General features: G+C 42.0%; 1 protein-coding gene across 1 annotated transcript; it reads left to right on the forward strand.

The window, feature by feature from the left end:
* The first annotated feature begins 10,083 nt into the window (after positions 1–10,083).
* Positions 10,084–58,456, forward strand: ywhabl (tyrosine 3-monooxygenase/tryptophan 5-monooxygenase activation protein, beta polypeptide like). Its single transcript, XM_060921249.1, has 6 exons — positions 10,084–10,195; positions 15,404–15,709; positions 35,321–35,444; positions 50,871–51,034; positions 57,752–57,847; positions 58,249–58,456. Exons 2-6 carry the CDS (start codon positions 15,416–15,418, stop codon positions 58,306–58,308), a joined length of 738 nt encoding a protein of 245 aa, XP_060777232.1. The 5' UTR covers positions 10,084–10,195; positions 15,404–15,415; the 3' UTR covers positions 58,309–58,456.
* Positions 58,457–65,860: the final 7,404 nt, after the last annotated feature.

The raw sequence follows: 65,860 nt of genomic DNA on the forward strand, positions 1-65,860 counted from the left end.
TTTTGGACTTACATGTTAGATAGCCATAATCAAAACACCAATTGAGAAAATATCTTTTAAAAGAATGGTGTTCATTGGTCCAGGACAGTTCCATGGACAGGGCAATATCAGAATTGTTTTGTTGCTTGCTGCTGGTGTTGAAGAAGCGCTACGTGTCCTTGTTCCCTAATGGGGGGAACCCCCAAAATTCCCTACTCCATCCGGATATGCGTTTTTACATTCTTAGGGGGTGTCAGGGTATTAATCAGAAGTCCCCTCAGTCTTCTCAGCAACCTGCACCCTGTTCTCTATTTAATTTTGGACAAACTATTCTTTGCTCTCAGTCTGATCACAGCACGTAATGACATTTTCAATCACCTGAAGAATGGTTCCTCTTCTGTTTTTCCTTACATATTATGCTAATGCATGAGCATCACGGTCATTAAATGTGCACTTTTGACCACAAACCTATATTCAGATCTAAATCCAGATGTCGTTTTAGCCACTGCTCCGATTGAAATGCAGCCAGTTGAACAGCCATTGTGACTGAAGCATTATTTGTGGCTCAGCATTGAACCTGTTTCAATGTTATTTAGATCTTCTCCTATGCCACCATGATATAAAACTGAGGTCAGCTGGGTCTGTTTGTTCATGGTTTACATGTCATCCAATTACAGAGTGGCAACCAAACACCATGAAGCACATACACCCTTCAGGCAATCGAAAAACAAAGTGCGAGGAGGAGGAGGAAAAGGAAAAACAAAACAGTGGTCGATGAGAATCAACTACAGTGTCTTGCAAAAGTATTCAACCCCCTTGGTGTTTGTCCTGTTTTGTCACATTACAAGCTGGAATTAAAATGGATTTTTGGGGGGTTATCACCATTTGATTTATACAACATGCCTACAACTTTAAAGGTGAAAATTGTTTTTTATTGTGACACAAATAATAATTAAGATAAAAAAAAAAACATCGGGAGTATGCATAGGTATTCACCCGCCCAAAGTCAATACCCTGTAGAGCCGTCTTTTGCTGCAATTACAGCTGCAGGTCTCTTGGGGTATGTCTCTATTAGCTTAGCACATCTAGCCACTGGGATTTTTGCCCATTCCTCAAGGCAAAACTGCTCCAACTCCTTCAAGTTAGATGGGTTGTGTTGGTGTACAGCAATCTTCAAGTTATGCCACAGATTCTCAATTGGATTGAGGTCTGGGCTTTGATTAGGCCATTACAAGACATTTAAATGTTTCCCTTTAAACCACTCCAGTGTAGCTTTAGCAGTATGTTTAGGGTCATTGTCCTGCTGGAACGTAAATCTTCGTCCCAGTCTCAAGCCTCTGGCCGACTCAAACAGGTTTTCCTCCAGAATTGCCCTGTATTTAGTGCCATCCATCTTTCCTTCAGTTCTGACCAGCTTTCCTGTCCCTGCAGATGAAAAACATCCCCACAGCATGATGTTGCCGCCACCATGCTTCACTGTAGGAATGGTTTTCCTTTGGCCTTTCCCAAGATGGCCAAAAAGATCAATTTTAGTCTCATTTGACCAGAGAATCTTCTTCCATGTGTTTGGGGAGTCTGCCACATGCTGTTAGGCAAACTCCAAATGTGTTTTCTTAAGCAATGACACTTTTTCTGGCCATTCTTCCATAAAGCCCCAATCTGTGGAGCGTACGGCTTAAAGTGGTCCTATGGACAGATAATCCCATCTCCACTGTGGATCTTTGCAGCTCCTTCAGTGTTATCTTTGGTGTCTTTGTTGCCTTTCTTGCCCGGTCTGCGAGTTTTGGTGGGCGGCCTTCTCTTGTCAGGTTTGTAGTGTTGACATATTCTTTCCATTTTGCTATAATGGATTTAATGGTGCTCCGTGGGATATTCAAAGTTTGGGAGTTTTTTTTTTTTTAAATAACCCAACCCTGATCTATACTTCTCCACAACTTTGTCTCTGACCTGTTTGGAGGCTCCTTGGTTTTCATGTTGCTTGCTTGGTAGTATTGCAGAGTCAGGATCCTTCCAGAACAGGTTGATTTATACAGACATCATGTGACAGATCATGTGACACTTTGATTGCACACAGGTGGATCTTAATCAACTAATTATGTGACTTATGAAGTGAATTGGTTGGACCAGCTCTTACTTAGGCTGGGCAGACACTGTGCGATTTTTGGCCCGATTTTGACACGATTTTCACTCGTGCGACTATTTTGGAGATGGGGCCGATTTTTGGCTCAATCGTGCGTCTCGGATCGTGTAGTATACATGGGGTAACGACAAGCGATTAACACCTCACAACCTCCTCCCGATCGATCGGATGAAAATCAAACATGTTTGAAATCCTGGTCGCCCCTCGTGAGGCTATCGCACTGTTGAAGCAGTGTCACGAGCCGATTTACCTCAACCTGTCACACTACACATGCGCGAACACAGATACGGAAGAGAAAACAAACACTGAGCAGCACTTCCGGTCTCCTCTTCTTCTTCACGTAATTAGAGATGGGATTTATGGCTCTTTGATGGGATCCGCATCTTTGTGATCCGTTCTTTGAAAAAAGCCGTTCAAAAGACTGGCTCATTTGGCTCTTTTTTTAAATATTTATTCAGTTTTAAAGGGATAGTTCGGGATTTTTGACATGAATCTGTATGGCATCCCCATCAACAGTGTCGTGCAAACACACTGACTTACCCCTGACAGCATCCTGTGAGTCCAGTTCTTGTCCAGTTTTGGTCCAGACGAAAGTAGTCCGGCAAGTTTGTTGGGGTCACGAAAGTAAAACGTTTTTCGTCTCAAAACAGTATGTGTTCAAAAGAGTGATATATTTGCATCACAAAACCGTTGCCAAATAAAAAGTCAGACCTCGAAATCGCTTGGCACTATTTTCTCTCCCTCGGTATCACTGCGCGCTGTCATGTTGACATCTGCACAGGAATCAACACCTTTCCCATTGTTTGGCAGTGATTAGGAGTTCAGATCAGCGGCGCTAACAAGCTAATTTGAGAGCAAGAACAGCGACAAATTTATCACCTTCTATAACCTATACAATAATATATTTGTGAAAATGGTGCGCACTTGCGACTATCCAGGCTGTAGCAACAAAGATGTGGCTGAATCTCCGCACACATTTCACCGTCGTAGTCAGACATGTTGTCGCTAACTTTGCTAGCAGTAAACAATGTAGTGATGTGTCGGTCGCGAACGATCTGGTTCAAAGAGCCGGCTCTTCGGTGGGAGCCGAGTTGGGGAGCCGAATTAGTTTTTTGTCCTTAGGTGCCTCAGAGAGAGAGAGAGAGAGAGAGAGAGAGAGAGAGAGAGACAGAGTTCAGCTCAGCTGAAGGATGATTGTCTATTTGACAACCATGATCATTGTTTTGTTGCCGTGAATTCCTAAAGCTCATGATATAAATCGTCGCTCATAAATTGACAGGTTCGGTCGGCAACCGCCTTGGCATGGCCAGTATTGGTGGGACATGGCGATTCATTTCCGCCAGTTCGTTCATGTCGGTCAGTTCAACAAAGAAATTCGTTCATTCAGTTCGTTCACTCATTCATTTTGATGACGTCACACCAAAGCGGCACAACAATGGCTGTCGTCCGAAGTTTAGTTCATCTTGAGTGAACGAGAGGCGGCAGAGGTGCCATCCACAATAGATTTTCATACATTACAATGTGCTTGAGAAAAAGATGGAAGAAAAACATTATCCTAGCATTATCTGAAAAAGACTACATAAACAAAGCTCTGAAAGTTAATTAAATGTAGATGAGAATAAAGCTGTTTTTATATTTATTATATTTATTTTAGTAGAGCCATGGTCTGCCGGCTATGCAGTTGTTCTCTCAAACCCATTAAGCAAAAAAAAATTGCTTATTTAACAGCAACACTCATTTCAGAGAATAAACAACTTTACAAGTCATCGTATTCAGCGAACAGCAGGCAGGCTGGCTGCTGGCTGTTCGTTCGTTCGCAAACTGCTGAGCTCGTTCGCTGTGAACTGAAATGTATTGCTGAGTGAGAGCTCTAAATTGTAAACTAAAGACCTGGCATGTGTCAACGCTCTGATAATAGGGCTCAGATAGCCCTTAAAGAAGTAAAGTGGCGCTGCTCTGCACAGATCAAAATGCAAGTTGGACGCCCTTCTGCTACTGAACAGATCCTGCTGATTCGCCAACGACCGAGATTCAGCGACCGCCCTGCTGCCAGCGAGCAGAGACTGCTGATTCGCGAACGACCGAGAACGAGAGGCAGCGCGAACTAGTTCTAGTCGTTCACTTTGAAGATTCGTTCAAAAAGAACGGTTCGTTCGTGAACGACACACCACTAATGGCCAGATTAATCTGCGGTATACAACGAGACCGCAGTCATTATAACAGGAGCATATTTGCTGTTCCAGCGGCTTCTCATTACTGGTGGAGCAGAGTGCGGCACTTTTTTCTCTTTTTGCATGCGCTCAAGGTGCCACATATTTTGTTGCATATTGTTCTGTGTTTGTTAAAATAATTTCCAACTTTGCTTCATAGTTTCTTAGGCCTGATTTATACTTCATAATTTATTTTGTGGCATTTTGTTCAAGGTCGAGTGTGAAATAAAGCCATAAAGGATAAACAGTTGATGTCTTCTGTGTATTTTATATTGGTAATATAACACAGTTTTGCATTATGTTTGTGAGAAAATAATTTATTAATTGGTAAGTAAGTTTTATTTCTATAGCTAGAACATTGTTACACTGCTATACTTTACAAAGCTTTACAACGGCTACAAAAACTAAAAAATAAAATGGAAAACATCCTATTGATAAAATATCAATAATAATGTAATTAATTAACTAGTTAATTGCAGCAATTAAATCAAAAATAAAATCTCAGGAGCCGTTTGGGAGCCGAAAGAGCCGGCTCCTTATAGTAAGAAGAGCCAAAAGAGCCGGCTCCCGAAAAAGAGCCGAAATTCCCATCACTAAAACAATGAATGAAACAGCCGTGGCTGTCACCTGGCGGCAGCGCGCAGTGATAAGAAGGGAGAGAAAATGGTGCCAAGCGATTTCGAGGTCTGACTTTTTATTTGGCAATGGTTTTGTGATGCAAATATATCACTCTTTTGAACACATACTGTTTTGAGACGAAAAACGTTTTACTTTCGTGACCCCAACAAACTTGCCGGGCTACTTTCGTCTGGACCAAAACTGGACAAGAACTGGACTCACAGGATGCTGTCAGGGGTAAGTCATGGCCCTTTTCCACTACCCTTTTTCAGCTCGGTTCAGCTCACTTCAGCCCAACACGGCTCGCGTTTCGACTACCAAAGAACAGCACGATTCAGCTCGCTTCAGCCCTGCTTCGCCCCTAAAACTCGCACGGTTTTGGAGTGGGGCTGAAGCGAGCCAAACCGAGCCGAGTGAGGCTGGGGGCGTGAGCAGACACTCCCCTGTGCACTGATTGGTGAGGAGGAGTGTCCTCACATGCCCACACACGCCCCGCGAGCACGCTGAGATCTGTAAACACCGTAAACCCGGAAGAAGGAGAATTACGAATTACGAGAATTTCTGAAGCCTTATGCGCCTCGCCTCATCTATACGCTCTTGCCAGTATCTGTTGGCGTTGTCGGTGACAACAAGCCACAGCACCAAGACCAGCAACACTAACGACTCCATGTCCTCCATGTTTATTGTTTACTATTCGGGTTGTGAGACTACCGCTTAAAAGATCACTGATGTCACTGTTTGCGCCGCTTAACGACATCACGTGACGTCCACCCGCTTTCGCTAACTCCACCCAATGTGTCCACCCACTTCCAGCCAGCACGGTTCAGCGCGGTTGTAGTCGAAATGCAACTTCAATAGCCCCGCTCAGCTCGACTCAGCCCAACTCGGCACGGCACGGCTCAGCCCGACTCAGCCGCGTTTGTAGTGAAAAAGCGGCATCAGTGTGCTTGCACGACACTATTGATGGGGATGCCATACAGATTCCTGTCAAAAATCCCGAACTATCCCTTTAATTATACATATTTTTAGGGTTGTCAAAGTTAACGTGATGTTTGAAGGTTTTTGGACATGGATGACATTATGGTTGTATTTGCTATAACCAAGGCCCACAACCAGCAGTTTTGCTAAAGCGTTTGCATGATAGTTTTGGAAGCAAATGTCTTTCAGAAAAGAGTCCCTTTTGCCTGGGGACCCCAGAATCCCATAGATCCCAAGTTGCCAACTTCCAAATGCTGGTCCATTTCCGAAGTGAGGACATAGGCTGAGGTCATACAGCAACTGATCAATGCTGGTGAAGCTGCTGAGGGGGTGGGCCCCCCGAATTTTTTTTTTTTTTTAACGGCATTGAAATATGCAATTTCCAAGCATTTCACCTTATTTTTTTATGACATTTATATTGGTATTAAAACTTGCAAGTGGATCGTGTATCTGCTGATAGTTTATAACAGCACATGTTTAGTGTCTGACAACACCGAGCAGTGATTATTTTGACAGGGCAACAGCCTTGACATTTGATAAATCACACATTAGTCTTAGATCATTACAGACATTAGGATGTTAGATGCTTACACTAGAGTCTAATCAGATGCAGATCTAGATTTTAGATACATTATAACATTGGGATATTTCCAACATTTGGATCTCTTTACAAACCAGTAATATAAAGGAACATTTAAGCATAAGGCCTTGTAAATAAGCTGTTAAAAATAAAATATACTCACTGCGCAGAAAGCTTTGCCTGGCTAATCTTTCACAGGCTGTATACACGGAAATGCAAAAGACCACTCTTTATTGAAGTTTGTTTCAGAGTGCACACACTTTCTTTTCTTTGGTGTACTTGTACTTGGGCCATCATAATTTGACATGATTACGCAAATGACAGATCGTGCATGTGAGATACAAATTTTGTACGGTAGTATAAAGATTAACTTGCAGATGTAAATGCATGCAATGACAGCAGCTGTCATACACTATATTGCCAAAAGTATTTGCTCACCCATCCAAATTATCGGAATCAGGTGTTCCAATCACTTCCATGGCCACAGGTGTATAAGATCAAGCACCTAGGCATGCAGACTGTTTTTACAGTTTGGAGCTGGCCCCTTCCTCTTCCAACATGACTGTGCACCAGTGTACAAAGCAAGGTCCATCAAGGCATGGATGACAGAGTCTGGTGTGGATGAACTTGATTGGCCTGCACAGAGTCCTGACCTCAACCCGATAGAACACCTTTGGGATGAATTAGAGCGGAGACTGAGAGCCAGGCCTTCTCGTCCAACATCAGTGTGTGACCTCACAAATGCGCTTCTGGAAGAATGGTCAAAAATTCCCATAAACACACTCCTAAACCTTGTGGACAGCCTTCCCAGAAGAGTTGAAGCTGTTCTAGCTGCAAAGGGTGGACCGACGTCATATTGAACCCTATGGATTAGGAATGGGATGTCACTTAAGCTCATATGTGAGTCAAGGCAGGTGAGCAAATACTTTTGGCAATATAGTGTATGTCCATAGGCTTGTAAACTCGCAGGCCCTGTCAAAGCAATCAAAAAATCTTGGTGCGTGAAATGCTAAAAAGCAGTTTTGGAAGTGGTCATGTAGTCAGACTGGTGTGAATTAAAAGACCAGATTTCATTTGTCACTTGTCAGCATAACCGGGCAGAGGTGCCCAATCAACTCAGCCCACACATAACAGAAGACTTACAGGACGTAGTTGCTTCATTAGCAATTATTCGCCGAAGGTGAAGTGAATATCGGTGAATAATAACCGAGACGAGGTCGAGGCTATTATTCACTGATTTTCACTGAGTCTGAGGCAGATAATTGTTTTCGTATAAATACACAGGTGATTATTTAAAAAAAATTTATTAAACTTATTTCAAACTCCAAAAGCAGCACGGTGGTGTACTGGTTAGCATGGTCGCCTCACAGCAAGAAGGTTCCGGGTTCGAACCCAGCGGCCGGCAAGGGCCTTTCTGTGTGGAGTTTGCGTGTTCTCCTTGTGTCTGCGTGGGTTTCCTCCGGGTGCTCCGGTTTCCCCCACAATCCAAAGACATGCAGTTAGTTTGACGTGGGGCGGCCTTGGGCTGAGGTGCCCTTGAGCAAGGTACCTGACCCCTGACTGCTCCTCGGGCGCTCTGGTGTGGCTGCCCACTGCCCCAAGTGTGCATGTGTGTTCACTGCTTCAGATGGGTTAAATGCAGAGGATGAATTTCACTGTACTTGAAGTGTGCATGTGACAAATAAAGGTTTCTTCTTCTAAATGTAATAAAGGCACGCCGCAGACTTGTGTCACTTATCTATGCCGAGTCACATCAAATACTTCGTGTTGAAATCGATAAAATAAACCACAATTCCGCCTCACCTTTGAATAGTTTTAGACCAAACTTTGGAGCATCTTTCGTGTTTTTACGAACAGCATTTTCTTTCATAATTTGTAATTCTTCCTCACTTACGGTGACGAAATGATTGGCCGCCATTTTGCCGAGTCGCTTGAGGTGATTATCGAGAAACAGTCTGAATTTCTCAACCGATCAGTGCATTTGTGTTAATCGGTCCAAAAACACTTCTTGGCAAGTTTAAGCATATCTGACAGATCACTGACATTACTCTTTAGATTTTTCTGATGCGGATTTTTTCATGTCTTGGTGGGTCCGCTGGTTTGGATATCATTTTGCGGGTCACTTGGGAGATCCGAGTCCCTTTTGCCCGGGGACCCGAGAGTCCCTCGAACCACCTCTGGGTACCAGAAGCCAAAACACAGGATATACTGGACAAATTGGTTGACCATCTTTGGAAGGTTGTGAGTGCTTGTAGAAAAGAAGGAGTTTCTGAATTACTGCTACTGACTTGTCGACACCGTAATTATTTTTCAGAAAACGAGACGACAATTAGGGGTGGCATGGTGGTGTAGTGGTTAGCGCTGTCGCCTCACAGCAAGAAGGTCCGGGTTCGAGCCCCGTGGCCGGCGAGGGCCTTTCTGTGCGGAGTTTGCATGTTCTCCCCGTGTCCGCGTGGGTTTCCTCCGGGTGCTCCGGTTTCCCCCACAGTCCAAAGACATGCAGGTTAGGTTAACTGGTGACTCTAAATTGACCGTAGGTGTGAATGTGAGTGTGAATGGTTGTCTGTGTCTATGTGTCAGCCCTGTGATGACCTGGCGACTTGTCCAGGGTGTACCCCGCCTTTCGCCCATAGTCAGCTGGGATAGGCTCCAGCTTGCCTGCGACCCTGTAGAAGGATAAAGCGGCTAGAGATGATGAGATGAGATGAGACGACAATTAGGGGCGGCACGGTGGTGTAGTGGTTAGCGCTGTCGCCTCACAGCAAGAAGGTCCGGGTTCGAGCCCCGTGGCCGGCGAGGGCCTTTCTGTGTGGAGTTTGCATGTTGTCCACGCGGGTTTCCTCCGGGTGCTCCGGTTTCCCCCACAGTCCAAAGACATGCAGGTTAGGTTAACTGGTGACTCTAAATTGACCGTAGGTGTGAATGTGAGTGTGAATGGTTGTCTGTGTCTATGTTACCCCTTTTCCACCAAATCGGTGGAATTGTTGTCGGTCTTAACAACTCCGGCCCCCCGCTGACGTAAGCGGTTCTTTCCTCTGGCCTAGCAAAGAGTTGGTGCTAGCCTGGAACCGGTTTTTCTGGCCCAGAACCAGTTCTTTGTTCAGTGGAAACAGAAAACCCGGTTCCAAACTAAGCACTGGCCCCGAACCAGCCTTTGGTGGAAAAGGGGCGTACCGTATGTGTCAGCCCTGTGATGACCTGGCGACTTGTCCAGGGTGTACCCCGCCTTTCGCCCGTAGTCAGCTGGGATAGGCTCCAGCGACCCTGTAGGACAGGATAAAGCGGCTAGAGATAATGAGATGAGATGGGATGAGATGTCGAAAAGATGGAAAAGAATTGAGCAGATGTTAGAGATGATCTAGCTTCATCAGCTCAGCCTGTGTTCTTGCTGCTGGTCAGACTCATGTGGATTTTTTTAGTTGGATGTTAATTACAAAGACAAGCCCAGTCTGTGTTATTCACCACTCTTGTAGCTACAGTCCATTCTAGAAACACAGGCTGCTAAATCAGTCGTTGCCGAGGTTACGGCTGACGTAATGGCGCCCGGCTTTCGCTCAGCCCCTGGGGCCGGTCTGTGATTGGAGGGAAACCCCGTACCGAGCGCTACTGACCCCCACGAGAATCAGCTGTGCGCAGCAGTTAGCCAGCTTTCGCTTAACAACAGCATCCTCATCCATCACTCTCATTCAGGTAAGATATTTTTATTATCTATAGAGCTTAATTTCTTTCTGATGTCCGCACTGGGCGTTGCGTCTGTGATAGAAATGTCCTTGTATTTGTATTATGTCACGTAAATTAGCAACAACCGCTAGCTAGGTTTAGCTACCGGATTCGGTTAACCTGGTTGGTGGTGAAAATAGCGTGTAACTAGCTACGGATATAATTTAGCATTACTGGGTGTCTTTTTTTTCCTTTTTTTGGAATATATATAAAATAATTTATTATATTTATTTCTCTGTGGAAACCTGAACCGACAGCCCACTGAAACAGTGAGGGCGCGAGCTCATCCTGGCAACAAGATAGATAGAGTAATGCAATTGGGCTATGCTTTAGCATAACACCTGACAAAGGATATAAAATAATTTCCCGAATAAGTAATTTGGCGCAAACAAACAAAAAAAAGTATGTGTAATATTGACGAGGTAGTTCAGTTTGAATGAATTGAAATGGGCAGGAGCAGACATGTCAAACTTGAGTGAGCGAGCGCGCGCGCGCTGCTAAGGCTGAGGGGGGAAAAAACCCCTCACTAAAGCATCCATTATCATGTTTCTAATATAACGCTTTAGCTAAGCTAAGCTTATAAACCCACCCTGGAGTCAATTTTATGCTCTTAAATGTGTGAGTACACGTCGAAAATGCATTCTATAACATGAAAGCGAATGAATATGAAGCGCTTTTTCGCTGAGGAGCTTTGTAATGTGTGTGTTTGTCTCAAAGCTAAGCTAGTTTTTCTAACGCAAGTCAGATTCGGCGTCTTTTTATTATTAGATTTTTTTTTTTTGCTTCGAGTTTCTGTATTTGTTCGCTGTAGAGTTTAAAATAAATGAGTAATAATAAAAATAAAAAAAAACCTAGTGGGCCAATGAGTAGCTGAGGGAAGAACTGGGTGTGGTGGGGAATAAAGGCACATCCGCATTTTTCCTCGTGTGTTGGTTGTAAGCTCCCTGTGAAGGACGTTTTCCTTCCGAAATATTGCATTTTTTTGTGCATCTTTTTAAATGCTTGATTCAATGAAACGTGTTTTAGCGTGTTGTGTTTAATTCGCAGTACTTGTGGTTCTGTTATCCGGCCTGTAATGTCGTCTTATATAAAATGATTGAGGATGAGTCTAAAAATAATCTAGTCTGTCAATAATAATGATGATGGACACATTGGACGCCATATTTATTCGATACTCCTGAAAGATGTTAAATGTAACAGGAATCCAGTGTGCTGATTGTCCACCGGATTGAGCCGTTTCGCGCATGCGCACTTTTGCACACTCGCTCTATTACTGCTACTTTTATTTATTTTTTAATTCTGGAGGCATTTTCTGAACATATGATGACCCTGGTTTTATGCAAGAAGTATAAAAGAATGCATATTTTATTGTCAATACAAATCGCTGTAAGTTAATTTTTTTTAATCCATATTTTATTCATTATATGTTTGTGATGTAAGTGTCAGCTACAATTATCGACACCTTAACAATGTTTTGGCCATTGCAAAAGTAGAAAAGGCTTTCAGTACTTTAAATTGTACGTGAAGAATAACTTGAACTGGAAAGAGTTGATTCCTGATTACTTAGAAGAAGGCTTTATTCGTCACATGCATACTTCAAGCACAGTGAAATTCATCCTCTGCATTTAACCCATCTGAAGCAATGAAAACACACGCACAGCACTTAGAGCAGTGGGCAGCCATACCAGAGCGCCCGGGGAGCGGTCAGGTACCTCGCTCAAGGGCATCTCAGCCCAAGGCCGCCCCACGTCAACCTAACTGCATGTCTTTGGATTGTGGGGGAAACCGGAGCACCCGGAGGAAACCCACACAGACACAGGAAGAACATGCAAACTCCACACCGTGCTGCCCATGTGTCAGATCACATAACACCGTTTCAGTCATCAACACCCACATTATTTAAAAAAAAATAAAAAATCGGTACGTGGCATTAAGTTAACAAGGCATGTTTTCTATTTAAAATGTATTTTCCATAGACTTCTATTTAGTCCAAAATATCTTTTGTATAAATATATCGATGTCGATGTTTCACGTAAATAATTCTAAGGTTTGTAAACAAATGAATTGATTGTTTAACCTGTGTCAGAAAATCTTTGTTCGACTTTCTAAATATTTTCGTAGATCACATTTAGTTAATCATTCGTTGTTTGTATTAGTTCGGCGTTTTATAGTTTACCAATAAATGTCTACAGGGAATTGACATTGTAACCACATGAAAATCCAGGTCAAAGGTCGCATGTCGTTCCTCGAAGCAAAATATAAAATGTCTCATGATATTGTAATATGTGGTAGATATTTACAACAACAAAATTTTGACTGGAATAGAAAAATTAGTATTTATATGCTAGGAATTTATTTCTGGTTTAATTCAATTTACTGCAATAGGATTCCAAATGCTCTATAAACATTTCATTCTGTTATCAATCAGAAAAAAATATAAATCACAGCTCATTTATTTTTTTAAAAGTACTTCATCTACTTCAACAATGTTACACAAAGATCGATCCATAACACATGTAAATGTCACTTAAAGGAGAACTGAAGTCATTTTTAAACTTCATTTATTTCTTAATGAACGTTATTCAATTATGTTTTTGGTTTTAGTAACCTTATATCGTGACTCCTATTGGCAACTAATTGCAATTAAATATTATACTTATCAGCCTATTTGGTTTTTAGTCATGTTGAATTTAGTTTGTTTAGTCCACGGCAGGCGTCGCTTATCCGCACGATCTTGGGCGGCACGGTGGTTTAGTGGTTAGCACAGTCGCCTCACAGCAAGAAGGTTCTGGGTTCGAACCCACTGGCCGGCAAGGGCCTTTCTGTGTGGAGTTTGTATGTTCTCCCCGTGTCTGCGTGGGTTTCCTGCGGGTGCTCCGGTTTCCCCCACAGTCCAAAGACATGCAGGTTAGGCTAATATGGGACGGCCTTGGGCTGAGGTGCCCTTGAGTGAGGCACCTCACTCCCAACTGCTTCCCGGGCGCTGTTAGCATGGCTGCCCACTGCTCTGGGTATGTATGCATGCGTGTGTGTGTGCTCATTGCTCACGTGTGTTTTTTCACTGCTTCAGATGGGTTAAATGCAGAGAGGAAATTTCACGTGTGTGATGAATAAAGATGTGCTTTCTTTTTTTTTTTTCATGAGACTTGTGCGAGATTTCAAAATGTGAAGTGTCAGCCAGGTATCAGTGCTGCCGTTTTGAAAACTGTTTTCCAAACGAATTATTGCACAAAAACGAGTTCAAATGACGATTACTGCCTACTTTTTTCAAACTTTCCTGATTGCTGTCAAAACAAACAAAACTTCTGGCTTGATTACATCAGCATTTGAAAGCACGCGTCTTTTGACAACGTTAGCAGATGTTGGTCAGTTTGATTTCCGCTATACGTTTTACTTCTGTCCTACGATGTCTCACACAGGTCTCAAGAAATCTCGTTTACAGCCATTGCTTTGACATATGGACTGATGTATTACAGAGCATGTTTCAAACACTCATAACTTGTGAAAGCAGTGACAAAATAGCTGTCAGAAATGCATTCCTATATTTAATCAAATGAGAGAGAATTTTGATAGTAAAAAAATTTTGCCTTCAGTTCTCCTTTAATTCCACAGGGTGTGGATAATGGTGGACACTGGTGAAAGTGATCACTATTATTGACACCTCACGTGCCTTCTCAAATGCATGTTTAGATACAAAATGGCGACTGTCAAATGAAAGTGTAAGAAACAGTGTAGGTCTCGACAAGGAATATCGGTGAAATTTGATCGGTAAAAACATGTCCATGATCTTTCCATCATGCTTACCTGCATTGATGACGTCCGGGTTTTTCCTCAAGTTGCTGATCGTGTTAGAAAAATAAATAAATAAAAAATCCATCTCAGGTAACGAGTTGTCATCAGATGACGAGATCAAAGGGTGATGGGGAGGTCGTCTTCCGGTTGATTTAATTAACCAGTAATAACTGTTGGAACTGAAACTCACTTTTATATGAAATTTTTTCTTGGTAAATCTGAAAAGGTGTCTAATTGTAGCCACCGCTCTAGCATTATTAATAGAAACAAAATACTTGCAGTATTGCTTTACAAAGAGCAATTAAATAAATGAAAACACACTGATACAGGGCAGTTTGATAAATTATGGCAATATTGACATCACTTTTATTTGACACGTATCACCACAATGCCTTGCTTTTCTGTCCTCGGCATATTAAAGAATTGAATAACATTGTAAAAGTTGTTCTAGTAAATGAGTCTGGTTTAAGGGTCTAACTTTGAATGCCATACGATGTTGGATGTTGCAAATCAGCGGCTCACAAATAGCTTTTTATTGTACATGTATTGTGCGCTGTATAGTAAAAGACTCATGTACTGTACAGATCGCAGGAGCCATTATTTCATTCCCGATATAGGACACTTGTGTAGGGAATTCTCAACCATTTGGGATGCAGCCTAAATTAATCCGGTCACTGAGGCAATCCTTTTTGTCGGTTATGACAGAATATGAAATGTACAGAAAATGCCCAGTATGTGTCTCGGTGCAAGAGGAAATAAGAGAATGTTAAGCATAAATGGAATTGAAGTCCATTATAAAGAAACGCGTGTTTAACAGCCTTCATTATAAATGCTTTGGCTCGGAGATGATCTCATCGTCTCTCTGATATCAGATCTTTTGAAAGAATATCTCATGGGACGCAATAAACTGGATCAGCATGTGTGACTACTCACTGGCCTGATGTTACTTTAATTTACTAGTGAATTTATTACGCCAGCATTCAGTTTGTTCATGAGTTGGTGAGTCGGGGCAGATATGCGAATAGCATGCAAATGAATAGGGCATTGGTCTGTGTCTTTATAGATCACCTAACCTGGTCAAAAGTGACCCTTGGGACGTGTTAAATTTCTTTTTTTTTTTTTAAATATCTTGACTTGATCTATCAGATTACACTGCTTATTATGTACATTTACATAGATTGCATAGGTTCATTACATTTCTGGGAATCTTCAAACAAAATTGACTTAATCATAACCTCCAAAATGGAGCAAGGGTCATTATATTTTGACACGTCCATGATATCAGTGATTACTCCATTTAAGCTTGGTCTAACTAACACATGATGTTCTTCAAGATGAGTAAATCAGAAAGCTGAGTGAAATAAGCGTGTGTAAATTTCCTTCTAGCTCTGAGCAGCCATGGACACACTTGATCTGGTGCAGAAAGCCAAGCTTGCCGAGCAGGCCGAGCGTTACGACGACATGGCTACCGCCATGAAAGCAGTGACGGAGGGCGGCAACGAGCTTTCCAACGAGGAGCGCAACCTGCTCTCGGTGGCCTACAAGAACGTCGTGGGCGCACGCCGCTCCTCCTGGAGAGTCGTCTCCAGCATCGAGCAAAAGACCGAAGGCAGTGAGAAGAAGCAGCTGATGGCCAAGGAGTATCGTGAGAAGATCGAGAAGGAGCTGAAGGAGATCTGTAATGATGTGCTGGTAAGGGTGGCAAGTTCTTTCTTTTTTTCCCGTATTGTACTTCGTGACAAAAATGTTTTCCTTCATAACATTAATTGAGTGTTTTTGCATGCATACTAATTAGGCGAGTGCTCATGTTGCATTATTCTATGAAAAGTGCTCAAACATTTTTGCTGTTTTTAAAACTATAGTTTTTTGATAAGGTATTTAATCTTGATCTGTGTTTTTTTGTTTGTTTTTTTGGATGTGTCACAGTGCAGATTATTGGGTAAAAACCAGGGCTTTGAACCGGTTCAAGGAACGAAAACGAAAACCGGGAACTTTTTCTATTTCACATGGAACAGAAACGAAACCAGAAACTTTATTTTTTATGCTCCGGAACAGAAACGTTTATTAGAAATAATGGTAACCGGTTAGTACCGGTTTTTATTTCGTTCCTCAAAGTTTCCGTAGCCTACAAATAAAAAAAGTCATTCTTCTCCTGCGCAAGTTTCTATGACCCGCTGGGGTTCACTTCCTGTGTGACGTTCGCTGACTGAATGGAGAGAGCGGGAGGGTGGACTACTATCACGTCTCCACATCTTAAATAAGAGGTAAATATTGCAGTCTATCGTTATTCAAAAACGTCAATTTCAAACACTATCAATATATTTGTCCACGTTAATGAGAGGCTCGCGAACATTAAATGACGTTAACCTCTGTTAGCCTATCAATGCATAGGGCCTGACTAGCCTTTGGTAACACACTAAACGAATTATCTTTCATTTTTGGCACTTTTTCTGTTTGTGTAGATGGGAAGACATACTGAGAATCCAAGTCACCAACATTTGAAATAATTGTTTTGAATTATTTCTTGTTTTATTTAATTAAGGTTGTAATAGAATTGGCCTACATTTGGCTTAAGCTGGATGAGACAGAGACATAATTTTATAGCCATTTGTTAAACAGCTGACAGGGAACGTAATTAACCGTTCCGGGAACGAAATTTTTTTTGTTCTAACCGGTTCGGGAACGTCTATTTAATGGTGGAACCCAAAACCGGAAACGTTAAAACTCCGTTTCTGTTCGGAACGAACCAATAGGAAAAAAAATTCTGGTTCAAAGCCCTGGTAAAAATGCAAGTAAATTGTTTTATAAATGGAGTTAGCTTTTGTATTGAAGAATACAATATAACTAGCTAGCTAATTAGCCCTGTTTAACACTAGCCAATGGAACACATGAAAATTATTGATAAAGATAATTTGCATGTTGAATATTGTGGTCCAACACAGTGCTGATGAATCCGATTGGTCTGTAGGTGTTTGATTTTCTGTAAAAGTAGCTCTGGCTGTAAGGTGGCATGGTAGTAACAACATGCACATGGATTTGTATGGATCACAAAAGTGCTGTTATTAAATAAAGGAAAAACCTATCATTGACACGGTAAAACTTTCTATGAAGAGATGTCCTCGGCATAATATAATTTATGGAAGGAATATGTTTTCCACCATGAAAGTCTCGTCTTATCTCTAGCTGCTTTATCCTGTTCTACAGGGTCGCAGGCAAGCTGGAGCCTATCCCAGCTGACTAAGGGCGAAAGGCGGGGTACACCCTGGACAAGTCGCCAGGTCATCACAGGGCTGACACATAGACACAGACAACCATTCACACTCACATTCACACCTACGGTCAATTTAGAGTCACCAGTTAACCTAACCTGCATGTCTTTGGACTGTGGGGGAAACCGGAGCACCCGGAGGAAACCCACGCGGACGCGGGGAGAACATGCAAACTCCGCACAGAAAGGCCCTCGCCGGCCACGGGGCTCGAACCCGGACCTTCTTGCTGTGAGGCGACAGCGCTAACCACTACACCACCATGCCACCCGAAAGTCAAGTCTTCAGAGTTTCTTTCCAGTTTTTTTTTCTAGTAACATGACAAGCTGCTGCTTAAAATAAATAAAAATTAGCTTCAAAAGACAGAAGAATTGGTGGTGAAGGAACATGTTGCTTCTATAACATAAGTGGTAACAGGAATTTAAGTTGTTTCATTGAAGTTCCACATTGCTAAATGTAACTATACATGGATAAAGTGCAGTGTGTGGTTCAGTCATTAATTTTTGGTAATTTACTGTGGTATAAGAGAAATGAGGCACTCTGGGGTGTGATCATTTTCTTTTAACAGCATGTTTTATTTTTTGCATATAACATGGCTGCCTATAAGTACATGCCTAATATGGCTTAATAGTACTCAAGAATGGACAGATGGCAGTGTATCGGGATACCCATTTATTCATTCCAAAGTAATGGAGAGTGATCTTCATAAGACATTACTCTAATTCGTGCTCATGAGCACAGATTCTTTAGCCAAGCCTATCAGATTAGCCTCGATCTCATTTGTCCCAGACACGAGTGTCCTCGGTGGGGGGAGTGTCTCAGGTGAGAGTACGAGGGATCGACCGATATGGGTCGTGTGTCTCCCCATTCTCTGGGCCAGTATCGATCATTACGAATCAAGGACACCGATAAACGATGTTTGGGGTCGATGTTCATTTCCGATAAATTTGGCATTTGTAGTTTGAAAATGTGCAAGAACTCGATTCTTACCCACACTGCAAAAATGGCATCTTCGTGATGAATCCAGTCACATTTATCTACCGTTTCCTATAATATTACAATAAACCAAATATAAGATCATTCAGCCTGTTTATAGATGTATTTTACTATTTTTAAGCTTTATATTTTTTGTATTGGTAGATAATTTTGCTTATTTTAAAGTTTTTAGTAAGATGCAAAATGGGTATTGTAATGTCACACCTAAATAACTGGTAGGAACACCCAAAAAAAAAGTGATTCCTGTGGGCAATCACAGTACAAAATGCAGGGATGTGATTTTTCCGCGAATTCGCGGAATTCCGCTTTTTTCACCTCAAAACTTGAAAAAAAAAAAGTTTCCGATTTTTCCCTCAAATCCACATTGGTATCCTATTCGTTCCGACTTTGTTTGAAAGATGGCAGCCTCGGATTTGCATCTTTATGCCTCGATCACGGAGGCTGCCATCTTTCAACTCTTTGTTTGAAGCGAGCACGTTCATTGGTTGTTACAAAGCGATGGGCCAATCACGTACCTCGTTTCATCTCATTGACGTAATTACGTCATTTACGCAATTACGTCATTGAGATGAAACGAGGTACGTGATTGGCCCATCGCTCTGTAACAACCAATGAACGTGCTTGTTAGCTGTACGTAAGCTCACTTCAAACAAAGAGTTGAAAGATGGCAGCCTCCATGATCGAGCGTGAAGATGCAAATCGAGTTAAAGAAATCGACAGAATAGTGAAAAACAAGTTCCGCTGGGAATGGTTGGAGAAAGAGGTTGCTACAGACGTTGGACATAACTGTGAGACATTTGTTCAGCGATTTCGTTCTTTGGGGAGAGGGCAGAGGTCTCTGGCTGTCAAGTTTGGGGATACTGGGACCTCCCCTGCCCGAGCTACGAGCGTCCAAAGTCGGGATAGAAACGAAACCTAAGCGGAGCGCCGCGGCTCGCTTCGAGACGAATTACGTCCCAAGGCTAGCAGGCCCTGCTCGCGCTGGTTCTTTGGGGGGGGGGGGGGGGGAGTGAGTGAGTGTGTGTGTGTGAGAGAGTGAGCGTGTGTGTCAGAGTTGCATGTTGACCGTTAAATTGGCTTGAATTTGTTAATCATGACAAGTTTTTTTTCTTGTGTGTTTTGCTTGCCATTTTAGTAAAATTTTTAAGTCAGAAAAACCCAGGAGCTTCGGGGGGCTTCCCCCCTTGTCCCCCCACCAGGGCGCTGCCCTGGACCAGCTGGGGGCCTGTGGCCCCCAGACCCCCGCCTAAAATTTTCAGATAATTTCACCAGCCCCAAATCACATCCCTGAAAATGGTGAAAAGCTTTACGTGACGGGGTTTTCCCTTAAAGCATCGTAGCATAGCAGCCCTGCTACACTTAATTTATTGACTGATGCGCTTAGTAACCTGCTGCTACCCATTAAACCGCCGCCGCCGTTACAATTTAGCCTTACAGTATAAAGCTAGAATCCACACGCATGTGCTTTGTAGCCTTTGAGCAGGGAATCAATCCAGTCCATGCAAACTCACGGCCCTGAACTTGACCCAAGTTCATAGCTGATGTGAGAGAAGGGTATACCGTGCTAATTGGACGAGCGATGCACAATTAAAGGTAGACTACCTTTCAGATTTTTCAGGTGTCGGTCATAAAAAGAATTTTCTCCGACACCCAATTATTTTTGTTTAGTGGACCAAAAAGCTACTGAATTCGAATCACAGGCTTCCAATTTTATTAGGTTTTCTTTTTTTTTTTTTAAATGGAACAATTAATGAATTTAGGGCCACATGGCCCTAAATTCTGTTTTGTTTTGTTTTTTTCTCCTGCTTCACCATGACCATAAGATACTACGGTATGTGTCACGTGGTGGGCTTTCCCTGTTCACGCAAGGCATTGTGGGAGACAAATTTGAAACAGGAGAGAAAAATGGAGGACGCGAAATGAAATGTGAAAGGCCAACTACAGTAACGGAAAGCGAGAAGAAAAGGCGTGATGTTGCAAAGGAAAGGAAACGCAGTAGTTTGGGAAGCACTGGCTAAATGTAATGTCCACCATCATGTGGACCTACATATCGTGACTTTTCTATTGATTTATCCACTCAGTCTTCATGAACGTAAAATGCAGCATGAAATTTGTTCCCTGTGGTGGTACATGCTCATAAGCACGTTCATTCAAATGCATGGCCATCGTACGGTCAAGGCCATCAAAAATCTGGTTGATGCATTACTGTAATCTAAGTATGGGGCTCTGCTCCGCATGCACAAAATGGCAAACCGGCTGTACGATGTAGTTCTTCAGCGCAAATGTATTGGTCGAAGAAAACCACTTGTTTTTGCCTCTGATGAGCTCATAATGTCTATGGATCCATTCCATGTTGACAGAAATAAGCCGGTCCGTTTATCTCGGACTGTAAAGAAACTGTAGAATTGGATTTCCCCAAAATATTTTTTTGGGGAAAAAGTTATTACCCAAAAATGCACTGTGTTCCTCCTCTTGATCAACTGTAAATCTTGCTTTTGTTAAATTTAAGGAAACTTTTTTTTTTTTGGACCAACAAATTTACCCACAATTTTTTTTTTTTTTTTTTTTTTAAAAGGTTGGAATAAAATAGCCCGTTAATTAAAAATTAGTTATATTAAAAATAAAAGTTAACAAATAGGCCTTTTTGATTTAAAGGTAGACTGCCTTTCCAATTTTTCAAGTGTAGGTTACAAAAATCATTTTCCTGACACCGTTATTTTTTTTTTTTAGTGAACTGAAAGCTACTGAATTCAAATCACAGACTTCCAATTTTATTAAAAAAAAAAATTTAGGGCCACGTGGCCCTAAATTCTCTTTTTTTTTTTTTTTTCCTGCTTCACCATGACCCAATAGAAGATGCGTCATGTGGTGGGCTTTCCCTGTTCACGCAAAGCATTGTGGGATACAAATTTGAAACGGTAGAGGAAAATGGAGGACGTGAGCATGCGATTGAAACGAACGACCGACTACAGTAACAAAGAAAGCGAGAAGAAAAAAACGTTATATACGAAGGAAAGGAAACGCAGGACCAAACTAATAAATATCGGCGGTCAGTGAGCAGCTCGGTGTGATCAGCTGTTCATTTAGCGACGATGATGTAACTCAGTACACAGTCAAAGATAAACCTGCGCATGTGCGCGCGCACACACCGACTTCCTCTGTCTGCTTGACTGTGCGAAGCAAGCGATTTCCTGCGCATTATTTGCTCAGGAATGCATTCACATTAACTTCCCAGCCACAGAATGGCCTGATATTTTGTGAGTTCTTACAGAAATAAACATGCATCACAATGACCAAATTTCATCGGTTTTATGAAATTGAAAGGCTGTCCAGCTTTATGAACATTTGTACGACCTCCATTTTCTTTTCTGTCACTTTCAGCTCCAATTTATTTATTTTTTGTTAAATATGTTTGTACAGTCAATCACACAACAGCTGTTTCCCATTTTAGGTCTATTGTGTTTTTGCAGCATTAGAACCGTTACTTCTGCCTAGGGTGGTGATGCGCGTGCAGCAGCGGGAATACGTTATGACGCCCTCTGCTGTCTTAGCAACACAATTGGAGCTCGGAAAAACTAAGACTGCACAACCTCTTAATTGCTGTGATTTATTTATTTCATTGATTTTCAGATAGTCAGCAATCTGTATCATGATTGTCACATGATATATCGTTGCATGCTTAACGGTCTCTTATGCAGCGTCCCGTTCAGGGTCTGTAGTCGATTATCGTGCTGTCCAAAGAGACGGGGGAGGAATAGGACCTAAAGCATTTGTGTAGAATGAGACAAATATTGGCATGTTATTGTTTTTGCTACTGCAAATAAAACATTACACTGCCATCCTGGTGATTTGCAACACGTGAATGAACTGAATAGTGAAGTGTTAAAAAAAAAAAAAAACGGAGTCAGTCAACGGTAACCTCCGTCATTTCCATAACTGACGAAGAAATCATCGCCTCCATTCGTGATCCTTTGGCTCTGTTCATGGTTTCGGATCGTGACTGACATTTAAGTACTCGGAAAAAGCAATCAAAGATTGCAAGTGAAACTGATGGGATACTCATATCGTTCTGTCACGGCTTGTGTGCTGGGGCAGCGAGCAACTGGGAGACAGGCGTGACCGGTCATAGTGTGGTTTTTTTTATTTATCTTTCACTTTTCAGTGACTTTAGGTTTTGCTCACAGGCACCTGTGCACATGTGTTGGGCAACTCTGCTCGCTTTCTTGTTACTGGCCATCTGAAAGATGCATGTTAATAGACAGCCAGTAATTTCAACACGGGTGTAACTCCTCACGTTACCTGCTGGTTCAACCTGATTCCATCGTTCACTGCTGATGCTTGACCACGCCCTCGCTGCCACATGTACTTTTACTAACTGCGTGAGTGTTTGGTGTGATAAGTTGGTCCGTTTCAGGATAACAAACTGTTTGAACGCTCCCCAAAGTGTTCGTTACAACAGGGTTATGGTGTATTATTACATGAGGAGGAGTAATGAATTCCACCTGTGGCTCCTGTTTAGACCTCATGTACATCAACAATCCCGTCTGTCTGTATTTTAGCTTGCTCAAAGATGCTGCCAAAGGTTCATTGAGCATCAAACATTTGTATGCGATAACTGTCAGGTTTCTTGCGCAGTTATTTCCCAGGCGGTGGCATTTTAACGTTCCTAACATTCGAAGATGAGTAAAGGCATTTTACGGATGAAAAACATTCTGGTTGTTTCATGTTTTCACCAACCTTATCCTGGAACGCTCAGATATAAAATACAAAACAATCTCAATGTGGTCATAAATTCTTCTCCCTGTCAGTAACGATGCTTGGATGAGGTTTTGTTTCGATGAAAAAACAAACGCAAGCGGCGCGATTGAAAAGCTGAACACACTGTCTGAACTCTCACCCTCCTTGTTGTTATAGTGACGTTGCCACTAATACTCCATTCCCTGTATGTGCAGAACCTTAGATCCCTTTACAAATCACAAATGAAGATTGGCTCCAAACCATCAGTTTAAGAGGCATCTCAACTAGGGCTGTGCCGATAGACGATGCCATCGTCCATCGACGATGGTGGTCATCCATCACGATGGAGAGCCACCATCGTGATACCACGCCCCCTCCTGTCATAAACATGCATATATACGGTATCATCTGGGCCTATTTAACCTAAAAAGTTAGTTTTTTGTTAGGTTAGTTAGTTTTGTTTAATATATAAATATATAACATATATATAAATACATAATTATATAAATCATTATAAAGTAATATCCTATTACCGCTTGTTCACGTAGGCTATGGTGCAGGGACGTGCTAGTGAACATAACATGTGGTTACACAAATACAGTATGCTACTAATAATAAATTTTGACTTCATTTTTTAGCCTACACTATACTTTTAATGTAAAATTCATCATGTTGTTCAAACAAATAGCCACTATTAACGACTTCAGTCGGGAAATATTGCACCTTATCAAACGGCAGTGAAGCGCAGACTTCGGCAGAAGTCAAATAACTTTAATCTGGTAAATAGGCCTACTTTCAGACTCAAAATGGTCCACTCTAAGCCATAATGTCAAACCAAATGGAAGAATGAAGGTGATTCTGATAAATGTAAAGACAGTAAAAACAAAACAAAACAATATTAAATCATGATTTTAAAAGCTGGTGCAATAATTCAAACACTAATAAATTGGAAAAATTAGCGCGTTCAAGTGCGCACTAAAGGCCGAAACGCATCTTCAATTGATATGGTGTAAATAAACAATGAGTAATAGCTTAAGTGAAGTTTCTTCTCATAGTTTGAATACTAGTCTTTCATTGTTAGAGCAGATTAATATCTTACCGTGATCAGTGAGTGCTCGGGGAGGTTCGTTTCCACCTGCGCTTTGCGCAGCTCATTTCTCCGAAGCCAGCTGTGTGCAAACACAGTGTTGACTGCTCGGCAAACTCCAAACGCTCGGTCTGTACTGGCCCTCTGTTGCGCAAGCGAGTTGGTTATGGCCAGGTTCAAATTGTGCCCAAAACAACTTAACCACGGCCATTTCAATTGCCTGAACGCTGTGACAATATTCGCCCCGTTGTTATACAGGCGATCTTTTTCTCCTCTATTTTCCATTCGGCAAGTGTCTCGCGCAATGCGTCTTCTAAATTGTCCGCTGAATGTGTCTCTGGCATGAAACTCGTCTGCAGGCATTTGGACTGCATTGCCCACTCTCGGTCCACATAATGTACGGTAGCTGACATATAGGGCATCATGTTGCAGCTGGACCACATATCCGTTATCAAGGCCAAATATTCCACATCACCGAGCGCTTTTTTTTTCTTTACGTGCCAAAGCCTCGGATGAGTATATATAATACTTTTAATAATAATAATATATTTAATAACGTGGTATTAAAATCCCGCCCGCCCGCCCACGATATGATCGTCCATCACAATGTTTGCACTGTAAACATCGTCGATGCCAATTAAGGGGACATCGCACAGCCCTAATCTCAACAGCTTGCTCATAATGTGCTAAAATCTTTACATGTAAACGCGTGGTATGTGTGTATCCGCATCCTTACGATTTGAAATTGTTTTAAGGTTCTTGCTGGGTTCTTTGATGCCTATGTTTTTTGCTTACATGGCACCAGACGAACAAAACTACCTGATGCTATGCAACTATGAACATACAAAAGCGTACCAGGAATTCTGTTTGGAGTCCCATTTGCTGAAAGGACAGTCCTGCAATTCATTTAGTGTGTTCTGCTTTGGAATTGTATTTAAGCCTGGACCCTCATTTTTACCATGATGAAAAAAATAGTGAAATGGGGGGGAAGAAACTAACCAACGACTGTGTGTTTCTCATTTTGGAGAGAAATCAATATTGGGTTAATAAAGTAGTATTTAAGAGCCTGCTTAGTTTGAAAGAAACGAATGGACGTTGAGCAGCTGCTCAGGAGTGAGAGTATGCACACTGTCTGATTGATTGTGAGAGGTGAAAGCCTTTTCGAAGGCATTGGCCTGAATGAGTTCGGCCCTTCAGCCATTAAGAAAAGCTCTCATGATTGGGTGGTGGTTGCTGATTATAGGGCAGGTTTCTCTGCTACAGTGGGTTAAGTTCTTCGTTTCTGAAACTCCAGATTATCATGCTTTTATTATGCTCGTTATTGGCTTGATAAAGATGTGATGCTAAAATGTATTCAGCATATAGGTAACAAAGAGCGTTCACTTTTTTGTTTTATTTATTTTGTGGTTTTCCAGAAAATCTGAAGTAGCCAGCTTAAAAACGATTAAGAGGCAGCTCTGGAATTTGCAGTGGCGAGGTTGCTGTGGCACGCCAAAGGCATGCTGATGGTTAGGGGGTTCTGGATGCATCAACCCCCCCCCAAAAAAAAAAAATTATCTAAGCTTGCATGCTTTCTGATGCACTCGGCTAATAAATTACTAACCATTCCCTTGTAAAATACTGGCAAAATCTGTATGAAATTTCCTTCCAGGTGTATGCGTGCTTGGCTTTCTCAGCTACCCTCTGTAGTACGCTGCCTGGCTCGGTAGCATAACTACATATGCTACGGCATGGTCACGTGGTCCGGCTCAGCCAATCGGAGCACGAGAGTCGATCAACAAATATGGCGTCGCTTCCAGCTATGCTAGACCTGAATTGAAGAGTTTTGTGGTGGAATACAGGGTTCTCCACGAGGGGTTTTAGAGGTGCAGGCCGCCCCCCTTTCTGTGATTCCCGCCCCCGTTTAATTTCTGCCGCCCCTTTACAAAAGGAAGAGACGTCCCTTTGTTTTCTTTGTGACAGATAGCCTTTCTCTGTTGGAGTACCGACAACGCGACAACACCAGAGTGTGAAACTCATTTACCAGCTATTAGTTTAGTCAGTCTGACGATTAGGGCTGAACGATCTATCGTTTTCGACCGAAAATCGCGATCTCAGACAACACGATTTTGGGATCGTCAAAGCCGCGGTTTTTCTCAGTGCTCCTAAACTGACTCATGTTTTGTTTCGTCAATAAATTGTCATTTTTTACACTACAGACAAAAAAAAATACATCTGTGTGTTCAGGAGAGCCTTGTGGCACTCGGTGTGAAAGAATTTTGTGAATATCTCCTTCCGTTTTCGTGTAAATCCCCGTTGTTTGGAGGGAGCGCTCTGAGGAAAAACTGCGCTTTCTCTCTGTCGGTGGGTGGGGGAGGGGCTGCTCGCGCTCTCTCACACACACGAGGGAGGGAGGGGCTTCTCGCTCTGAGAGACACAGGCTTGTAGCATCAGGGCAAATCATACATTCACACAGTACAGCTCAGCTCCTGCAATAGCGACTGCTACGTGCACTGCATCACTCTCAATTTCCCACAGGGGAATTGTTGGCTCTAGTTATAATTTATAATGCTTATGTACATTCTTTTACAAAAGTGCAATATTTTGATGATGCTGAGCCATTGATCAGCCTTTTTTATGTCTATGTTGTAGATGGGAAAAGTAAAAGAAGCAAAAGTTTACTGAAGAAAGATGGCTATCTTTTTATTTTTAAGTTATTATAACTTGTTCCTCAGGCACTCAATGTTAAACAGGCCTACATTTGAAATCTGTTGACCTCAGTTTTCATTCTTGCATTAGCTTTATGGAATTCATTGTATTAATTAATTTGCACTGAAACTTGATTTAAAGAAAAAATTGTGGTCGAAATCGCAATATCTGCCAGAAAAATCGCAATTCAATTTTTTCTTAAAATCGTTCAGCCCTACGATTATAGTCTAAGAAAAGCGTTTCACACTTCGGCGTTTTTGACACATTGTTCTTGCACCGGGAGATAACACGCCTTTATAATAACGTGTGAATCGACACCAAGTTCGAGATAAGTGATTGATTGTTATTGTCAGCAGAGAAATAAAGGATAAAAACTTGCACTAGGTTCACACTGCAGGCTGAAGTGACTCAAATCCGATTTTTTTCGCCCATATGTGACCTGTATCCGATCTTTTATTGACAATATGAACGACACAGATCCGATTATTTTTCAAATCCGACCCAGGCCGTTTGGATATGTGGTCCTAATTCCGATTCCTATCCGGGTCTTTTCATATGCGACTTCAGTCTGAACCGCCAGGTCGCATTCATCCGACTTGCACGTCATCAACAAGCCACAAACGTCACTATTCTGCGCTGAAGTAGGCGGCGGGTCTCTCAAAAAAAGTTACAAAAACATGGCGCATGACACGTTCCTTTGAACGGAGGTTGCAGTCACTACCCCGCAGAACGCCTGAGCCAAAACCCTTGCCCTCTTCCTTCTCAACCTCCTCCTTAACATCAGGCTATTGTGCATGTTCTGGCTCCGTCGCAACAACAACTGCATCATCGCCAGGTATTCCATGCTGGCTACTGTCATACACAGGAAACTTTAGGTTGCTTCCGTAAACACTGGCCATGCTCACTGCGTGTGACATCGTCGTATCCTGCAATGCACATGCAGAACACTTTTAGGTCGCTTTTCGTTCATACTGAGGATCACATACAAGTCGCATATATTTGTTAATGTGAACGACCTCACAAAAAAATCGGAATTGAGCATTAAGCCTTGCAGTGTGAACGTAGCGAAAAAGTTCAAAGTTGGTGCGGCAAGTGTGATATTGCCTATAAAACTGTGAGGATATAACCTGGCAAATTTTATGCAAATGACATACGTAAATTTATGCAAATTTGTTTCAAGGTCATCCGATTGACCCCCACCCCCCTATATTTTCAATCCGTGGAGAACCCTGGAATAATTAGATTTGTAGCGAAAATATGTACATCACTTAAACATTGAAAGACAAGTGCAGACCGTCTGTGTAGGCGGAGAAAACCGCCGGTGCTTGTGGACATGTTTCTGTATTCACATTGGGTGTGTTTTCAAATTTTTTTTTTTTTGCGAATATTATCGAACCTTTTAGGATAATTTTATCATCATGAGAACAGATTTTTCTTTTTGTTTCATTCCAACCTCATCATTCCCTTCAGTGTGTGTATTGATGGCTTTAGGGTGCTTTACCTGTCCTGCAGTAGCATTTATGATTTTTGACTCGTTGCTAGTGATGTATAAAAACTAATACTGTTCTGGTTGTTCAGCTAAAGAGAAAAACATTGAAGTGGAACAGCCAATTGACTGAAGGGGAAAGGGGGCAGGATGTGAATACACACTTGTTTCTTGTAGCGATTACTTTCACTTTGTGTTGATCGTATAAGTGAATTTCATTTGCATCAGTCTTGAGACAAAAGAAAACGTGTGTGGGACTGGTTGGTTAAAAAGTGGAGGAGCTGCTTATTGAGAAGTGAGACACTTGCTTTGTTCTCTTCCTGTTCAGTGTACATCTGTGGGGGGGCGGAGCTCCTCCACTAGTTTGCACTTGAGGTTGGTTTATTTATTTATCCCCCCACACGCATGCTAGTATTGGCACCTTTTTGTTAATTGTTGTCGTGAAGCTTGAATTTACTGATTAGTGACATTGGCTGCATGTCTGGTCTCTCATAAACCCAACCCCTTGTCCACATCATGGGAGATGGGAAGAGGACGAAGTAAGGCAGCTGGGCCATAGAAGGTTCACGCTGCATGCTGCACGCTACACGCGTGTAAAGAAAAGTGGACAAACGTAGCATGACTTGCTCTGGGCCATAGAACGGCGTTCACGTTGCACGCTGCACACTTCACGCGTGAAGCGAGAAATGAACATGCACACTTTTTTCTAGGCGTGAAGATGGAAATTCCAGTCAATGCATGCACGACCCCAAGGTCACCGCCGCGCCAGCCAATCAGAACGGGTCTAGGGAGATAAAATGGACGACTACTGAGAAAAGTTGAAGTTTAATGGCCCAGGGTCCGGTTCTTCACGTGAACGTGTAGCGTGCAGCATGCAGCGTGAACCTTCTATGGCCCAGCTGCCTAAGGGTTTCTGGTTGAGGGTACGCCATGCGTGTTCTGGATGCCGCTTCTCACTGGAGCTTTTTTATTTTTACTTTTTCTGTGTGTTTGTGTAGTTTTTATTTTATTTTTTGTCCACCGGTTGTGGTGTAGCTCTGGACCCAGTTTTTGGGCGTCGGTTCCCTCCAGGCCTTAGTTTGCTGTGGGTGATTCCTGTGCTCCTCGCTATGGACTGCAGTGAGCTTGTTGCTCATAACATCAGGTTTGTCCAGCACTCTGTGTGGCGGTGCTTTTGTGCGTGTCGTGGTGTTGCCCGGTGGCTATGCAGGCGGTGTGGGACTTGTTTTCATGCACCTTTTGGTGGGACTGTGGCTACTACACCATTTGGAATGACATCCTGACCTTTTATTTGGTGGATTCCTCCCCCTTATAATTGTAAAGTGACCTTGGGTATGAGAAAGGTGTGATATAAATTTAACTTTTATGGTTATTATTAAGTGTCTGTTGGGACAGGCGAAGTACAATGCGAGTCTGAATGGCAGGCTGTTAGAGTAGCCATGAAAGCTGTCATGGGTCACCCTGAAATGTTAGTGAAGATGGTATCTGTGCTTTAGGTCAGCGGTACTGCACAGCATCTGCAGGCAGTTTTGGTCACTTGGCCTGGAAGACCTCAACATACCGAGGTTCTGGCTAGTTTGCTGCGCCCTGACCTGACAGGATGCACATTATGGGTATGGAGATCTTGCAGTCACGTGACCGGAAAGTACACAACCGCCATCTTGTCGGTCAAAAACACCGCTGAATACTGCTGCACTCGTGTACAGAATGGATCAATTTCAACCGACGGACTACATGGCTCATTTTTCTAATGAACAGATAACTAGATACATGTCTAAAATAAACGATCTACAGATTTCTGACCCTTATGGCTTACCGGACGGAGTTTTCACGACCGGATTTTGAACTGCCAGCGGAATACCCGGACGTGTATAATTACCTCATTAACTTTCCCTCGCTGTTCAGTGGTGAAGCACTGCATGCTTATAAATCTCGCACAGTTATCTTTACAGAAATTCAGGATTTGTCAGCGACTCAGATGTGGCATCTTGTAAACAATAATCCTCAATGGATGGGTAAGTCACTTAAGTATTGAGTATAGCACTGACCAGCCGATTATAGAATAGAATAAGGTAATTCCAGCTGTAATTCCAAATCGTCCGTCTTGTTTACATGGATCTGGCGTTGGAGAGGTAGAGGCTTGGCAGTGGAGGTTTGAGTGGCTGTTTTCTGAGCTTAGTCAACAGGCCGGCTCTGCAGCCTCGCTTTTGCTTCCGCTCCCGACGCCGCCTCCTTCGCTTTGCTTCCGATAACAATCCACGGAGACCCCGCTGGTCTCGCTATCTCGTCCGGAATGTTGTGCATGCGATGGAAATCGCTACAAACCGTCATTTTCTGCTGGAAACCAATGTCCAGTAAGTCCATACGGTTGTAGTGGATATTGAAGTCCGGTACAGACGAACAACACGCAAAAATACACACAAAAAACATAAACGTGCACAGGTAGGGAGAGCTTGTAGCCGCAGCCGTTGTAGTAGGATTGTATATAGTAGGGTTTTCCAGAAGAAAAGGTAGAAGTAAAAGCAGAAGTAGAACCAGAAGTAGAAGGCGGAATATGGCGTTTGACCGACAAGATGGCGTCTGTCACAATCTGGATCGGCTGTGATGTCACATGCAAGTGCTCCATAACCTGCTTCCATCGAAAGTGTGTGGGGGTAAGGACCAGCACAAGCCTGCCTTACGTGAATCCGTTTCTCTGTCCTGGTGCTTGGACGAAAATGAAAAAAAGCTCTGGTCACTGTTTTTCTACAAGCGCAGATTAGTTAAGAATGAGAACATTTGTGCACTCGGACACGTTTTCTCAGTTGGAAGGACGGTGTTTGCAGACTTTGTGCTCCAGTAAACACAACTGAAGGCTTGTTGACTCTCAGTAGTCAGTCTCCAGTAATCCAGTAATTGACATGCTCATAGTGTCCCAGCTGTATTGTCAGTGACTTGGATGTGGTACAGTGTGACCGGTGACACTGAGCTGAGTCACTTTTCTGCACGCTCTACTGTGTGTCAAGGGTGAAAAGGTCAATCCTGCTTTGTCATGTGATGACGGCAAATTTAAGTGCAAGTTCTTTTTAATGGGGGTACTTGAATCTTTTATTGTGGATTTGTTTAAGTTTCAACTTGTTATATGAAACCGACAGTTCTAAACCATGGCTGCTGGTAAATATAGAGTCTTAACGTTGTTAATTTTGCGTCAAACATGTTAACTGTGTGGTCGTGCTAGAGCTGGGCGATGAATCGATTTTATCAATTAATTCGAATTTACAGTTAAGGACGATGTGTTTTTATGAAAATCGGTTTTCTCTCGGTTTTAACTTTCGATGCACTGACGCTGTAGCCCTCCTCCCGCATGCTTGCCATAGACACACACAAACAACATTGGGGGAAAGCCGCAATTTGTGCCCAAGAAAGGAGTAACTTCCTTTTGTCATCTGGAATTGGTTCGGTTTTGCAGCGTCGGACGCAGACCAAACAAGTCCTCGTTGTAAGGTGTGTTTGAAAACTGTTGCTTCCAAAGGAAGCAGCACGACGAATTTATTCCAACACCTTAAACAGAAGCATGCAGCAGAGCGTGAGAAGTGCTACTCCCAGCGGAATTAAAACGGCCGCAGCACGAGCGCACCATCCAAAGTAAAGCAAGCAACCATCCCTGACACATTTCCGAACTGTACGCCTTATGATAAGAATGGGGTGCGGTGGAAGGCAGTTTTTAGTGGGGGGGGGAAATCGATTAAAATAGTTTTTTTTTTTTTTTTGTGAAAAAAAAGATTTTTTTTTTTAGGCCATATTGCCGAGCTCTAGGTCGTGCACTGCATTTAGTTTGGGGTAGAACTGTCCCACTCGTCATTCTCCTATTGGTTGTTTCAGGCCTAGACATTAAGCATTTACCACTGGTGGGCCAGTGGAATTGAAAAGTTACTGGCCCAAATGGAAAATGTGGTGGCCCGAATGCACGCGGTACCTGAACCACAGCTGCCGCAGGCAGCCGCTGCAAGCACCACAGGTGCTTGCACAAAGAAGGGGGTCTGGGGGCCCTCCCCTGGAAAATTGATTTTTCAATTCATATTCGTGCATTCTGGTGCATTTTAAGGTGAAATTAATGAAAATAAGATTTCATATTTTGCTAACATTATTATATCTTTATTGTTTGTTCACATTTATATTTTATTGTTTGCATTTCTTGTTCTATCAATTTCTTCGTTACATTTAAAAATTTCCTTTGTTCTTTGTTCATTTAACACATGCTGTTGATTACTGTTTTACGTTAATTGTATAAGTTTTAGAATAAGCTAAGTTTTGCCTCACCATGCAACTAACTTGTTTATAGAATTAGCTTTGCCTGTAACCCACCCTGTGTGATGTAGACATTTTCCTTTTTTGTCATGGTTTCAACTTTGGCTCATATATTCTCAACATTGTAGATATTGAATTCTCACCACTGTAGATATTCTTATAGAAATAGAGGTACAATCAACTTTTTAAATACACCTTTATATAATAGCCACAAGACACACACAGGCCAGTCCCAAGTCTGGATGAAAGGTGAGGGTGGCATACTAACCATCATGCTGGATTTAAATGGGCATTTTTATTGCCCATGAAGAAGTTTTATTTCTTAATTAATAAAATATCATGAGAATCACTGACAAACCATACATTTTCCTGAAAGGGTGGACTTTGGGGAATAATCTAGTGAGATTTTTGCAAAGCCTTACCTGCTTGGGGGTGATTTTATAACCCTAATTACCTGTTAATTAGCTAATTAACAGGTATGCTCAGGTGAGCCAAAAAGGGGTGAAATGTTTGTTTTTTTTTTTTTTTTTCGTAAGACAAGATATAAACACCAAATTTTCAGGATATGCTCTTGGAGGAACTAGTAGTAAATTTTTGCAAATTCAGCTCATTTGCATAAACCGTTGCCATGGCAACAGCAGATTCCCTAGCAACTGGGGGTATACTGGGTTTAGCATGGTCTGGTTGTACCAGAGAGGGTCAGAATAGTTATTTTTGTTGTAATGAACTAATGTAAACCTAGTTTGGCTATTTTGATAATTTCATTATCTTTGGATATTTGAATAATATAATATATGGGATCAGATCTAATTTACCACATTATTTTATCTGTTCTATTTCAGTCATGGCAACCAACATTTTATACTTAATTCTTGAATCACTAAAAGTTGATACATGTGTAGCCATATTTCTTGGCAGTGTATCCTGAAATTGATATTAATATACAAAGTCTGAACGATTTTACACCATCTGAAGCTAAAGCGCGTGTGTTGAAATGCTGTTTTACGATTTGGCGAGTTGTAGACCGACCGTGATGTCGCGCGCTCTGATTGGCTGCCGAGTTCAAAATGAAGTCGAACATTTCCGAAGATGCACGAAGACGACACACTCCTGCCGCGGGGCGGAGTGGAGGATGACACACACAAAGATGTCGGACCTCGTATCGAAAAGGTGCATTTTACGAACAATTTCTTCACAATTCTGGGTAAAATATGAGTAATAAAATTTAATTTGTATCGAGAACGTACTGGCCCGCCCGGGCCACTGTTTGGCCAAATTTAGTGGCCCGAACTGGCCCGAAAGACGTAAAAAACACCGCCGGGCCATCGGGTAAGTGCTAATGCCGAGCCCTGTTTTCACTTGGTCGATTTGCTTCTCTTTCTGTCTCATGGCATTACTTTTTAAAGTGTCCTTGGGTTGCGATGTTAAATTTGCTGCTGTTGCTTGTAGAGACGGTTTCAGACGTTTTAACCAAGTGGTCTGCGAACGAAACTCGTAACCAAGAGATGAGACAATGAATGAAACTATGAAGTTCAGTGATGCATGATTTGCATATTTTCCAGCTGGGGTAATGATTCAGTTGGTCCTTTGTTGCTGGATCAGATCAGTGCGTCTGTACTTGTGATCCCATCACCCATCTTGTGATGTGAATGGAGCCGAATAAACAAATGTCCAAGTTTATTTAGTCCTTTCTGTAATGCGTGCCCATTCTGCAGCAATTCAGTATAGTTTGTAGGGCCGTGCATGGGTATTTAATTCCCCCCCCCCCCAGTTAACCGGACTGACTGAGTCACCAGATGTTCGTTGTACAGTGATGTGTGCATCAGGACACCTCAAACTTTCCTGTGGCTGGTCAGATTCCTATAACAAATAGCCAAGAGTAAGCAGCTCCTTTAGCTTGTACTTCAACCTCGGTTTGTTTAGCGACACAGTACCAGGGCTACAGAGTACAAACTCGGGTCAAGCAAGGCATGTTTGCAAAATATGCAACAAAGCCGAGATTATTAGCAGAAACCCAAAGATATTTAATTTAACCACTAAGAAAATGCCTCAGAAAAAGGAGCCAAAATTCAGATAAGGTGAGCACACATGAACAGCTGAAACGATGCATTTGAAAAAGCATGCATTTTTTAATCTTTAAAAAAAAAAGGGAAAGACTTCAGATGCCGTTATCTCGTACCTGCTCAAAGCTGTCAAACCGCTGTTCCGTAGCTATACACAAAATGCAAACAGAAGTGCAATAAAAGCACAAACTTGAATCACTCAGATAATGTGTTCAGTATTTAAATATATTTAAACTCTCAGCTGTCTGTTTATTGCACATTTTAAATACTGACAGTGGCAGAGGTGATGTACTGGGTGGTTTTTTTTTTTTTTAAATGCATAAAGTATGTGTTTTTAAATAATTGCTCACGTTTTGTTGGTAAAAGCACGTTATGAAAATTGTTTGGAATCTGTTGGCCTAAGTGGTCTGTGGTGTTCTTTGAGGTTATGTTTTGAAATTTCTTTGGTTGCTCTGTTCAGTAACATGCAAAATTAAAAGCTGATGTTTGGTGGGGGTGGTGGTATGTGATGGTTCACAAACCACAATTTTTAACAGATCATGACATGGTGTCTGTCAGGGGTGGGTGGGTTTTTTTTTTTTTTTTTAAACATGTATAAATAGCTTTCATACTGATAACATGGGACACGTTGGGTGTTATTTGAATATGTTGTGTTCACTTCTTCCTTCCTCTGTCTGTGTCTCTCTTTCTCAGGGTCTTCTGGACAAATATCTGATCCCGAAGGCAACCCCAGCTGAAAGTAAAGTCTTCTACTTGAAAATGAAAGGCGATTACTACCGCTACTTAGCCGAGGTAGCCGTGGGAGACGAGAAAAACTGTAAGCCATTCACTCAGTCCCTCCATGATCTCATTTGCTGAGCAGGAGAGCATGTTCTAGAGCTAGATCGGCATGTTAGAAAGCAGCTGTTTCAGTTAAATGTGTTTAACGTGTATAAAAAGGTGCTTGCAAGGTCGTGGTTGTAGTTGTTCAGAAGCATATCATTTTTAAGGTTTATTTTTCCCTGAGGTGAAAGTGTAAAGCCCATCTTGAAAAGGCACATTAGTCATCCTCGACTGAACCACACCCTTCTCCTTTTTTCCGTTGTGCATAATACAGCTGAGTGTGAGAAGCAGCAGAACCTTGCTCAACAAAATGCTCGATAAAATGTTTTTATTTGCGTAAATATTTTATTCCCCCGTCCCTGTAGTTTGAAGCCATGGTAATGCCCCAACACACACACTCACCTTAGGAACGTTGTGGTTTCCTGTGTAACCATTTCCTTTTGAACAGTTCACTCATGGGCAATGGAGAGGAAGTGATGAGGCACAGAGGTTTTAGAAGGGTACGACCCATTCATTAAAATGGTGTTCTTGCTACCACTTAAGAAACTTTTAAGACATTGGTGCTTTCAAAAAAAAAATCTGAAAATTGCATGTAGCCAGCTCCATGGGTGTGTTTTCTAAAAGTTGACTTAGTGGTTTGTAAACAGTTTCCGTGTAGATGAACATGTACACAGTACCAGTCAAAAGTACTCATTCATAGGTTTTCTGTATTTTAATGATTTTTTTTTTTTAAACATCAAAACTATGAAATAACATGAGTTAAGTGGGGAGCAAGAGTGTTAAACATTTTCCTGTTTTAGATTCTTCAAAGTATCCAGCGTTTTCGTTGACGCTTTACACACTATTTGCATGATCTTAAAGGTAGACTGCGTTTCAGATTTTTCAAGTTTGGGTCGTGAAAAGAATTTCCCCCCGACACCCAATTATTTTTCTTTAGTGGACCGAAAGCTACTGGCTGGGACGAGAATCAGCACCTCCAAGTCAGAGGCCATGGTTCTCGATCGGAAAAGGGTGGCTTTCCGTCTCCAGGTTGGTGAAGTCCTGCCTTAAGTGGAGGAGTTTAAGGGTGTTTTCACACTTGGTCCCTTTCAGCCATCTAACCGAACTCAGATCGATGACTCAGCATTTTTTGCGCATATGTGAACACTCCAACCGTACCCAGACCCCTTTAAAGGGAACCGAACTGAGACCATCTCAGGAGGTGGTCTCAGTACGGTTCGCTAAAAATCAACGGTATGGTTCGCCTAATCCGCACATTGTGAGCAAAAAGCGCACCGGGTTCACTTCGCCTTTTTCACTGTAGTTTAACCTTCTTCGTTTGCCGTAGTTGGTCACATGACTGTAGCAGGGAAACTCCACTTCCTTTTGGAACTTACTACAGCCGCTGGAATAAATTTTTCCTTAATCCGCACTATTTTGATCAAAGAATACAGCAGGGCAAGCATGGCAGCAGACATTTTGATTCAAGAGAAAATTACCCAGAATTCCGTGCACTGGGGGTCTGAGGGCTCTAGAGGACCTGGTGTGAACAGAAAGAGGACTGAGGCCCCATCAAAGCTTAACTGGACCAGAAAGAGAACCCAGTCCTCTTTGTAATAAATTCAGTGTGAACACAAAAAGAACTGAGTTCTTTTTCTGTTGGTCCACTTTTTGGTCCACTTAAAGAGGACCGAGTTTGGTTCCTTTAAAGGGGACCAGGTGTGAAAACACCCTAAGTATCTCCAGGTTCTCGTTCACGAGTGAGGGAAGGATAGAGCATGAAGTCGACAGGCGGATCGGTGCAGCCTCCGCAGTGATGCGGTCGCTTTACCGGTCTGTCGTGGTGAAGGAGCTGAGCGAAAGCCGAAGCTCTCGATTTACCGGTCACTCTACGTTCCGACTCTCACCTATGGTCATGAGCTTTGGGTAATGACCGAAAGAACAAGACAGCTGACATGAGTTTCCTTCGCAGGGTAGCTGGGCGCTCCCTTAGAGAGAGGGTGAGAAGCACAGTCACTCGGGAGAAGCTCGGAGTAGAGCCGCTGCTCCTCCACATCGAGAGGAATCGGCTGAGGTGGCTCGGGCATCTCTTTCGGATGCCTCCTGGACGCCTCCCTGGGGAGGTGTTCCAGGCATGTCCCCCCCGGGAGGAGGCCCCAGGGAAGACCCAGGACACGCTGGAGGGACTATGTGTCTCGGCTGGCCTGGGAACACTTTGGTGTTCTTCCCGCAGAGCTGGCCGAGGTGTCTGGGGAGAGGGAAGTTTGGGCTTCCATGCTCAGACTGCTGCCTCCATGACCCAGCCCGGGATAAGCGGATGAAGACGAGATGAGGACCGAAAATTACTGAATTCAAATCACAGACTTCCAATTTTATTAGTTGTCTCCCCCCCCCCCCCCCCATACAACATTTAATTCTCCATTATTTTTTTCCTTCACTATGACCCAATTTAAGATACTACGTCATGCATCACGTGGTGGGCTTTCCCTGTTCGCGCAAGGCATTGTGGGATACAAATTTGAAACCGGAGAGAAAAATGGACATGAATAAAACATGAAAAACCAGCTACAGTAACAAAGCGAGAAGAAAAGATGTTACGTTACGAAGGAAAGGAAACGCAGGACCAGACTAATAAGTATCGGCGGTCAGCAAGCACCTCAGTGTGATCAGCTGTTCGTTTAGTGACAGAATGATGTCACTGTCAGTACACGGTCAAAGTAAACCTGTAGATGGCAGTAATGCAACGCTGTGGATGCCGGCTGCCGTAAAACCAAAATGCGCACGCTGGACTTGCTCTGTCTGCTTGACTGAGCGAAGCGGGCGATTTCATGCACATTTGCTCAGGAATCCCCTCAAATTGAATAATTTCTCAGCCACAGAATGGCCTTTTTTGGAGATATTGCAGAAATAAACATCACAATGACCAAATTTCAGCGGGAACTAAATTTCACCAGTTTTATGAAATCAAACGGCTGTATAGCATTTAACCAGCTTCACAAGGTAGTCACCTGGAAAGCTTTTCAATGAACAGGTGTGCCTCATCGAAAGTTAGTGAAATTTTATGCCGCCTTAATGTGTTTGAGATAAAAAAAAAGTAAATAGCCCTATTCCACAGCTGTAGTAATCGATATGTCAAGAACCGCTCAACTAAGTAAAGAGAAATGACATCCATCGTTACTTTAAGACATGAAGTGTCTTAATAAACAGAGGGAAAAAAAAACACTGAATTAGGGGTGTCCAAACTTTTGGCTGGTACTGTGTGTACGTTTTAATGCGGATGGTAAATGCAGTCATGTGAGTCACGTTTTTGCCTTCCAGTAAAGTGAATTCTGTTGAATCATCTCGTCTTTTTGTGAATATGGAGTCACACAGACTAACTGCCTTCCTGTTCCAGGAAGTTTATGGGACATCATGTGGTGGTGAAGCATCGAGGACATTTCACAGCTATTCTTCTGCCATGGGTCAAAGTGTCTGTGTCTGTCTCCAAACCATTATGGCCTGAAATTAAAGATGGAGCACAGACTCAAGCATGAGTTTGAATTGTTAAGGGTTGTTTTACAATCAGGGTACGCAAGCTAAAAATCACATTTAACACTTATCGTCTTCAATATCAAAAGTCTTGACTAAATAAACTTGGTTGTTTATTGTAGCCCTGTGATAGCTCTATTTACCATGCAAAAAAAATTTGGTGATTAATGTTATTTTTGGTGAATGTATGGCAGGCAATACGTCATATTTCGCAAAATTACGTGTCATTTAGAAAAAGTGCTTTTTTGACCACAGGTAGCTCTAAAAGGGATGTACTTAAATCATTCTTTATACCATAAAACAAATATTTGGTTCCATATCATTGGAAACGTAGTTAAGTTTTAATGTTGAATGCCAGGAAGTTTTCAGACTATTTTGATCAAATTGGTATGTAATTGAGTCAAAAAAAAAGTCCTCTCCGAGACAGCTAATTTTTCAATATAAAATAACATATCTAAAATTATTTTCATCCTAAAATTTGGTCAAGATATTGGGACATAAATATTAGACAACTAACACACAAAACTTACAGCCTTATATTTAAAAGCACTGTGGAAGTAGTGGATTCTGAATTGTCAAAAAATGTCCTCTCCGAGAATCACTTCATTTTTGACGGAGTCTTTGATAACATTTTTGCTACTTTTCTTTATCTTATCAGGGTTTTTTCTAGAAAAATTTAGTATGAGGGCGCTCACCATGGCGAGGGGGGGTGCCGGTTGTCCCCCCACCGTGCAAAGCCTTTGAAAAATGCTCCAATGGGACATTCTGAGGCTATCTGAGAGGGAAATTGTAACAAATTGTCTGTCAACATTGAAAAAGAAAGTAATCATCTTCTGCCCCGGACAGTCTTTGGCTTTCTTCCGTTTCGTGCCGCGGGATGACATCTTTAAATGCCCAAGTGTCAACAAAAACAACTCGCGAACAACTACTGTCCAAAGCTCCCGCGCCGGTGGGTGAAAGGTCATTCAGTCTCGAGAACTCTCGCTCTACAAGTCAGCTGACCTTGTATGTAACCCATGTCAAATCTCGCGAGAGCAGCCGCGACAAGTAAACAACTAAACATGGCGCCTCAGTCTGGAAAACGCCAATTCGGATTGTTTTTGCACCGTCTGGCGGTGTATCTACTATGATTGGAATTTTTTTGGAGCAATTATAACGTATTTGATGATCAGACACATCGTCACGTAGTGTTGCTGGGATGTTTTCACGGAGTCGGTAAGAGGGCGCAGCGCCCCTGTTCCCCCGTTTAGACGAAAGCCTGCTTATAGCAGATTACACGAAACTGCCATACACGTCAAAAAATTACCTGATATCTGTTCTGTAACTTGTCCTTCACTTAAAAACTGGTACAAGAACCAGTTTGAATCAATTTGAATTTTGGAGCCCTGTGACACAAGCTTTGTACCCTGATTGTAAAACAACCCTTAATGCAGTCAGAATTTATTTAGCTTGTTGATCTGGGTGTCATTTTTCTTTTTTTGAACCCTTGTCATGTTTAAAACATCAATCTCCTCCATCATATATAATTTTTTTTTTTTTTTTTGAGTAGAATTACCTACTAAAAAATTACCTGATATCTGATATGAGATATACTCAAATATCATGCATTGCTGTTTAATTACATGTAGCTTTGTGTTGTGTTTCTGGTGTTATCTGATGAGCCAGTGCAAAGACTATTGATCCATCTGAGGGTTGAGGAAATTCTGGGAGTTATTTAACCCTCTGGGGTCGAGCTCTGCTTGTGAAACTTGTTTAGATTAATATCTTGAGTTTTTATCATACAAGCATGATGAGCATATTGACAAACTTTACACTTTCCTATGTGCCCATTGCCTTTTTTTTTTTTTTTTTAAATTACCTAAATTATATGAAACACACAACTTGCCACCTTATTCAGTCATGCCTGAGTCAGAGTGCCCACTTGCGCATTCATAAAAAACTATTCACATGGTAATGGAATGATAATTACTTTAATTATTTCAGTTTTGATTGGTTTCTTTTGCGGTGGGAATGCCCACTGTGAACAGGATAAAATCTGTCAGCTGTAGTTTAGGCTACCTGTTTGGCGGTAAAACTTGTTCCGAGATGGTGCTTCAGATGATTGAGGACAGCGATTCAGTTCAATCTTGAGAGCTGTGACGCTGATGAGCAGTGTCCTTTTGCTCTTCGACTCGATCCAGCCGTAGATCAAGTCGAGTAAGTGTAAATATTTCATACGAGCATATCGGTTGATATGCGTGCGCTGTAGTGCATACACAGGAAAAATGACTGAGCAATTTTTCCAGAGTTAACAGTATTTTCCTCAAATTTGCTGTATTTTGAGTTTAGGGAGTAAAATTTGGAGTGGGAGCAAAATTGGATTGTGTAACAGAGTTAGTTGTGGCTCTGAATTGAGAAACAGTATAAGAGTTTAATTTCAAGATGCACTGAATTAGGGATGGCGCAAACTAAAAAAAAAATCTTGACCGACCACCGAGCCTCATTAGCCAGTTAGTCGGTTAACCTATGAGTTTAAAATTCTAGAATTGGAATTATTAGAATCTATTCTAAATCTAACCGTGAGCATCCGCACATTCAGTCCCAGTCGCTGCCCTCCACTCACATTACCTTTTCTACAGCGCGAAACATTTAGTCAAACGCGGCACTTATGTCGAGGGGTTTGTATTGGAGCGGAGGACAAATGGCTCCAGCTTAGAGACAGTTTCAGTTGGCCATGATGGTGTTGAAAATAAAGTCAAGTGCTAGAAGTACATAACATTCAGTGATGGGAATAATGGCGTTAAAATAAAGGCTGTTATAACACCGGGTAATCTAATTAATTAGCTATAATCGTTATAACGCCGTTACCAATATCAGCATGGTATTGAAGTTGCTCTGAAGCAGTCACTGACTTGGCTCACAGACATAAAAGCTGCGTTTCACTCCCCCTCCAGACACCGCTGTCATTTCATTCTCTCCCCTTCCCTCCAAAAGTCGGCATCTGCGCCTTTAGTTTGTGTGGAGAGAGATGATCTGCAATAACATGCATTGTTGGCTACAGACCGAAACATACTTTCAGAATGCACTGGCCAAGGCAGGACCAATTGTGCACAGCCATTGGGAATGGGATAGCTGGAGCTGAGCTGATTAGCCGCTAAGCTAATATAGCAACTGTCTGATGCTAAGTAACATCAGTGAGTAACCAGGTTTTAGTTCAGATCTTGTGTATTATTATTATTATTATTATTATTACGTTGACCTTAATATTCACCAGACTAATCAACCATCTACTTCATTCATGCACCGTGTTCGTTTTCTTTGATAGTCAAGAATTTCCTTGATGTGACGTACCTGGTTAACATCGTAGTAAAATGTAATCCATGCACCGTGTTCGTTTTCTTTGATAGTCAAGAATTTCCTTGATGTGACGTACCTGGTTAACATCGTAGTAAAATGTAATCCAACACCGAGACTTTTCTTTCGCCGAGTGGCAGCTGTCTTCAACTGGGGTGGGAGGGCGGGACATGACTGAATGGGTGTTTCTGATTTGTCAGCTGTCGTCCTTACACCGCATGGCATGCCCCAAGCGTTTACAACACAGAATTCCAGTTCTCCGCTCCAAAATCAGCAGCTTCAAAACGATGGTTTTTTTTTTTTTTTAACCAACAACCAAAAAAAATTTAACCGGTTGACGTTGATTCGGTCAACCATCGGTCAAACGGTCATCGGTTAACATCCCTACACTGAATAGAGAAGCTTTTTTAGAACTGTTGGAATGTGTGGAAAAAAAAAAAAAACATGACCTTACCTATTGCGACAAACCGTTTATCACTTGACCTGATGGGATTAAGAGTTAATCTGATGGGATTGAGTTGGCAGTGGGAGGGGGTTTTCACTCTTTTCATTGAATGGAATTTTTTACTCTTCTCATTGAGTACCCCTCCCCACTCCCAAAACAATAGGGTACATGTTTTTTTGATGGCCTGTTAATTGTCCAAATCAATGGAGCAGATTTGAGTTTTTGTGCTTGATACATTCCTAAGACTGAACAGGATCTCCTCAAGTGACCCAAACGCTTCGTCACAATGGGTAGGGTCATGTTTTTTTTTCACGCATTCCAACACCATTCTAAAACAGCTTTTTACAATGTCATTTTTGTTTTTTATTAAGTATGATCATGACCTACATCCTACGTAGATATTGTTGTAGCTGAACTTGTGCTGAATACAAAAGTCATATGACTTTGAAAATACTGCTTAGGTTTGTTGAAATTGACGACAAAATCATTAGTGCCAGAAAATAGCCTCAGACCCCAGAGGGTTAATCCATTTCTAAAACAAGCTGTCGATTGTATTCACCAGGATGGGGAATAATGAGCTCATTCTTTCATTCTGTTATCGGTTAGATTATGAATCTCTGAGGCGTATTTGGTTCCATTTGGATTTTTGTCAGATTTGACAGTTGACGAAAAAGTGTACATGTTTACGTTACCGATGCAGGTTCTCAATCATGTCTTGCAGTTTTAATATTTTTAGTGTTCTTTGGCCTTTTGTAATCTGATTATTCGACTTTCAAAGCACAAAATGGTGTTTCACTGGAAGACTCCCAGTGAGCTTTCACTACTGACTGGTTGTGTTGTACAAGTAAGCTTGGTTTGATGTCAAGTTTTGCAGCTTCTTAAAAATTATCAGGTTCTAGGTGACTTTCCTGTGCAGGAAGCCCTGTTGCTATTTTGGGCCGTGCGGCGTTTGCATTGGCTCCACCAGCGCATGCGAATATAATGCACAGATTGTGGTTTTACACGTTTTTGAAATTGTAGTGTGGGGAACACATGTTCTAGCTCCCTGGCTCCACCGAATATTAATTCAGCTCAGCTTTCACCAAATATTATGCTTTTACTGCTTTAGCATGTGTCATGTCATATGAAAATAAGATTGGTCAGCAAAAATTTGAGGAGATTTCTTGAAGCATGTTTAGTTGCCGGGTTTCATGAATGCACTGTTTGCTGATGCAGTATTGCTGTATCCGCCAGTCTCCTTGTTTAAAATTTGATATTTTAAAATCCTTTTAGATTTACTATTGATTTCATCTAGTTTTTCCTTTAATTGGGTCCATGGACACTAATACTGCTAGGAATGAGACTCTGATTTACAATAAAAATGGGATCATGATACCCATATAAATGGTGACTGTCATTCCATTTGTTCTAGTCTTGTAGTCAAGTCACTAAACCTCGAGTCTGAGTCCCCAGTGTTCAAGTCCAAGTCATTAACAGGGGTGATAGCGTTCCGGCGCCGCGCCAGATTTCTGGCGTACCGCGGCGCCGGAAAAAAAAAAAAATCTAGTTCGCCCATTATCCTGTGTCATTCTGAGATGCGCAGATAGACAGTAAAGGGAATTCGTTCCCTTTACTGTCTATCTGCGCATCTCAGAATGACACAGGATAATGGGCGAACTAGATTATTATTATTTTTTTTCCAGCGCCGCGGTACGCTGGAAATCCGGCGCGGCGCCGGAACGCTATCACCCCTGCATTAAAGAAAAATTGAGTCGAGTCCGAGAACAAGACTCCACCCGCACCACTTGACGGTGGCTGTTGCCTGCATTTATGTGAAATCGTCTCTGCTACTGTGTTGGACTAGCGTTACTGCTCGACTGCCCCATTTTAGTTCATAGGCTACAGAAAAAGCTTGTTGATCGCTCAGCAAGCCCTGCCCACTATCAACAGGGCAAATAACATGAGAGAGGGTTAACACTAACTAGTTCATCAGTCAGCAAGCAAGCCTCGCTATCAACAGAGCAATGAACGTTGCGTGTCCCTTATTTCTCTGGGTGGAGTCTTGCCAAATGGCAATTGAAGTTCGAGGTTGTCTCCGTCATCTCGCCATAGCAGTGCAATTTTTCTTCCCCCACTGCACAAGAAGTCTGTATAAGCAAAGCAGACAGTCCAGGCAATTTAGCGCCATTAGTAGGGATCGACGGATATTTTTTTTTTCAGGGCCGATACCGATTATTATGGAATTGGGATGCCGATAACAGATATGTGCAACCGATAAATGTAAACATTATAATTCACATGAAATTAAACATAGCACACACTGACACAGACCTTCATATCCATGAAATGTATGTTTAATTGTAAAATTGAACATGAAGTTTTGTGCAGGGAGATGCCAGCAGCATTTGTACAATAAAGTCAAACATGAGTTAGAATAAAATGAGAAATAAAATAATAAAATATTCACCAATAAAAAAATAAATCACTCCCTACTATATTACAGCTCACCATTTTCAGTGGAAAATAAATGAAAATACACTCTGGATTCTTTTACACTAAGAACGAAGTAAGACTTACCAACTCCAAGTAGTTTTTAAATAACAAAATCAAGTGTAGGGAGCTGCCTGCAGCATTTTTTAAAAAGTAAAATCAAACATATAAAGTAGGCCATCACTCCCTATTATGTAACAACAGTATTACATACCCTACTAGCACCATATCACACCTGGCTTGTTTAAATGTTCAAATAGCGCTTTATAAAGTTACCTAACATACAAGTGCAATGCGCTTTCTGAGCACGAGTCACGTCATGAAGTTTACTCATCACCATAACAAATAGCCAGTAGGCTTGCGCTAGCCTACAGAGCACAAACACTACGTTTTATTTTGTCTTCCCTTGACCACCTCTCTGTATGGCTGTCATTCTACTGTTCGAGTAGAACTACTGACACATTCACAACGTTTCCAGACGGGGATTTAAAAATGACTGCAGCCTATGGACAACATTACATGTAGTTTCAGCGAGACTAGTTGGTTGTAGGCTAATTCAAGTGCTTCCTTCCGTAAGCTAAGTTTGCCTGGCTACACAGATGCAAATGGACAATTTTAACGAGTAGTAGATGAAGAATGTAAACATATATAATGTTGTGCTTTTGCAACTTGTGTGTTTGTGACTTATTGCGGCAAAAGCAGCGTGTCCTTACCTTGAAGTGGGATCTGCTTCTGCCTGAGTGCCCATACGGCCGCCTTGAAACAGTTCACAGCGTTCAGCTACGCGTGTTGATTGGCTGTATCCCTTGTGCCAAACAAATCAGATGTTGTGGTGGGCGGGACCGTGTTCTTGAACTCAGAGAGGCGAGTGCAGGAAAGGACGTGCAGTGACAGTCGCGTTAGGAACGAAATGGCTGCAAAAAGGCATGTTATCGGCATATCGGTGGAAATTATGGCCGATACCTATAACCCTAAAAATGCAGAATATCGGCCCGATATATCGGCCAGGCCGATTATCGGTTGACCCCTAGCCATTAGTGTTATGCCGCTTTTCCACTACAAACGCGGCTGAGCCGTGCTGAGTCGAGCTGAGCGGGGCTGTTGGAGTTGCATTTCGACTACAACCGCGCTGAACCGTGCTGGCTGGAAGTGGGTGGACACATTGGGTGGAGTTAGCGAAAGTGGGTGGACGTCACGTGATGTCGTTAAGCAGCGCAAACAGTGACATCAGTGACAGTGGCGGAACAAGTCAGAGCCGGGCCGGGGGCGGGGCAAATGACCGGGCCCTTTATCAAAGCTTATCATAACATCATTTTAGGCTACAAAATGTCCGCAACTGCGGTGTTTACCAATTTCAACACTACCGGGTGCAACTATGTTATTTAGTACATCAAGTCCTTCAAACGAACATGTAACTCAGAAACAAAAAACATTAGGATACTGTACATGGCTCATAATAAAACATCAATAGCCTATACTGCGCACATTATTTGAAGGGCATACGAATGAGCGCTCAGAGGTTGCAACGTTGACAGGAAGAGTCAGAAATAAAAGGAGGGCGGTGCAAACCTCACTGAATGCACTGTGTTTACCAATTTCAACACTACGGGGTGCAACTATGTTATTTTGTACATTAAGTCCTTCAAACGAACATGTAACTCAGAAACAAAAAAATATTAGGCGACATACTGTACATGGCTCATAATAAAACATCAATAGCCTACTGCGCGCATTATTTGAAGGGCATACGGCGAGCCTTGCGCTCCGCGAACTCGTCCACGATGCTCTGTATGTCACTGATTCAGTGATCCTTTAAGCGGTAGTCTCACGACCCGGATAGTAAACAATAAACATGGAGGACATGGAGTCGTTAGTGTTGCTGGTCTTGGTGCTGTGGCTTGTTGTCACCGACATCGCCAACAGATACTGGCAAGAGCGTATAGATGAGGCGAGGCGCATAAGGCTTCAGAAATTCTCGTAATTCGTAATTCTTCTTCTTCCGGGTTTACGGTGTTTACAGATCCCAGCGCGCTCGCGGGGCGTGTGTGGGCATGTGAGGACACGCCTCCTCACCAATCAGTGCACAGGGGAGTGTCTGCTCACGCCCCCAACCTCACTCGGCACGGCTTGGCTCGCTTCAGCCCCACTCCAAAACCGTGCGAGTTTTAGGGGCTAAGCAGGGCTGAAGCGAGCCAAGTCGTGCTGGTTTTTGGTAGTCGAAACGCGAGCCGTGTCGGGCTGAAGTGAGCTGAAGCGAGCTGAAGTGAGCTGAAAAAGGGTAGTGGAAAAGGGCCATTAGTTTGTTCCTGAACATGACATATGAACAGGTGAATATGCATTCTCTTGCACAAAATTAGTATAAAAATTAATGTAGATACAAATATGCCAAATTATTATGGCATGTTATGAAAAATAAAGAAAAAATCGGTCCTCGTCTCCAGTCGACAAGTCCGAATGCAGTTAATGCTCGAGTCTGGACTCGAGTACTACAAGTCTGGTTTATAATGTGAACCGCTCAATGCCAGATTCCTGCATCTGCAGCCTGGAATAATTTCACTGAAACGTCCTTTGTCAGTACTGTAATGAAGATGGGCATCATAAACCATAGTATCACTGATCAACAAATATGCTTTTGACATTTGGCTAAACTAGCAAGAGAAGGTGGTGACTTTCAAGCAAAACGCATCGCAAAATCAAATATTTAGGATATTTCATAGTTTCAGATCTGATCTCAGATACTTGCCCTGACTTGCCACAAACCCAGTAAAGATGCACAGAAACAAAATTCCATGGATTTTTTTTTTTACACTCCAGTTGAATACAGCTGAAGGTCATTTAATATGGCATTCAGAAAAGAAAATGCCTCCACATGAGATTAGTGTATCTTTGTTTTTCTTTCAAGATTAGAAAATGTGACACAAAATAAGATATCTCAAGTGTAAGTCATAGTAGAATTTAAACCAGTAGAGAGTTGAACAAAAGTATGAATGTAACGGACTTAAAGCAGTTCCCTAAAACTGCAGGACATAGAATGATTAGATGTAACATTATGAACACTGACAAGTGATGTGAATTGCACGAATTCTCATTATAATGGCACCTGTCAAGGGGTGGGATATATTAGGCAGCAAGAGAAGAGTCAATTCTTGAAGTTGATGTGTTGGAAGCAGGAAAAATGGGCAAGTGTAAGGATCTGAGTGACTTTAACAAAGGCCAAATTGTGATGGCTGGATGACTGGGTCTGGGCATCTCCAAAATGGCACATCTTGTGGGGTGTTCCTGGTATGCAGTGGTTGGTACCGACCAAAAGTGGTCCAAGGAAGGGAAACCGGTGGACCGGCGACAGGGTCATGAGTGTCGAAGGCTCATTGGTTTGCATGGGGCATGAAGGCTATCCCTATGGTCCAATCCAAAAGAACAGAAGAGCTACTGTAGCACAAATTGCTGAAAAATTTAATACTGACACCTTTTGTTTTAGCCAGTACTAACCATAGGATGCTCAGACCTAGTCATCTTGTCATCACAATTTAGCCCTTGTCAAAGTCGCTCGGATCCTGACGCTTGCCCGGTGTTTTTTTTTTTTTTTTTTTTTCCCCTCTGCTTCCAACAGAGTCAGTTCTTAATGTTCTCTTGCTGCCTAATACTGTATTTCCCACCCTCTGACAGGTGCCATTGTAATGAGATGGATCAGTGTTGTTCACTTCACTAGTCAGTGGTCATAATGTTATGCCTGATCTGTATATAGTTGTGGGCTGGCTTGTTTGAACTGCTTTACGGTCAGTGCCCCCCCCCCCCCCCCCCCCAAGAATGTTTTGCTTTCTTTTTTTGAATGTCACATTAGGGCTGTGCGATATATCGAATATACTCGATATATCTCCGAAAATTCTGTGAGAGATACATAAAATTATATCGTAACTATTGAGTATTTTATGGTCATCTTCCGATTTGCGTTTGTTTCATGTTTGTTGCGTTTGTTTAAAACCTTTTCCGGTGGTTTTCTCCCTGTCCCTCAGGCAGTAACGTGAGAGGCTGCCTAAGGATAAAAAAAACAATAACATCACACACTCGCCAACCAATCCCGGGCGACATCTCGGTGCTGAAAGGAACTTCCGGGAAGATTTTCTAGTTTCGGTTGTGTTGCCAGATTGGGCGGTTTCCCTCCCAGTTGTGCGGTTTTAAGTGCGTTTTGGCGGGGTTTGAACATATTTTGGGCTGGAAAACGTCAGCAGTATCTGGCAACACTGCCAGTGGGAAGATTTTCTAGTTTCGGTTTATAGCGCTGACTCGGTTCATGCAATTGCTGGTGTTGCATAGGCTACCGTGTAAGCTCTGCCAATTTCAGCGACAAATTTAAAAATGGAAGTGGACGAATTGGTTCCTAAAAGAACTAGTAAGGGGTCAGTCATGTGGCTTTTTTTTTTTTTTGGATATCGCAAGGAGGACGTGGAACAGCAAATGCCAATTTGTAAAGTGTGCAAAAAAACCTGTCATCATGAAAGGCAGCAGCACTACAAATATGTTCCATCACCTGAAAACTCACCCGGTACAGTATGAAGAGTCTCTTAAACTCCGAACTACTTGCCCACAAGCTAAACAAATGACCATAGCGGCCTCGTTCTCCAAAGCCACCCCATATGAGAAACCGAGTCAGAGATGGAGAGCTATAACGGATGCAATCACTAACTTCATTGCCGAAGACATGATCCCAATTAGTATAGTGGAAAAAGCAGGCTTCCAAAAATTACTAAACACACTCGATCCCAAACATGAGTTGCCTGGTCGCAGACGTTTTACAGAGAAGGCAATACCGGAATTATACACATCTGAGAGGCAGAGCCGGAAAACATTCAGTTCAAAAGTGTGCAAAGAGAAAAATGATGTTTTGCAGATCTCTCTCTTCTCTCCCTCAATCTCTCTCTCTATTGTGAATGTTCCAGTGGTTCTCAGTAGTCAGGTTAATAGCTTGGAGATCTATTTTTAAAAATAATTTAATGAATGAGCACTTTTCTTATTTAGGCTAAATGTCTTTCTCAGTGTTGAGCTTGCACTTTATTGGTTTGAGCTCTGAGCAGCTCTGTATTGTGTTGCCCCTTTGTTGCAATTTTCAATATTGTTTTTGCAGTTTGTGCTACATCTTTGTTGAATAAAAATAGTCTTATTTCAATTCAATTGTGATTAATCACTAACATGAAAATTTAAAATGTCTTGTTGAAAACCACCTGTAAAGTTAACCAAGAATGTTATTTAATCTGCAGGGATTGTAGTGAAAACAGTCAAGAGTAAAAGTTAGATTTCATGGGGTCCTTTAGAGGAGATTTAAATATATCGAGAGATATATCGTGAAATGGAGAAAATGTATCGGGATATTCATTTTTTTTCCCATATCGCACAGCCCTATGTCACATGCAGAACAAAAACTGGGGGTAACACATGAGACTTGATTATGGCATTTCTTTATTGTTGACTGAAATATTGTTGCGTTTTATGGTACACGATTCAGATGAGAAATTTATAAGATCAACCAAGTACAGGAGCACTAAGAATACTTTAGTATCCATGATGTACATGTTGAATGTGACAGTAAATCGTTTTGGCATGGGCATGTTCATGTTGGATTGAACTACTCATGATGGCTTTTAAGACTCAACTGTGTTTCTTGACCTTCAGCGATCATCTCGAATTCGCAAGAAGCCTACAGGGACGCGTTTGAGATCAGCAAGGCCGAGATGCAGCCTACACACCCCATTCGTCTGGGCCTGGCACTGAACTTCTCTGTCTTCTACTACGAAATCCTAAACTCTCCCGAACAGGCCTGCAAGCTAGCCAAGACGGTACGTAGCGAACGCAAAAACACCAACATTTGTCACTATGCAAAATTACATTACACACACATTCTTGGGTGTTTGTTCGAAAAGTCCTTTTTCTCAGCAACCACAAATCATTGCCACTTGGTACCAAACTTCAGCTTGGGGTTCTATACTGTGTTCAGGTCTGTCGCCCATCAACTTCCTGTTTACCGACTGAAAAACGTATAGAGTGGATTTTGATGCTATTTCAAGAAGCAAAATGACAGTTTACTAGGATGCCATTTGAAATCCCTGGGGAGAGACACTGCTCTTTACTTGTTTCAGGGTTAATTATTTGTTGAAGTCAACATTCATAAAAAGTGTCTATTCCTTTGATCACTTGCATTCTGATGGGGGGGTGATACGTTAAGTGAGCAGTAGCTCACAGTTGATCTTGTTCACACTGTTCTGTACCCCCTCAATCCTTGAAAAAATTCTATCAGCCTTACTTGCCCAGTGGGCAAGCAGCACCCAAAACATACTTGCCCGAAAAACAACTCCACTTGCCTGGAGCTTTATTTTATTTTGGACAGGACAGAATGCAGTGGGGTGTTTTTTTTTTTTTTTTTTTTTTTTTTTTTTAAATATAGGTGAAGCAGCATAATTATCATAAATCCGCAAAACCATAACACCAATATATGCTTACACATTCAGAATGAAACGTTCTAGTAGCAGAGGAATTAATTTTGGGTATATTAACAGGGGTGATAGCGTTCCGGCGCCGCGCCGGATTTCCGGCGTACCGTGGCTGGGGAAAAAAAAAAATCTAGTTCGCCCATTGTCCTGTGTCATTCTGAGATGCACAGATAGACAGTAAAGGGAATTCGCATGATATGGAACTAGTGGGGAAAAAAGTGCCGTCATGGCACGAATTAGACCGTGCCGTGACGGCACTTTTTTCCCACTAGTTCCATATCATGCGAATTCCCTTTACTGTCTATCTGCGCATCTCAGAATGAGACAGGACAATGGGCGAACTAGATTTTTTTTTTTTTTTCCCCCCCAGCCACGGTACGCCGGAAATCTGGCGCGGCGCCGGAACGCTATTACCCCTGTATTAAGCTGTAGAGTTTTGAATGAGTATAATAATGCTGGAGCTTTTTCTGTTATCAAAGGAACACAGTCCTGTGCAAAATGTCACCGTGGAACCGGAATGTAGAAATGAACCTACAGCTCAAGAAAGTTCCCCACACACACTGAAGTTTACACCAGCTGCACGCATGTGAAATAGAAATAAATCAACTAAGGCAGGAAAAACTATTTTGGATAAGATTGTTAGTGTCCGTTACACTCCCGTCAACCTGTGTGACTCAGTTGTGCTTTTGGATCAAGAGTAAATGAAGAGGGAACTGAACATTAACCGTTTATTGAAATTATTACAAGAATGATTATAGTTCCTATATAACTACAGCTACAACTGGAATGTGCAGATTCTGTTCGTTTGTAATTATTGTACCATCCACTCCTAGATAAAATTAAAATAAAATCTTACAATTGTTTGAAAGTCTAGAGCAATACACTTTATTTTACAAATAACACTTCAGATATTGTTTTAACGATAATGAGCATCAGTGTATAAATGATAGTGCAGATAGCTGTGTAGCTAAATGCCCTTGCGGTTGATGAGACATGGAGGGGTGGGAATAAGATCTAGCCCACAGTTCAAGTCGAAGCCCTTTGAAAGGAAATGCTTTGGCTTTCACAACATCCTGTTCCCAAAAGCTGATGTCGGGGGAGAGGGAAAGTCTTTACGCAAAGGTTTTCTTGCTTCTGTATTTTTTTTTTTTTTTTTTTTAAACAGTTCTTCTGTCGGGTCTTTTCGGGGAAAAAGAAGGTATATTCCAGCATGTAGCCAACACGAATGCTGGGCTATTAATCTGCCCTGTCATTTTGAGGAATTTTGTACGGATCATAACCGCTAATAAACTGTAATTTCCGTGTATATCTATCCTGCGCTTCTTTCTGACCAAGATTATCCAAGTAATCTGGTAGCAGAGCTTTTGTGGCTGTAGTTTTCTTCAGACAACAGCACCAGACGCCGGGCATCTCCGCTTGGCTTCAGTATGTGAAGAGCCAATCAGCGGGTCCCGTATGCGTTTCCGATTTTTGTCACGATTTACAACCAATGGGAGACACCCTTTGTCGGTTGTCCACCAATCGCAGGTTCCCGTGCTACAATGGCGGCATGTTGATAAATATTTAGAAAATAAAAATTAGATCATTCTGAATTATATGAAACCATCAAAAACAATTTAAAAAAATTATATACTGGTTAGCAGTAAGGAACATTATTCAGTGATCTCGTTCATTATTAACTCCAATCGTGATCTAAAAGTTCCAAGTTTGACACCTGCCTGCTTCAACTGCGCTGCTGGCACACCATGTTCTTGACCCTCATCACCCTGAGCCAATCTGTATAATTACGTCATTAGGTGGACCCCTCTGAGCTGAACTTTTCCAGTAAACTCAAACTTTGATGAATTCTAACCAGAAACAAGGAAATTTGAATGATTTCCTTAAAGTATTTTTGTACTTGTGTATACTAGTGCATCTCAAAAAATTAGAATATTGTGAAAAAGTTCAATATTTTCCATCAGTTATTTAAGTGAAAGTTATATATTAGACTCATTACACAAACTAAAATGTTTCAAGCATTTTTCTGTTTTAATTTTAATCAGTATGGCATACAGTACAAAAACATAAACCCATCTCAAAATATTAGAATATTTAATTTAGAGTTTGAGTAAAACAGTATGAACACAGTGTATCTCTCGGTCTAGTTCAGTACACACAACCACAATCATGGGGAAGACTGCTGACTTTTGTCCAGAAGATGATCACTGATGCCCTCCACAAGGAGGGTAAGCCACAAAAGGTCATTGCTGAAAAGGGTGGCTGGAAAAGGTGCACAAGCAACAGGGATGGCCGCAGTCTTGAGAGGATCGTCAAGAAAAGTTGATTCAAGAACTTGGGAGAGCTTCACAAAGAGTGGACTGAGGCTGGTGTCAGTGTATCAAGACCCATCACGAACGGACATCTTCAAGAAAGGGGCTACAACTTTCGCATTCCTAATGTCAAGCTACTCCTGAGCCAGAGACAATGTCAGAAGTGTCTTATCTGGGCTAAGGAGAGAAAGAAATGGACTGTTGCTCAGTGGTCCAAAGTCCTCTTTTCAGATGAAAGTGCATTTTGCATTTAATTTGGAAATCACGGTTCTAGAGTCTGGAGGAAGAGTGGAGAGGCACAGAATCCAAGGTGTTTGAAGCCCAGTGTGAAGTTTCCACAGTCTGTGATGATTTGGGGTGCCATGTCATCTGCTGGTGTTGGTCCACTGTATTTTATCAAGTCCATGGTCAACACAGCCATCTACCAGGAGATTTTAGAGCACTTCATGCTTCCATCTGCTGACGAGCTTTTTGGAGATGCTGATTTCCTTTTCCAGCAGGACTTGGCACCTGCCCACAGTGCCAAAACTACGACCAAATGGTTTGCTGACCATGATATTACTGTGTTTGATTGGCCAGCCAACTTGCCTGACCTGAACCCCATAGAGAATCTATGGGGTATTGTCAAGAGGAAGATGAGAAACAGCCGACCCAAAAATACAGATACGCTGAAGGCCACTATCAAAGCAACCTGGGCTTCAGTAACACCTCAGCAGTGCCACAGACTGATCACCTCCATGCCACACCGCATTGATACAGTAATTCATGGTAAAGGAGCCCCAACCAAGTATTGAGTGTATAAATGAATATACTTTTCAGAAGTTGGACATTTCTGTATTGTAAATCCTTTTTTTGATTGATCTTGGGGAATACTCTAATAATTTGAGATACTGGCTGATTTTCATGAGCTATAAGCCATAATCATCAAAATTAAAACAAAAGGCTTTAAATATTTCACTTTACATGTAATGAATATAGAATATATGAAAGTTTACCTTTTTGAATTAAATTATGAAAAAAAGGAACTTTTCCATGGTATTCTAATTTTTTGAGATGCACTAGTATATTGTGTTGATTAAACTTTTTAATGCATTTCCTGTGAAACAAGACGAGCTACTTTAGACTGGATCCCTGCTCTCTTAGCGCCTGTGTTGCTTAAGTTGCCAGCACTAACTCTTGTCGTCCGATCGGACGATTACCATTCAAGTTTTACTCGTCCTTGCACAGACTTTAGTTGTCTGGGACAATCGGACATGAGGTTTTTCGAGCACTTTTTCACAGCCTGTTCAAGGGGAAAATCTTGCACCTTTATTCCACCTTGTGGTCTGTATAAAACGTCTGGATGCAGAACTGGGGGTCTGGTGTTCCAATCGTCCCGGCTCAGAGGTGGTAGTAACGGAGCTAGAATCAGTGTCCGGGTAAAAGGGGCAGCTGGCACGGTGGGAAAGGGGTGTGATGTTTTCTGACACTGCCGTTCTTCCTGAGATGAGTGAATTCCAGCGTTGTCTACAACGGCGTCTAATGCCCCCACACCTTTCTGCCTCTCATCACTTCTTGCTTCACTTTCTCAATGTATTTGATCCCACAAACACGTTTGCATGAGTCGTCCCCCCCCCCAAAAAAAAAGGTTAAGACTGTTACTTCCCTGAAACATAAATTATTCAACGGAAGTGGCTACATGTTAGCCTAGTAAACTAGACCCACCCGCCTAGCGGCCAAAAATATTTAAGCCTAGCGAGTGGGTCTAGCCTCGCACCATATAAACAAAAACACCCCGGGCATCAAATCGTGCCCGCCAATCACAACGCAAGGTTTTTGTTTGGATTCTTTGGGCGGGCTTTTGCAGGAGTGACGACAAAGCTGCGCGACGCTGGAGAAAGCACAACAGGAAAGATGGCTACGGCTAGTGAACAGCGCTTGTTTGACTCCGCTTTGGAATCAGTTTTAGAAGAATTAGACTTGGAGTTTTCGTTGAAACATGAGCAGGAAGAGGCTCTCCGCTCATTCCTTTTCAAGAAGGACGTTTTCGCTGTTTTGCTGACCGGCTATGGCAAAAGTCTGATCTACCAGCTGGCTCCGCTCGTCGCCAAAAGGATGGGCGAGTTTGTGCAGTACGAAGAATTAATAAACAGCTTTGAAACATTACTTTTTGATTGTTTGTTTATTTTCCCGTTATTTTAAATTTAAGGGAAATTATTTCACCAAACACCACTAAATAAAAACTCTCAAAAACAGTTTAAGCAAACACTTGAAAAAAATAAGTGTATGTTAAGTATGTGGTACAGACTCCAAACTTGTGGTCATTATCTCCAAACTTCTTAATATCTAGAACCTGTTTATTAATTAATACGCATTTTGAAAAATTATTTATTTCAAGGTCTCCCCCACTGCGCGCTCTGACTACGTCACAGTCACTGTTGCGCTGATTGGTCAGAGCGTTGGCCTATACGCACAGACAGTTTGAAAGACAGCGGTTTGTTCCACCCCCACCCTTCAGAAATGTCTACAGATGGAGGCCAGACTAAATATTCACATTTAGTCTGGCTTGCCAGGCTAGCTACATGTTACATGAGATGCTCAGCTACTTTGTTCTCAAGAGTGGTACAAGTGTGCACGGTGAAGAAAAGCACCTCACTTGGTTCCCCTGCTGCTGGTCTGCTCGGGCTCTTCATGTTTTCAATGCATAGATGCGTCACCCTAGACACTGATGCTCTGTTGCAACACATCACGCCTCTGGTTGCGCAATGCAGGCTCGCGATGTGAACGCGCACTCTGCCGTGGCTTCCTGCCGGCTTTATTTGGTTCACTATAAATTGCTGAAGCTGGAATATTGAGGTGCTGCCTAATAAAGTGGACAGTGAGGAAACAGGTTTACAATAACTTAGCACACATCTGAAGTCCTTTTGCAAAAGTTCTACGTTTAATCTTTTATTATACATGCGTACTGATCATGTTTAAATGGGTTGGATTGATTTTTTTTTTTTTTAATGGAAATTGCTGATCTGATTGAATACAAGCAATTTGTATTTCGCCACTCTGCCTTGTTGAAACTGCAATGTTTGTTGAAGCCAGTATGTTAATCACCAATCCTCCCTCCAGACAGTTTAGCTATAGTCCACTAACAGGTTTGTCATGAATGTGACAAATTATGGCGTCTAATCAGAAATTTTCTGCAACCCTGTGGGGTGGGTGGGGTTTTTAATAGCTGCTAACAATCTGCAAATCAATAGACCTTTTTTTTTATGAAATTTAAATCTCACTTGGCGAGAACACACACAGTATTGACAGATACTATCAAGCAATCCTGTTGCCATAGCAACATGGTTTTTGCCATCTAAGAAGAGTGCTTTTCTCAGTGGATAAAAACGAACAAAAGCATGTCTCATAAAAATAAGAATTGTAATTTATTTAAAAAAAAATGAAGCACAGAGTGGCCAGCAATGGAGTGTATAGGCAGCAAAATGCTGAGAGAGGGAGAGAGATTGGGCTTATTTTTACTCCCACACACTTGAGCATCTTCAGGGTTGTTTACAACAGTTGTGCGAAAGGACTTTCTTGTACTAAATGACAGGATGCCAGTATACATAGTGCGTGGTATGAGACCACTATCTGAGACGCAGCTCAAGTAATTTATCAAGTTGATGCAGGAAGCCACAGCTGGCTAACTGTTTTTAAAGAAAAATATTGAGGAGGCTCCAAGATGAAGTGGCAATTATTTTATTTATTTTTTTAACCTTTTCTTTTATTTCCCCCTTAGGCTTTTGACGAGGCCATTGCAGAACTCGATTCCCTCAATGAAGAATCTTACAAAGACAGCACATTGATCATGCAGCTGCTGCGAGACAACCTGACAGTGAGTTTTCTGACCTTTTACTTACAGTATCGGTTAGTTTGTAGATTCTCCAGGCTGAGAGAATTTATAAAATGGTACAGGCTTATTATTGCTTGTTAGGAAGAGTAAGAAACCGAGCCATTTGGAAATGTATTATTTCATGTGCTATGTTGAGACTAGGTGTTATGTAGCCAGCTACTTCATGCACATGTGATTTTTGATCTCATTTAGTTCATTAATTTGGCTAGCAAGGTAGGTGAGGGTGTTGTTTTCCTCAAGGGGTGTGCGCTTGCCCTCCCTTTGCGCTGCTGGTGCTGTAAACGGTGCACCCTGAGGAAGTCAAGAGAGCATCTTTAAAAACACTATTAAAGTGCAGGGCAAATGTACAGTATTTTGGTGCTGATTGTCTTTTTCCTCCTCAGCTGTGGACCTCAGACAACCAAGGTGATGCCGAGGACACCGAAGAAGGAAGAGAAAACTGATTCTCTCCCTCTCCATCCATCCTTTCCCCTGACATCTGGCTTTCATCATCCCATCCACACCGAGATGACTGAATCATCCAGCTTCTGCCTCCTTTAATTCTTCCTTCCTTCATCTTTCTCCTTCCTTTCCTTGTCACAATCATTAATCCACCCAGGGATCTGTCTGTAGGGGGTTGTTTTTGGGGGGAGGGAGCAGGTAGGGAGTGACCCTCGTCTGCTATAGTGAGCTCATTAGTGTGGATGTGTGTACTCGAGGGCAAGTTCTCAACTCCAAGTTCTGTTTTTTTACATTTGTATATCCTGTATGCCCATTGGTCACAGAGTTGGAGTGTTTTGCCATACTCATTATGCACAGCTGCAATTTTTTATAAGCATTCTTAAAAAATAAAGAAATAAATAAAAACAGCCCTAATCTTTAAGCAGAGAAGGCGTGGCAGTCTAGGTAATAGACATCTGCTTCCCATGTTAATAAACAAGAACATACTGATTTAACAACAAAAAAAACAAACATTCCATGTACTGTCACTCAACATTTGTGTGGGTTTTTTTTTTTTTTGGTGTTGCGGGTTATCATGTTTCACTTTTCTTTCTTCTTTAACTTTACGAGGTAGAAAGGACCCCCCAAGATCAAAGAGCACATAAGCTTGATACTGATACCGTAAGACTGCACAAGCAGAGCATCAAGCATTCCTACGTGCGTATACAGTTACTATTTTGTCCTGTTACTTTTTTTTTTGATAATTTTTGATACTTGCCTGAACTGCATGTGGCTATGAAGTAGTTAATGGGGGTGGGGGTGTTATTGTTGGGCTGGTTAGCATTTGTTTTCATGTCTTTGCTAATTTCACATGAAACACCAAGCATAAATGTTATTGGGGGGGAGGGGGGGTATGTAATTTCATCTAAGTGTAATAAACGGTAATAATTTAACATTGGCTGCCTTTTTTCATTCTTGAAAGCTTTCAAGTCTGTACATCTTTAATCTATCTCATTTGAACATGGTTTCACGGACAAAAACAAGCATTTTTCATTAAACAGCATCGGCGGAGGTTTAGAACGTCGCCGAAGTACCAACGTCAGTGGTTTAATCATATTGCTATGGTGATATGTGAGAGATCTGAAGACTACATGTTTGTTTGGATTCCCCCCCTTACCCCTGCCTTCTTTTCCCAGTTAAACCAGGCTTTCAGACCAAATGCTCAAAAATTCACCAGTAGAAAGGGCAATTTGCTGGAATGCAGAAGGTGAAAACATTCATTAATCCGTATTAAAAGGAAATACCCACCAGTAACAATTATAGCCTAATGAAACTTGCTAAAATATTGACTTCTGAAACTTTGCCTACGCTTCAAACAAGGCCAGAGCAGTGACTGTTTTCTTGATTTGAAGCTGAAAGTGACCTGTGTTTGGGGGGGGGTACTTATTTGTAGAAAGTTAAGTTGGTGCATTATTATATTAAAGCACATTCAATTACTCTAAACTAATGTAAGGAGAATGTTACTCTTTACTAACAGTTAATTTAAAAAAGTTATAACGACACTGCTATTTTGTCAAAAAGGGGTAGCACTAAAAATCTACTAACCCTGTGTTAGAACCACACATTAATAATCATACATGTTGTAAATTGGTGGGTTTTTTTTTTTTTGGAGAGAAATTAAGTAGAGTTTATAAACATCCAGGTTTAAGAATTTCTCAAACATAAAATATGTAGCTGGCTTTAGGCTATTAAATGACCAGGAGCCCTTCAGCAGAGTAAATTGTAATAGTTTGTGATTAAATGACATTTTGACTCTGCGTTAACTGCCTCATTGTAGTCATGGATTTTTGTTTTTTGAATGACACAAGGAAATAAGTGACACTTCGGGGATGAGACTTGAGTTTTGTAGTCATGCTGGGGTCCTCCCCCTGAAGCTGAGAGAAACCTGCAGAGCTTGATGCGTTTAAGCATCTGAGGTACAATAGGAGAATACACGATCTTGTAACTGTAGCCCAATTTGTAAACTTTTCATCTATCCCGTTCTGAAAAGGTCTGTTACTATTGTTACTGTATTGTATCATCGATGAGAGAGGAAATACAAATCCAAGAACCTCCAGGCACATTCATTTTTAGTGAAGGAAGTACCGTATGAAGAATTGTATATCCTCTCCGTACAACCCTATATGTTGTCTTAGTGTATCATGGTATCGGCATATATACTGTGGGAGCAATTATTAGAAAATAGAAGACATACAAGACCACTGATAATCTCCCTCGGTCTGGGGCTCCATGCAAGCTCTCACCCCGTGGGGTCAAAATGATCACAAGAACGGTGAGCAAAAATCCCAGAACCACCCAGGGGGACCTAGTGAATGACCTGCAGAGAGCTGGGACCAAAGTAACAAAGGCTACCATCAGTAACTCACTACGCCGCCAGGGACTCAAATCCTGCAGTGCCAGACGTGTCCCCCTGCTTAAGCCAGTACATGTCCAGGCCCGTCTGAAGTTTGCTAGAGAGCTTTTGGATGATCCAGAAGAGGATTGGGAGAATGTCATATGGTCAGATGAAACTAAAATAGAACTTTTTGGTAAAAACTCAACTTGTGTTTGGAGGAGAAAGAATGCTGAGTTGCATCCAAAGAACACCATACCTACTGTGAAGCATGGGGGTGGAAACATCATGCTTTGGAGCTGTTTTTCTGCAAAGGGACCAGGATGACTGATCCGTGTAAAGGAAAGAATGAATGGGGCCATGTATCGTGAGATTTTGACTGAAAACTTCCTTCCATCAGCAAGGGCATTGAAGATGAAACGTGGCTGGGTCTTTCAGCATGACAATGATCCCAAACACACCGCCCGGGCAACGAAGGAGTGGCTTCATAAGCATTTCAAGGTCCTGGAGTGGCCGAGCCAGTCTCCAGATCTCAACCCCATAGAAAAACTTTGGAGGGAGTTGAAAGTCCGTGTTTCCCAGCAATAGCCCCAAAACATCACTGCTCTAGAGGAGATCTGCATGGAGGAATGGGCCAAAATACCAGCAACAGTGTGTGAAAACCTTGTGAAGACGTGCAGAAAACGTTTGACCTCTGTCATTGCCAACAAAGGGTATATAACAAAGTATTGAGATGAACTTTTGTTATTGACCAAATACTTATTTTCCACAATAATTTGCAAATAAATTCTTTAAAAATCAGACAATGTGATTTTCTGGATTTTTTTTCCCTCATTTTGTCTCTTAGTTGAGGTATACCTATGATGAAAATTACAGGCCTCTCTCATCTTTTTAAGTGGGAGAACTTGCACAATTGGTGACTGACTAAATACTTTTTTGCCCCACTGTATACCGTTTCCATCTCGTCCCCAGGCAAGTGACTGTGACAGTGACTGTGACAGTGAATCTGGCTGTTCACGTGATGTGAAAGAAAACATGATTCCTCAGGCTGCTGCCTTGTATGGCTCCATTATGATGCTCACGTGCCCATTGTAGGTGTTTTCTGTAGTGGACAGGTTGGCATGGGTACTCTGACTGGTCTGTGGCTTCACAGCCCCATACGCAGCAAGCTAAAATGTACTGTGTTCTGACACCTTTCTATCACAGTCAGCATTGACCAGAAGTGATTCTTCTGTGGGACCAGACTAGCCTGGCTAGCTTTTGTGCCCCTGTCGCTGATTCAGCAGTTGTTCTTCCTTGGCCCAGTTTTGGCAGGTACTAAACCCTGCATACTGGGAACACCCCACAAGATCTGCTGTTTTGGAAATGCTCTGTGCCAGATATCTAGCCAGCACAACTTGGCCCTCGTCAAAGTCACTCAGCTCTTTCTGCCTGCCTGTTTTTCTTCTGACACCTCAGCTTCAAGAGCTGTTCACTTGTTCCTCAACATATCCTACCCTATGATGTGCCATTGTAACGAGGTAATTGGTTATTCAATTCACTTGTCAATGGTTTTAATGCTATGGCTGATTGGTATGATGTGTGTAGATATGTAATACGATATTAAAAAAAAATACAGATGCCAAAATCATTTAGTAATCACAATGAAATGCATAAAAATATTGCTTTGAGTTTATATGGTATTTCATTTTTAGAAACCTGTACCACTACAATTGCAAAAATGTTGGGATGGGGACAACAAAAGCTTGGGAAAGTTGTGGAACATTCCAAAAAAAAAAGTTTGGAACATTCTCCAGGTAAATTGGAAAGGCTCAGTGGGCAAGCAAGTGAGGGTGAGGCAAGGTTCACCACTTTGTGAAAAACTGTAGGCAAGTAGTCCAACAGTTTAAGAACAGTGTTTCTCGATGTACAATTGCAAGGAATGTAGAGATTTCACCACAAATCCATAGTATCATCAAAAGATTGAAGGAATCCAGAGAAATATTTTGCATGGAAAGGGCAAGGCTGAAAACCAACACTGAATGTCCGTGACCTTCAGTCCCTTAGGTGCCACTGCATTAAAAACCGACATGATTGTATAAAGGATATTACTTCATGGGCTCAGGAACACTTTGGAAAACCACTGGTGGTAAATACAGTTCCTCACTGAATCCATCAATGCAAAGCAAAAGCCATACATCAACAGCCAGAAATGCCCTTGAATTCTCTAGGCTCGAGCTCATCGGAGATGGACTAATGCAAAGTTGAAAAGTGTGCTGTGGTCTGAGTCTGAATTTCAAATTGTTTTTGGAAATTATGGGCATTGTATCCACTGGGTTAAAGAGGAAAAGGACTATCCAGATTGTTGCCAGCATGGTATGTGGGTGTGTTAGTGCCCATTAATGCTGAAAGGTATGTACATGTTTTGGAGTAACGCATCCTTCCATCCATATGCCTTTTGCAGGGATGTCCCTGTTTTTTTCCAGCAAGACAATAGCAAGCAATGTTCTGCATGTGTTACGAGTGTAGCTTTGTAGTAAAAAATACATAAAAGTGCAGGTGCTAAACTGGCCTGCCTGATCCCCATTGAAAGTGTGTGGCACAAAATAAGACGAGACCTTGGGCTCTTGAGTAACTGAAGGTGTATATCAAGCAAGAATGGGAAATAATTTTGTGTTCAAAAATTAGTGTCCTCAGTTCCCAGATACTTAGACACCCATTTTCAACCAACAGGGAATGGGTTCTTGAACTGGTTCCATTCAGGATTCTTTGAACCTTGGTGCCAGGGAGTGAATCAGCCCACTCATTGTGATCAAGGATGTGTCATGAACGGAGGGTGTTGCGCAATGTACAACAGGAGTAAACCGTAGTAGCAAGATGGCAGAGCACATTAAATACCTGGGAGCTTTGTTCTATTACTGCAGATATGTTTTAATTTTTTTTCTGAATGCATCCTTTTCTGTTACATTTTCCATTGCTGACCCCGCTTCCTTTCCAAACTAATGACACACCTGCTGATGTCATGGTTCTCGCTGGAAAAGCCAGCTATATTTTGGTTCCAGCTAGGAACCAACTTTTCAGGTTCCGGACCACTTTATTTTTGGTTGAGATGTTCTGAATGGTTCAAAATTTGGTGCACAAACCGGAATGGAACCGGGTCTCTGTTGGTGGAAAAGGGGTAGGAATATACTCTTGCAAATAAGCTTTGCTGACCACACCCACATGTGCCTTTTGAGCATTCCATTCCAAATTTGGTGTTTCCTCTCTCTGTTATAACATCCTCCATTCTTCTGGGAAGGCTGTCCAATAGATTTTGGAGTGTGGCTGTGGAGATTTGCCCATTCAGCCACAACTAGATGAGGCGAGGTCAGGCACTGATGTCAGATGAGGAGTGCTGGGGTGCAGTTGGTGTTTCAGTTCATTCCAAAGGTGTTTAGTGGGGTTGAGGTCAGGGCTCTGTGCAGGCCACTGGAGTTCTTCCACTCCAACGTTGATAAACCATGTCTTCATAGAGTTTGCTTCATGCAGAGGGGCATTGTCTTGCTGGAACATGTTTGGGCCCCTTAGTTTCAGTGAAGGGAAATTGTAATGCTACAACATTACAGCAAATTCTGTACTTTGGGGAAAGAGCCACAGATGAGTGTGATGGTCAGGTTTTCACATACTTTTGGGAATATAGTGTAAGTTACACCTTGCACTGTATGAGATTACTCTTACAATTCACTATTCAGCATGCTTGCTTGTACAACTCAGTTAATTATTCAGGTCCTCATGAATGATTACTGCAACTGTATCAATACACATTTGTCGTACCTTACTAATTTCACAATTATTTAAAGATTTTCAAACATGCAAATCAAAAGAATATTTCCTGACTTCGAAGGTAGAATAAGATTTCATGGAACAGTTTCAGCCATAGATGAACAAACAAGAACAATCACTGAGAAAAATATTAAAAATGTTGTCCTTTTGGGAGCTGAAAGATTTACCTCAAGGCAAAGAGGATTCAATCATTTATTCATTCTACACACATAGGAAAACGTAGTGTAGCTAATCCACATACAGTACCAGCATGTTTAAATGAAATAGGCTTGAGATTCACAAATGGATAAAACAAAATGTCTTGTTATTTCCAGATTCTATTTCAAGAGACAATATAACATTTGGTATGGTCTTGTAAAACAAAAATGATGAACTATCTAGTAAAGTAATTCTATGTCTGACTAAGTTTTTTATACGCAAGAACAGAATCCTAAAATCATCCCAAATTTGTTTCTTTCTTGAACGAATTTAAATTATACTCAAGATACTTAAAATTTGTAAAAGGAGTAAAAGCAGAAAGATTGTGTGATATTCTAAAACATCTTCCCCTTGTACGTATGAAGAGCAACTTTATTCATCACACGTACACTTGTGAAATTCCTCTGAAGCCATTTAACCCATCTGAAGCAGTGAACACGCACACATGGGCCTAAGGCCATCCATCCATCCTTTATCTGTAGCCTCTTATCCTGTACAGGGTCACAGGCAAGCTGGAGCCTATCCCAGCTGACTAGGGGCGAGAGGCGGGGTACACCCTGGACAAGTCGCCAGGTCATACACACAGAGACAACCAACCATTCACATCTATGATCAATTTAGAGCCACCAATTAGCCTAACCTTGGACTGTGGGGGAAACTGGAGCATCCAGAGGAAACCCACGCAGACACGGGAAGAACATGCAAACTCCACAAAGAAAGGCCCTCGTCAGCTGCCGGGCTCAAACGCAGGACCGTCTTGCTGTGAGGTGACAGTGCTAACCACTACACCACCGTACGGCCCCCTAAGGCCACCCCATGTTAACCTAACCGCATGTCTTTGAACTGTTGGGGAAATCTGGGCAGACACAGGGAGACTCCACACAGAAAGACCCCTGTCAGCCACTGGACTCGAACCCAGAACCTTCTTGCTGTGAGGCAACAATACACTACCTGTATGTTTTTTTTTTAAAAATCATTCGTTTTCTTGCTATCCATGGACATCTTTAACTACAGCAGTTCCTACATCATTTTTTTCAATTTTGTATTATAAGTTGTTTATACTGGCGGCACGGTGGTGTAGTGGTTAACACTGTCGCCTCACAGCAAGAAGGTCCTGGGTTCGAGCCCAGCGGCCGGCGAGGGCCTTTCTGTGTGGAGTTTGTACAGTGTGTTCTTCCCGTGTC

The sequence above is a fragment of the Neoarius graeffei genome, chromosome 5 (assembly GCF_027579695.1).
Source record: "Neoarius graeffei isolate fNeoGra1 chromosome 5, fNeoGra1.pri, whole genome shotgun sequence".
In the NCBI taxonomy this organism is placed as follows: domain Eukaryota; kingdom Metazoa; phylum Chordata; class Actinopteri; order Siluriformes; family Ariidae; genus Neoarius; species Neoarius graeffei.

What these genes read in the sequence shown, in the direction of transcription:
- ywhabl (XM_060921249.1), top strand. Translation starts at nt 15,416, where the DNA reads ATGGACACACTTGATCTGGTGCAGAAAGCCAAGCTTGCCGAGCAGGCC. An exon ending in AGATCTGTAATGATGTGCTG is followed by an intron (nt 15,710 to 35,320) that starts GTAAGGGTGGCA and finishes TCTCTTTCTCAG; the next exon opens with GGTCTTCTGGACAAATATCT. An exon ending in TGCTGCGAGACAACCTGACA is followed by an intron (nt 57,848 to 58,248) that starts GTGAGTTTTCTG and finishes TTTCCTCCTCAG; the next exon opens with CTGTGGACCTCAGACAACCA.